At 43.0% G+C, this 71,056-nt stretch overlaps 1 protein-coding gene across 1 annotated transcript; it reads right to left on the bottom strand.

The window, feature by feature from the left end:
* Positions 1–15,148: 15,148 nt before the first annotated feature.
* Positions 15,149–51,362, bottom strand: BARX2 (BARX homeobox 2). The gene is made up of 4 exons (XM_035346251.1): positions 50,800–51,362; positions 20,826–21,123; positions 17,733–17,817; positions 15,149–16,488 (listed from the first exon to the last, which is right to left on the bottom strand). The coding sequence occupies exons 1-4, from the start codon at positions 50,984–50,986 to the stop codon at positions 16,237–16,239; spliced, it is 822 nt and encodes a 273-aa protein (XP_035202142.1). The 5' UTR covers positions 50,987–51,362; the 3' UTR covers positions 15,149–16,236.
* Between the last annotated feature and the right edge of the window lie 19,694 nt (positions 51,363–71,056).

The following is a 71,056-nucleotide window of genomic DNA, read 5'->3' as shown; positions in this document are numbered from 1 at the left end:
AAGAAAGAAAGAAAGAAAGAAAGAAAGAAAGAAAGAAAGAAACAGAAGGGACCCCCACCAGCTATTTATCTAAGTTCTTGAAGTTCTTTACACAGTATCACCTGTTGGTGCCTTTTTTTTTTTTTTTTTTTTTTTTTTCCATGCTTCTCCAGAAGAGAGGACACTTTGCACAGACAACACTGCATGCATTGAAAGAAAGAGGCTTACACTTGGATTCAGTGTTCATGTTTGTATAAATAAATCACAAAAAGCCCTCAGTATTTTAGTTACAAACTCCACGACTTTGAAGCTGGGAATGCTGAAAATGGGGTGTTGCAAGAAATTGTAAATAACCTCTGTTTTTTCAGGAACTATCGACTGCACGAGCAGGCTGGGGTGTTTTTCATGGGGCATTTGACACATTTGCTGCCAGAATAGCTGCTTGCAGACTGAAGAGTCCGGACATCACTTACTCAATTTGGTGCAAAGCAGGGCACAAGAGCACAGCTGTAACACCCAAAGTTCAGGATGTGCTTCATGGGTGGATTAAAGCTTCCCTAAACTTATCATCTGGAAAGCTAATCATCTTAAATTCATTTTATGATCAGTGGGAGATACTTGCGGAGAAGGTATGCTTGGCATCTCGGTGATGATTTTTTTACGGCCAAGGGGGGCTCTATAGAAGTAGACTGGGTGAGATACGGAAAGCTTATGCACTAACAGATGTCTTCTCCACATTTTCCATCCCTCCAGCCTGTCCTGCCTACAGAAGGGAGGAAGCCTGTCCCTCCCCTCTTTTCCTGCTGTCATTCAGCTGTTTCCCCAGAGCCCACCTTGAGATGTTTGCTGGCAGGGATGGGAGAGAGGAGAAACCCCGGTGCTGGGCAGGGCAGAGAAGCACCTGCAGCTCGATGTCATCCTCACCACTGCAAATTCTTGTATGATAACACCGTGTAATGGGCCTTAAATTCTCCTCTCTTTTAATTTTTGCATTCTGTTCCTCTATTTATAAAGCAGGGTACCCAGGCATGCCGGGTAAAGGCAGGCACACGATGCCAAGGCAGGATTAAGCCCAACTGCATTGCAGCAATTCCAGGCGCTGCCAACCCAGCTCCTCTGCACGCCGCGTGCTGGGGCCGAAAGAGCAACCCCAGCCCCATGAGGCTGCCCGTGCCCCACTCCACCACCTCACTGCCTGCAGCCCAAGGTTTGCACCAGCCACAAATCCAGCGGCGAGTGTTCAGCCTGTGTTTTATTCAGTCCTTGTCCGAAAGAGTTGCGGTGATCCCACCAGCACTGGAGTCAGAGGTAATGTAACACGGTGAGGGCGGCCAACATGATCCCCCATCTTCATTTCCCTTTTAACGCAGGCACAGAATTAATTTTATCTAGAGGAAGTTTCTTAAGACGAGAAATTCCGTCTGGATATCAGCATTTCCAGTAATGGAAAATCCACCGTAACCTAGGCACACTGCGCCATGGTCAATTAGCTGCACTGCTGAAAGGTTGCTCCTGCTGCCTCCATCATCCATTCTGTCCATTAGGGAAAATCCAGTAGATTTAAAAATGAGATGCGTGTCATTTCAACTTCTATATATATAATTTTTTTTATGTGTGCAAAATTATGTTAATTTTAACAAAACAAAACAAAACAAAACAAAAAGACATTATTTTCCAGAAGCTGCAATTACAGCTCTTTTGCTCCTGACTCTGGACCAAGAGCTAATGAACTCGTTGACAATGTAACTAGAATGCAAGGAAAGGGACTTGGCACAGCAAGAAACTGTGCCCTATGAATAGAAGGTTTCGTACAGCCTCAGCCACGTTAATTCTGTCTCCATTCAAAAACACTGTGCCTGAGCACGGGGGAACATTTCCACATTTGACAGATGGAATAATCGCAGCAGCGAGATATTAATACTCCATTAAGCAACCAGAGATATTTCTCTCCTCTTCCCCTAAGTTCAAAAACAAAGAACAGAAGGTAAGGTAGCTATTCACAGCCTGTTTAGCAAGCTCACCTATTTTTAATGTGCTGGCTGCTATTATGCCAAAGTACCCATATCTCCTGAAAAAAGCTGCTTAAAAATAGAACTCTATTAATTAGAGTTACCAGCAATTACAGAGGTAATGGCCTGCTTCTGCTCTCACCTACAGACACCACAGGAGCCCCATGGGCTGAGGGAGGCGAGGCAGGTCCATGTACCACCGATGTGCACCCATTCAGGATGGGCAAGAAGGGACTGGCACAGCAGCAAGAAGGAAGGGCGTACATGAGAGCTTAATGAGGCAGCAAGACCCACTGCCACCCGGGGCTCCTGAAACCCAAGAGCCAAAGTGTAATTTATGTGGATAATAATACCTAGGGTCATTATAGCCAGTAGTAAGAAGCATTTGGAAGGCGTATACAATGTCATGCAGCAGGGTGAAGCCAGCTGTTAGAGGTTAGGAAAAGGGCTGTCGTGGAAGAGAGATTGCTCTGCAACTGCCTGCTACTGTTCTTTGTATTTGAGGGAGCCATCTGGTACCAAACACTGACACGGGCTGGACAAATTAGAGCCTCCTGTGTGAACACCAATTTTCTAAATTTGTATTCTCCATTTCCACTCGATGATGCAGGTAGCATTTGGCCAAGTAGAACGAAGTAGCCAAACTGTGAGACATCTGCTTTGCTGAAGGTATCAGGGACATGAAAATCAGGTTTTATCTAGAGGGTGGCAATCTAAGCTAAGCAAACCAACTTAACTTCTATCTACAGTCAGAGGCATCTCCAGGAGCAGATAAATTGGCTTTCTCTGTGCCATCCATAGGTGGCAAGGGGTCAGGCAGCTCTGACTGAATAGCAATGATGGTTGAAGTGAGGTGAGAGGAATCCCACCCAAAGGGAGGACTGCTGCAAGCTGCTGCTGTGTGGCATTGCCTGATGGAGTCTCCACATGAGAATAAAAATGCCTACCCTAACCAATAATAATAATAATAATAAATTTAAAGTTTATTAACTCACCTCTTGCAGCTTAACTGTCAGTCCTGGGAGACCTCATTTTTTACATACAATAAAAGCAACAAAATTTGGTAAAGCGATCTAAACATCAACTGAAACTGGAGGATAGTGCTGGAGAAGGAGCCAGCAAAAAGTGTAAGTCACAGCCCCTTCCACTGAGCAGGTATGACAGCATTTCTGTTAAACCCAGCTGCAATCCACTGGTATGAGTTCATCCATCTTAAGAATATGAATGAATATAGCAATTTGGATATGGGAATCCTCCCTTTATTAAATTTGTTGGCATTTCGTTGTCAGAAGTGAAAGCACAAATAGGGATTGAGCTGCCTTGCTTTCAGTTCTCTCTTGTGGCATCCAAGAGTGAGCCACATAGGCTCAGACATGGCCCATGAGGCTTTAAGTCAGTGAATACAAAGGCTGCCAGTGACTCCAGTGGTCTTCAAACCACACTTTTACAAAAAGACAAACTACTATTGGAACCTGATAGATCTGAAGTGTCTTGGCTTCACCAGGGATAGGTGTGAAGACCCGATTTCAGATTTTAAGGGCTGGTGGTTTTGACCTGATGAAGAGCCCCCACAGGAGCATGTTTGTTGTTTTTGAGGCTGAGTTTCTTAACAGGCAGCTTTGGGTGACCACGAAGTCAGCCGTGACAGCGAGCTCCACCATGATTTTCATAATCCAGCCCCAGACCTGAAAATTACAGCTTGCTCCCATCCCTGCCTTTCACATCCTTCTGCACCTGCTGACTTTGGCTGGAGCTGCAGGTGATAAAACACTACCAGAAAGTCTGTTGTAATATTTCCCCATGCATCAAAAGCATAGGAATTCAGCAGAATTTACGAGAAACTCTGGCAAGATTTATACCCTGCTTCACAAGCCAAAGCCTTTCAAAGGAATTAAAATACATTTCTTATGAGCAGCTGAACTCGTGTTCATGCTCTTAGTGCTATCAGACAGGATTCCTGGGTTTTGCACTCTTGCCAGCTCTTTCAGCTCGTTCTATTATTTCAAGAAATGTGCTTCACCTCTTTGTGCCTTTAGTTTCCATATCTGTAAAATGGGCACTGCACCTAATTTAGAAGTTCTGCATCAAGTAATGCTGGAACGTTGGCCAAACACTTAAAACTGTGATTGTGGAGTTCTTGATTTCTTGATTTCAGCCTGTGAAGAGAGTAAAATTAAAGCTGATTGCTACAGAAAAGAAGCCTTTGTGTCTCATCTTCCTCCATCAGATTATGTTTCTAAAGGTATGTTAAGAAGTGAGACCCCATAGGGGTTAGCGGTGTCCATTTAAATCTCTCAAATACCTACACACAAATATACCAAGCGCATGAGGATTAACTCTAAATCTGAGTGGATTAGTCAAGAAGCTTTGCACAGCAACATGGAATTGCTGGAGAAAAATATATAAAATTGACATTTTTGTCAACTTTACAATACAACTTGATCCTCCGTGTATAATGAACAGTAAGCCTGGCAATATCCCAGGATCAGGTGAAGAGAAAACTTTCACTTGGGAAAAACCAGTGGAATTCACCGGGTCAGAGCATCAGAGACAGGAAACCTGAAGCCACCTAGCTCCCTCACCCCGCACCAGGCAGTCCCCACTGGCTGCCCTCCTGGAGCTCGTCCAGCCCTGCTTCGAAGATATATTCACCCACAAGGACAAAAATATATATTTACACGCAACCTGCTGGTTAAAGACAACTATGAGAGGTTAGGATGTGAAGGATGTGAAGGACCCGGTTAAACGCATAAAATAACACGAGCAAGCAGATGACCTTGATCCACGAAGGCTACATGTGTTACAATACAAGTAAGAGGGAGATGGTTCCCTTTCAACAAGTGAGGAGAACATTTAAATTAAGTAAGCATGCTTTCACACATAGATTCCCTTTTCCTATGGGATGCTTCAGCCAAAGGTGAGCAGAGAGAACTGCTTGTGATAACCTCAGTGGTCCCTGCGCTGAACAGTGCAAGCTCTGCCATGCTGCGTGGGTGGACAGAGGAAAGCAAAACCTCAGCAAGTGACCACGGGGAAGTGCAGTCCTGACACCTGGCCTGAAAAGCTGTGAGATTATGGGTAGAGAGAAGGGAGCCCCACTCTGCCCTGCTGCCAGCTACGGGGCAGAAGTATGGAAAGATTGCATGATTTTTATTCTTACTTTTGTTCTATTTATTTATTTGTTTGTTTTGAGGAATAACCGGGATTGCATTTGATCCACAAAACTCTCCACAGTTTTTTTTTTTTTTTTTCTTTCCTAAAAATTTCCCTGCCTGGAACTGGTTGTCAGTGGCTGCATGACTGGTCACAGATTATTCATAGCCGTAATTAGCAGGTGTGTGACTGCCTGTTTAGCCACATTTTTAGATCTCCGGGTTGGCTCTTGCAAGCTGTCAAAAAGAAAGGCATTATTTTAGGTAAAATACCACTGCAAAACAGAGTGACATTCAGTTTGACGTGTGAGGATAAATTAAGGATGAGGATACGTTAAAGAAAACTCAGAGCGCCTTCGTCACATTCCTGTATTCAAGGAGAAATGCAGCTGAGTTTCAGTTGATCTTGGCTTCTTCATTGACCTGTAGCAGTAAATTTTCCCCCCTTTTAGTGTTTAAATAGTTTGTCAGTGAATGATCCCATTCATAAAGCGCTGGTGATGACAGTTCTGCAAAGCTAAATGGCACTTAACTGTGCACCTAATAAATCTGCAACAAAAATAAACAGAGAGGAAGAGGGAAAAAAAAAAAGATTTAAAAAAATAGATTAACAATGCCAAAGAGCTAAAAAAAAAAAATAAAAAAAATCGACTGGCAGGTATGAAGGGATATTGTCATTAAAACTGTTTGAAATTGTATTGTGCAGGATTGCTCCCATTTCCTGCCCCTTTTTGGCTGACCTTTGAATTCCCAGAAGGAAACAGCCTGGGTCGGCATTGGGGAGCTCAGTCTTCAGATGTGAATTTGCTGTGGGCAGCGCAGATCCATTGCCCTGTGTCGCCCTGCAGGTACCCACTTCTACAGGGACCTCTTCAGCTAGGGAAAGGGCATCGCCACACTCATAGAAGGCAAAGTTTGCCTCTATAAAATGGAAACCTCAGTTCCGTGTAGCCAAGGGAAACCACATAGTCAAATTGCTGAAAGCAGGAATCAGATCTGGGTGGACATTAGGGCAGAAAAGCTGGTACTAAAGAATCCAGTAAGGAACAAATCTCAGCATGCTTGTGCTACAAACAAGGCGCTTATCACAGCACTACACACTCCAGGAGCAACAGCTTGAATAAATCAACCTAGGCAGAGGTGGCATAGGAGAAATGTCACACATATTCAAGAACTGTAAAGAAAATCTGAAATGAGCAAAAAGACTGAAAATTGACTTTAAAGCTTTTTTTTTTGGGGGGGGGGGGGGGCCCGCCGCGGATGTGGGAAGGGGAACAACCCTAAAAAGTACTTAAGGCTATACATGGAAATGGGACAGTGTGGAAAGAAGTTTGCAATGTTTAATCTCTCTTCAATAAGATAAGGCTTTCTAAACAAAGGAAAGGCAGTAGAGCAGTAATTTTTATAAGCTGCATAATTCTGGATAGGGAATTAATAACTTCACTGAAAAAAATGAGGTTTTGTATGAGAGGGTACGGAGGCAGCTAGAGGTCAAGGGAAAAAAATGTGTTTTCAGAGGGAAACAAGTGGGCACAAGGAAGTTTGTTAACAGAGCTGTTCAGGATTCAGACTGAGACTAATTTTATACAAGACTTTAATTAAAACTCTGGGCAGAAAAAGCAGGGCTGAGCCATCAAAGTGTGCTGATGACAAAAAGCTGAGTCAGATTGCAGTTACTGAAAAGGATTGTATAACCTGCAGGAAAAGCAGGAGAGTGAGGGCTGGAGCAAGGGAACCAGACATAGGAGGAGCAAAACACTGTGTGGTAATCAGGGAATGATTAACTGAGGTTTCTGGCTACTGAAGTTAGGTGGACCATAGGGAAGAAAAAAAAAACAACACACACTCGTAACTCCGAAATGAGCCTGATTCCTGCTGGAGACGGTCATGCTTGGCTGTAGTGATGTGTGCAGTTTTTATCACCTGTGTTCAAGAAAGATAAGCTCAGCCTGGAACAGTAGCAGCAAAAGGACAGCAGAGCGATCAGAGGAAGGAGTTTATCTCATGAGACAAGCCTGCGAGAGCCCAGGGGACGAAGGCTGCTCTGAGATATGATCCCTATCTATAAATACCCAGGGACAGAAGCAGCAGAGAGGGAAAATGGTTTGCACCAGTGGGCAATACTAGAGAAAGACAAGAATAAAAGACAGCTAAATGGGACATACATAAGCGTAGACAGGCAATATAATGAAGGACTGTCACAGGAGTTTGCCTCTGATACAGCTTTCCAATAGAAGCAGAAATGTACAATTCCCCTTGATTTTAATGGTGACTGAAATACTTATGAAAGGGAAAGTACAAACTAACGTGCAGTTGCAACTGTGAGGTCTTCATAGCCTGGAAGGACCCTTCAGACATGAACTTTAATCTCCTGCCATCAGAAAGGGTCCCACCTTGACAAAGCACCCCGGGCAGTATCAGCAGAGAGTCTTGTTGCATAGGGAAAGGGGAATATATTTGTATCACACTTCCCCAACATCCATTTCTCCGCCTGTTGTTATTGTAACTGCACTGAGTTTAATCAAACCGAGCTGTTAGGAAGAACAAGCAGGAAATGAAACTGATAAAAATAGGACCCTCCCTGAAGGCCTGCATGGCCCTCAGAAGCACTCGGGGACCAGATTTGGCAGCACTCACCTCTTTACCTGCTCCAGATTTATTCTACAAGACTGGAGCTCGGTTTCTTTGCTGGTAGCAGATCTTGAAAAAGAATTATTAGGAAAGAGCTGAAAAGTAGAAAACTTTCCTTTGCTGAAAGAAAAAATAAGTAAATCCTGTCTTGCACTCAGTTGCTGGGTTTGCAGTAACTTCTGACTTAGGAGAGCCACCGCTACAGGAGGCTGTTCGTGACACCCTCAAAGGAGCTTTATCTTCAGAGGCAGGATTATTTATTTCTTGAAGAATCAAGATCTCTCTCGGGTGTCTTAAATTCAGACTTTGAAGTCTTTCTTGGCCCCTGTTCCCCGGCCCACGTCCCACACAAACTGCACACAGTGCCGAGGGGATCGGGCCAAAACGCCGTGCTCGGCTACCTCAGGCTCTCTACGAATTCTTGCTCGAACAGATGGGCTTCATCCTGTGTCCAAAAGGTCAGCAAATCTGGCCTAATTCAGACCAGGCTGGGAGCCAGGGAGAGGAGCATTCCTCAGGGGGGTGGGGGGGTGGGGTGGGGGAGGATAACAGGGGCTGTGCCACCAGCTGTGAAGAGCTTTTATGGAAGGAGAGCAAAACACTGGGTTTTTCCTTGTGCCCAGGTGGCTGCATGGCACGAGGGGCCAGAGCTCAGGAAGGGAAATAATGAACCTCAGAGCCCATGTTCAGCAAGGACAATGCTTGGCTGACGCTTCACGAATGAATTATTCCATCTCTCCTGGCAGGAGCTGAGAGCAAACGTCAACCCGGCCTCTGCTCTTTGACATCTTCATATTACCGCTCCTGATGGGTGACTTCTCACTGCACAAATGGATCTAATTATTACCTCAGGGGTAAATATTCACTCAGGCACACAGAATAAGGCAGGTAACTCCCAGTCTGGGCTTCTAATCCCATTATCAGACACCTCCTCAGCATCATTATCCTCAATAACACAAAATGAAGCACAGGGGAAAAAATACCATTGTATTTCCAGTAATGAGAAGCACGGACAAGAGAGGAAATAATTTCTCTGAGTCATGCTCCCCACCCAAATAATAGAAATATCTCCGTGTGGAGAAGCAAATGACGTTATGGATTAGCTGCGTTTAATTTTCAGCACGAAGAGGTTCCTACGTGCAAATGCCAGCACGGAAAGCCAGCCCTCCCTCCTTGGGGGGCCGGGGCTCCTGCTCTTTGCCCCAAGGTTTTCAGAGAGCTGTGAGGGATCAGTCCCTGCAGGATGGGACATTCCTGTCCTGGAGCTGTGCTCCACCATCCCACATCAGTCCAGGGAGGGACACAGCTGGAGCAATGGCTGTGCAGGCAGAAAGCGGGTGTGATGGGCAGCTTTCAGCTTGGGGGCAGATTCAGGCTCTGGGCATCCTCAACGGTGCTGTCCCCCTGCTGCCGCAGCACCTGCAAGAGGCTGGGGAGAGGGGCAGGAACCAGGGCTAACCAGGGTTAATCCAAGGTATGGGTAACGGGGAAAATCCCCATCTCTCCCGGCAGAATCTTGGGTGCCCAGAGCACTGAGGCTTGTACGTGCACATATACACACACACTAGGGAAGGGATGGGTGATGGAGGAAAAGTTTACCTGTTTTCACTGATCTGGTGCCATAAACTCCCAGAAGAACAGCTGTGGGCAAGAAACCCCCAACCTGGGACCTGTTTGAATATTTATCCCTTTAATCCACCACTTTCAGCTTGTTTGTTTCTCATTTAGGTACAGGACATCCAGGAGAGTCAGTATCACCAGAGGCACCAGGAAACCTCCACAGAGAGCAGCTGAGCAACCTGGCTTCAAAAATCACCTTCCCTCCGAACGCGAGCTTGCTAAACAGCACTCGAGAGCCAGAGAAATCTGCAGGGTATGTCTACCCAGCAGTCTCAAGGAAAGAGCCCTGCTGTTTTCATGACAGTTTACACCACTCTTTTCTGACTTCCGCAAAAACTACTGCCACATCATCATAATTACCAGGTGGCTCAGCTGGAGAAGCCGCACAAGCCTCCTAGCTGTGACAGGAAAGGATGCTGCTGACAATTTATGGGCTTGCTTCTTGCATAAATACCAGGACATGACTGACTGAACTGCATATTAAAGGAGCTCTCAGCCCTGCTTTAACTTAACTCAGTTGCTGCAATAGCCTTTCCAACACCTTGCAGGTGTGGGATCTCTCGTGTGTAGTTTTACCCTAAGGAAACCTCCCCAGCTCACTGCAGGCTGTAAGAATCTGCACAGCATCAGAACCGGGTACCACAGCTCTGATACAACCAAAGGTTTTGCTCTGGCTACAGTAAGAGCTGGGCTCTGACAATAGTCCAGGAGCCTGTAACATTTCCCACCTGGCAGGGACGCTAGCTGCTGGTTGGGAAACATATTAAATGGCCCACAGAGGGGAACTGCAAAAGGCCCGAATCATTTTCCTTTTGTTTTATCTATAAGGGTTTGGTTGCTTTGGTTTTCAGCAAATACTGCAAGCATTTGCCCAAGGGCTACCGTTGCTTCCTCTACTTTTGACAGTGCTCTGGCATGCTCAGCAGGCTTCTTTCCCAGGAAATTTTGTCTTGTGAAATTTCTTTTTGAAAAATGTGTTTCCCACCAATTTCTGGGGAACCAAACCTCCCAGATGCATGAAGGAAAGTAGGCGGCCCAGGACTGGGATGACTGCAGGAGCCTTTCTCAGTGAGTAACTATGACATTCAGTTGCTTGACAAAACAAGTGCTTCAGTGTTTCCAGCAGGTAAGGGAGGTGTCAGAACAGCCTGGAGGGGTTAACTCTCTCCATTGGCAGCAGCCAGGCAGCACACATCTCCCTGTTGGCACCTATGGATCCCAGTAGAGATAAGAAGGTTCCTTCCTGTTACTGCCATGCTAAGGCATAGCTATTACAGTGCGTTGGAAAAAGTATGTTCAAGGAGATTAACAATATGGGAAGGGACTAGAATGGTGGGAAAGCCTAGACATCAGAGGGTATCTGGTTATGAGAAAAATAAAAATAATAAAAAAAATAATTTTCTGCAATGGAAAAAATATCTTTAGATTTTCATAAGGTTCACATCCCAGCACTGAAAATCGTATTCAAGAACTCCAGGATTTCAAAGTCTAAAGCTAGCATCTAGCTATGGATTCCCAGAGCAAAAGAAGCAACAGGGTTTTTTTTTGTTTGTTTTTGTCATTTTAACCAAAATTGCTAAATTAAGCAATTTGAGTTGCAACTATGTTCGCAATGTAAAGCAGGAAAAGTTACAGTGTTCCAAAGATTTATGCCCCCCAAACACCTATTACTAAGTTTATGGTAAAACCTGATAAATCCTAACTTGTGGTATGACACCATGAGAAGAAAGAAAAAATTTCTTACAGGATGTTCACACCCAACACCTCAGATTCCAGGAGATCTAGACTTCAAACCCATGCCTTTTTCAAGCCTTTTTCAAGATGTAGACTTGTACCGAAGTCTTGTGCTGAAGCTTAAAATCCAGTCCAATTGTCCTTTACTCAACCATATTTTGTTCTTTACACAACTATGTTTTAACCATATAGCATAAGAGAAAATTTGCAAAAAATAAATAAATAAATAAATAAATTATCATTCCTGCATATATAGTTAAACCCCAGAAAAAATCTGTCTTTAAAACCCCAGAGAAATCTGTCTTTTGACATAAAGCCAGGGCTTTATGTCAAAATTTTTTAAAGTCCACTTTTGAATAAAATTACTTTTCCTCCAACTATTTATTTTTCACATAGTTTGATGCAGTTAATATTTTCAGCTTTATTTTTTCTTTCACATCCTTGTCCTCTCTTTGTTCACTCCTTCCTTTCTTACATCCCTTTTCCATTTTGCTTTTGAAGAAAGTGATGGAAAGTGGAACTGAAAACCCACCCAAACACCAATTCCTTTGTATTGGCCTGGAGCTAAACTATTTTTTTAAAAAAACAGGATGACAGCCCATTCTTCCTTGCTGGGACCTTGGGGAACTTACCATTTTGTAGGATGAGCTCAGTGCTTTGCAAAATTATCTAAACAGTGGGTACAATAAAAGGTGGGTCCCAGCCAGAACTCCGGATATGAGCACTTTCCATCCCTGTAGGGGAGTTCAGATTTCAACATCGGGGCTTGTTTCTTGCTGTTAGAACTGGAAGCCAAACACCCCTGAATATTTGCAAGGCTCAACCCCAAGGGCACATGTCTCTGATCAGACTCCCCTGATAGGTGACAAGGCAGCCTAGGACAGGAGGTCTCAGTACCTGGGAGGCAAATACTCACTGGCCTTTTAAAAGATAAAACTGTCTTCAGGACCAGTGTGAAGACACTTGGAAAGCCCTTTGATGCCACTCTATTGGTAAAGGTGAAACCTTTTTGTGCAGACATTGAAAGGTTCCTCATCTCCAAGGTTTCTGTCTTTTTCCAGGACATAGTTGTATCTCCAAGCATCACATCTTGCACTAAAGGGACCATCTCATTGCCAAGGGGTCTGAGAACATTGCCACTCCAGGGCATGAGCTGAGCACTGCTGATAGAGACAGGAAAATTAGAAAGGCACCAGTGAATTAGCTGGAGACAAGTGCCCAACCTGCACTTCTGCTGAATCTCTGTCTCCTAGAAACTTGTTGCTAAAGCCTTCAGAGATGTGCCATGTCAGCAGTGGGGAGAACCAACAAAACTGTTTCTAACAGAAAGGGGACTGGGGATGGTGGTCCTGGGGGCGCTGGGTATTTGCAGAGATGCAGTCCTGTCTGGTCTTTGAGGAACAACATGCACTTTTAATTTTCACAATTTGAAAAGCCCATAGAGCACTAGACCAATGAAAAGTGGTTCAGGAATAACCACTGATTGGTACAAACCTCACAAACATGCCAAACTTTTAGCTCAGCAAAAATGTCTCAAGCTCCAGGAAGAGTTCCTCTCCTTGCTAGGCATGACAGAGCTCAGCACTTCCCCCGTACCAACCACAGATAGAAGAAATAAGAGAAATAAGGAGAAATAAGCCCAACGGAGGAGTCTCAAAACAAGAGGAAAAGGATCACTTGCCTACCTACAATGAGTAGGGTCAGTGTTCAACTCTGCTAGAATCTGTAGAAGTTTTTCTCCAGCTGCAGATGTAACACAGAAAAAACATGAACAAAGATTTATCCAAGAGATAATTCATTGATTTTACCACTTATTCCCTGCTGTTTTCCTTCCATCCAGACATATGTATTCAGAACGTGCTTTCCATGAACATTCAAGAGGCTACCAGGAAAGCCAGTGAAAGTAATTTAGTGTAAGCAAGTATGAGACAGCGTTTAGAGACAGCTAATTTTGCACTTAATCACATTGAAAAATAAGACGCTAAGATCGCTACTCATCTAAATGAGGAACAGAATCATCTTCAATGTCTTATGGACTCATTAAAAACTAGCCCAGACAGCTAGAGTACTGCATTTTTACCCAGATTGACTCATAAGTGATTAGAATGGGATTAGCAAATAAAAAAAGTCACTGGAATGGTTCCCACTGTAAAGTAGGGTTGAGTCAGAAACAATTATTTTCATCTGGGAAGTGGGAAATGACATTTCCCAAAACTTATTTTACTCTTTGCTGGAAAATGACCAGCTTTGTTTGTGATTTAGAAATTTATCTTCCTCAAAAAGTTTGAGCTTTTGTATTTTCATATTTCTCCTTTTCATTGAGTAGCACAGAAACACCGCAAGCCTTTTCCTGATTCAGGAGAAGAACATTATTTTTCTGGTTTCTGTATTTCTCCCTAACCCCCAAGTAAATATGTCAAAATTCCCCAAAACAGACAAACACACAGATAGAAAAAAAAAACAAAAATTCAATATGCATTTTCCATTTTATGGAACGTATTTTGGATGAAAGAAAGGGCATATACTGACATTTTAAAGTTTACAAAATGCTGTGCTTACACTGCAGCTCTGAGAAGATTTAGAAAAATGGACTGGAAGATGTCTCCACTTTGAACCCAGAGGAGTTAAAATATCTTTGATGCATTCCCTGAAGGTCAGGTTGGACTTTTGTTTGTTTGTTTTAAATGTTTACAGAATGATCTGCACAGGAAGTTTGATTTAATGACCTCTTTAAGCATCCAAATAAACCTGGTGGACTCTTGCAGACTTTATATTATTATTTTTTATTTTCTTATTTTACAAACTAATTGGTGAAACTCAATAGAAAAATTATTTCCAGTAAATTGCTCCCTTTACCCTCACTGAGTAATACCACACTTAAGGCTTGTAGAAACATTTTATTTTGAGATAAGTGCTGTTGCTACTATCCAAGAACAATACACGACAATTACAGATTTCATAGACCATCTAATCTAATTCCTGTATAAACAGGCTACAGGCCTTTTTTAAATTAAATGCCATTTCAAGTCCAATAGACATGGCTGAACTAAAGCAGTTTGAGGAGAGAGGGAGAGAAAAAAAGACTTCCACAGATAAGGAATCTGCAACAACATACTGTATCCTAACTCCAGCTAACCGGACTAGTGCCAAAATCTGTCCTGCCACCTCTCCCTGTGCCTCTCATGGGTATGTTACAGCACTGTGGAACAAACAATGGTTCAAAGAAACACATTTCCACACATTTTGGAACTTCGTAGCTCACAGCCTGCAGCTTTCAACACAACAGGCAAGAGGGAAATCTGTTTTCCCATTTCCATCTCCATGTAAAATAACTAAATGGCATAAAGTGCCTGAGATTTTCAGTTTCTTACAAAAGAGCATTGCTCAACTGGTGATTTTATTATTATTATTATTATTTTTAGATTTAGGTGCATCAAACCTGTAGGTGCACCTAAATCTGTAGATTACAATGTATTTAAGTACTTAGCACAGTGAGTGGAGCAATGCACTTCATTGAAGTCAGCTGGAGTTTTGCCATGTAAGTATTACCTGATGCAGATGCCTGTGCCATTGCAGAGCTAATGCTGAGGTGGACTTAAAGTCTTTCAAATATCATTGAGCAAGAAGCTGGGAAAAGAAAAGAAATCCTTTCTCCCCACTGAACACTCCTTGGATAAGTCACTTGAGAACTATGTGTGTGAATTGTTACGCACCCCCTCATTTATCAGCTGTCCAGATATAAGTGCAGGTGGGGAGGTGACAGAAAAAAAGCTAGAACGCCAGTGATCCCACCCTGACACATTCATCTACACCCAGGGACAAGGTGGCATCAACAGCACCCCTCACCTACCTTCGCAAGGTGCTACAAGGAGTTTGCACAGTGCTTCCTGCACTGTGGTGCTACGGAAAGTCTGATGACTCCCATTTTCTCCAGAGTCTGTTAGAATAAAAACCTAGCCCAGAAGTGTCTGGGCATTCTGAAAAAAAAAAAAAAAAAAAAGTAAAAATAAAAATCTAGCATTCTGAAAGAGAAACAACAGCAGTGTTTTTATTTATATATTTAATTTTTAATTAAAAAATAAAGGTTATCTTAATACATCTCTTGCAGCCTTTGGGCAAAATGCACCCTTAACAAGACTTTATGAAACATGATGCACATCTGTTCTTGGCACACATCTTAAACGCAAACTTTCTGCAACAACTTCTTAAATCCATCCTTCTTCCCAAACCCTGGAAACATTTACATGTTCTTTAAAAACCTTACAAAAATTAGAAGTGGGCCCAAAGCAAAAATCCTAGATCCAAGCATCCCAAAGCTTTTGGAGCAGACTCAAATCCAAATCCTCATCTCATTCGAAGTTTTATCCTGGATCACTGCAAATTCACAGACACGGCACCCAAATAACCAAGAGATATGAAATCTGAACGCTGACCCGGGTATCAATCTCTCTTCAGAAGCTTTGATCTTTATACAGGGCCAAAGCAAACCCATGGGTCTGAATTCTTTCCTAAAAATGTTGAAGTTGGGCCCATCCCTAACAGAAATAAGTGCTGGTTACATGATGAAATGGTGCTACCACAGCTCCCATTTCTTAGCTGTCCCTTGTCTGAGACCAGACCAAGTCCTCTGTCCATTTGCACTACTAAAAGGCAAGGATAAAGCCAAGCGAACACACTGAACCCTCCAACAGTCATATCACTACACATTTGCCTCCCGCAGCAGGAAAGGAGCCCTGGCGTTCTCCGCTATTTGCCAGGAGCTGTCTCACGTTTCTAGATGCAGTTTTCTCTGGAAATACGTCCAGTTTCTCTGGAACTCCGTCACTATCTGTGGGAAGGCATACACACGCCACCAGAGAGACAGGTCATCACCACTCACACAGGATGTCTTTGTTCCACTGTGGCCCATGATGGCTGATTCCCAAAGGCACAAAGTGACAAATCTTTCGACTTATACACAAGGTCTACATATATATATATTTATATATATATGTACACACACACAATTACATACATATTTAAATATATATATATATACACACATATATATATATTTGGTTTTGGTTTTTCTTTTCTCTTTTTATCCCCCCTTTCCCTTCGTTCTTTCCCTTTTAACTTAATGGCGTAGCCTCCTCTGAGGAGGGTGCTGGTATATGTTCTGGAGACTTCTCTGTCTCTGAAGAGCCTTCTGGCTTCTCCTCTGTCACTTTAGGTTCCTCAGGGGCTTGAGATCCCTCCAGCTCCTGACTCTGAGCCTGGCTGTTCATTTTCTCTTCCGCTTCAATTTCCTCGGAGGTGGGAATGGAGTTTTTCTTTGGACGGCCTTTGGGCTTCGTTGGAGCTTCCTGCCCGCCTTTCAACACCTGGAGCAAAGAGATTATCAGTCAGGATCAATCTGAACGTTACTGCTGTGAGACTTCCTTTAGAGGGTAGGATGATATTCAGCTTTGACTTCAGAGTGGATCCATGGTTTGATCACCATTGCAGCTTCATAGAAATTCCTTGCATTCACAGCGTGAGTTCACTCATTATCTCAACTAAAACTAAATGCAAACAATACCAGTAAGGACACCTAGAACTCTGGAGCTGTCTAAGTCAGTTCCTACAGCAGGCCTAAAAGCAATCTAAGCACAGAGTCCTCAAGATTACACACAGAAAAATATTATGCACGATTCACTTCCTTTTTTCGAGTATTTGCTTTAAGCAGAGCCCAAGTAAGAACTTGGGCTCTTACTTTAGCCAGGATTTCCTCTGGCTGCCTGTTCTCATGCCAGTTCCACTTTGGCTTCTGAAATAGTCTTTATTATTAATATTATTATTTTGGAACTCCTGCATTAAAAGACATGACACCCATCTAACTTGTGTAAAGGCAGGGAGTCATCAGAATAGGTCTGCTCTTGTATTTAATTCTATTTCCCTTCACACGCTGCAGCCTCGAGACACTTTCAGCCAAGGATCTGGATCCAAGCTATTCCCAAATTTGTTTCAAGTGGCAGTAACTTCTGCAGCTCTCACATACACTCAAAAATTCAGTTCTGGTGCAGCGCAGAACTGCATCTCCTCTACTGGGTGGGAATACATAAACATCTCCACTGGAGAATTCACAGCATCAGTTCCCAGCAGGATCTATGGATAGCTGTCCTTTCTAGGAGCATTTTAATTGGAAAAAGGCCATGAATCTGGAAGTACAAGAGGTGAAAGGAAGGTATGAAAAGAAAGAATTAGTTATATTAAGTGCTTAAAACTGCATTGGCTTCCACTGAGCAATATCATCTTTTTGGTCTACATGGATAACTGATCCCACAAGTGTTAAGATCACAAGAATGCCAAAAATGAAGAAGTAGATACTTTGGTTCTTTTCTCTGCTGTTTTATTTTCTTTCATCTCTTGGCTTCATATTCTTCTTACTGCCTGTTGTACATCTAGCCCACCACATATGCTGTAGTGTGAGTTTTTTTTTTTTAAAGTGTATTTCTAAAAAAATCAGCAAGAATAAAATAAAATTTGGTATAAATAGAGACAAATCACTGACACTATCCTCAGCTTCAGCACCCATTATTTTAAAAGCAGTTTAAGGAGTATGGATAAATGGTAATGATCCACTTACCATTTTCTTCCACTTCATCCTGCGGTTCTGGTACCACGTCTTCACCTGGAGCTGAGTCAGCCCCAATGACTGGGCTAAATCGAGCCTGGAAAACAAGACAGACTTTGAAATGAGTTGACAAAGGACAAGAAGAGCCCAGATGCCAGAGGCAGCTAATCCAACACTAAGTGCATATACCAGGAGGACTGCCAGAAAAGACTGCTATTTGTTCCTCCAAGTTGTTGTTTGAGGAAAAAGTCAGACAAAAGTGGTAAACCACTTCTGGGTGCAAAGATAGCTGGCTCTAACAGATGAAGCAAGAATATTCAGGTGTTTGCAGCACCAGTTTGGGAAATGAGTTCTTTTCTCCTTCTCATGGGGGAATGAGCAAGCCTACAAATATCCAAGGTTTTTGAAACACAGGACTGTGGTACTCCAACTGCTGACACCACATTTGTGCAGGAAGCTACTGGTGCACAGCATCCCTGAAAAACAGGTCTATGGTGTCTGAAGCAAACACATAAGAAGAAAGACACTCAGCATCAGGCTGCCTTTGAAAGCGTTGCTCCTTATATCGTATTTCATCTTCACTACCTACATAATGGGGATAATGATACTTTTTCATTTCTCATGGTGTAGTAGTACATCTAAATCTATTAATTCCTTATGCATTCTGCTATTATAGGCAATTTAGGCTTATAAATGAATTTATTATTTGCGTGTTTAGCTTAGGGGTATATGTGGCAGACAGCCCATAATCCTGATTCATCCTCTGCAAATCTCCAACCTGTGCAAGTTCATCTGAAACCATTCATTATTTCTATATTAAAACCCAGGATATGAAGCAAATGCAGCTCAGACTAACTCTTTATCCTTCCCCACAGGTGATAGTAGCATGCATCTGGCAGTGTTGTAATGGCGTTGCACAACGGATGGAGTTGGAAATCCTCAGCAACGCTGGGCAAGCGCCCCAGTGTCACGCAAGTCCTGCAGGTGGGACAGCTCAAACAGAGTCACATTCCAAGGTGTTCTGGATTATGTGAGATTTTTGGCAAATATTTCCCCACCTTTGCATGGGGAAACACACTGGTGGTTCAAGGCCAAGTTTTTCATAATACAACTTCTATTTCAGCTGGGTTCCTAGGGCAGCCAGACGCACTTTTGTATTTACAAACACCTCTGTACCCCACACCAGCTCTGTGCTCACACATACTCCTAGCTTCATTCTTCTCCCCACTTTAGATTCCCTTAGATTCAGGTTCATTCCCTATAGATTCAGGTTTGGTTTGCCTGCTGCCTATGTCACTACAGAATGTCTGCAAGATATCCCATTGGCTTAAAAATGCCACCACTGTTGTGTGAGTAGCAGAATCTAGCAGAGGCATTATTCCCTTATACCACACTCCTTTACTACTAATAAGCCAGGTGCTCCAGTTGCCATCCAAGCAGTACAATGTTACACCCAGGCCAAAAGCTGCAGGACTGAACACAGAGCACAACCCATTGCTTCACCATCACGTTTCCAGCCATGAGTTCACAGAGAAACACTGCTTGACTAACTCTTGCCACAGTGCACGTCTTATCACACTTTGATTACCTGCACCCAGTTACCACCTCTTGCCACACACATTATTGTAACCAGCATTGCCTAGAAACCCAAGGAAACAAACCAAGAGGGGGAAGCGGTACAGGGACAGGAATTGCTCATCAGCCTCAAGCACATACAAAGCCAAGGAACAGTCATACTATTAATTTAATTTACCAGCCCTGAGTGCTTCAGCAATGGTGTCAACAATCTGCTTAAGTGAAGCTGTGAGGAGTCAACACGGGAGCACTAGGAACTCTGAAACTGTACAAGACAGTTCAGTCTTGTCCATTAAATTTGGTCTAGCTGTGATCCTTGGCTTGGTGACAGGCAGTACAAGTAGAGAATGGCGACTTCAAAATCAATTTAAATACTGGAATTCTGCCATCTGTGGAGCTCAAGGTCTGGTCAACCTTTCAAACCCTCTCTAGATTTACAAACTTAATAGGAATTGGACAAAATCTTTTTCCTGTAATTTAAGTTTGCTGAGTAGCATCCAAGGTCTTTGAAAGAGATAGAACCTTTACTTACTTTAGTTCTTCCATTTGTTACCAAGCAGTCCCTAAGAACTCAGGACAGAAGCAAGGCAGCCTTCAGATGTATGCATCCTTGGCTCTGTTTCCCTGATGGCCGGGCCACGAGTTCCTCACTGAATTGCTAACCAGGTTTGCTAGTTACTGATTGCTAGTACTGATTTTGTTAGTTACTGGTTTGCTAGTACTGATTGCTAACCAGGAAAGCTAGTTCAGCAGCCAGCTGAAGCCACAGCCAATATCCCAGCCTCCATAGAGACACAGCCATACACCATTGGATCCCAGGAGGAAATCAGGCTGCATTTTTTCCCAAGGGTCCAGCAAGAACAGGAAAAGGAGAGCTTTTGCTCTGTTTCTTGTGCATCTCTGAGTGCCTGTTAGCAAGCACATTTATCAGCATGTGACATTTCCATTGATACAGCCTATCCATATCACCTTTGATCCCAGGAAAAGTTAGCCTTGAAATTGAATCTAGTCATCTGCCCATGTTCTTGGCCAACAGCAGAGGCATCTCTGTGGAGCTAGAAAGCAGCACACTGCAGCCAGGGAGCATCTGGTATGGGAATGAGAACAGCTGAGCAGGGCTGCAGTAGCCCTTTTGCTCTCCTTCCTTTTCCTAGTTTAGGAAACAGTATTTTCCTGCTCCTTTCTAAGCAGTATTTATAGCCTCTCACAGGCCTTCAGCTAGTTTCTACCCTGCCTGGTTGCCCCCATATCTAAAAGGGACAGAAGTGAGCTACAGATGAATGCAAGGTGTGATCTGGCTGTCTTTCAGATCAGTCACTGTCAGTGCTGTCCCTGAAAAGGAACCAACACTCAAAGGTGACACTGAGCATTCAGATGCGCTGCTGAGATAAAGCAGTGAGCCAGAATGTTTCCTTGATGAAGGCAAGAGCTTCCTGCACAGCAAAATGACTCTAGGAGGTGGTGCATAGTGGAGAGTCTGATCTGTGATGGGCAGCTTGCATTTCACTGCCCAGCCCAGCAAACTCCTACCTGTCAGGGGTAGACAGATACTTCTGCTTCTGGAATTTCTTTTCCAAGCCCATTAGCTGGAGCTCTGTGAAGATGGTCCTACTCCGGCGTGGCTTTTTTAACCGAGGTGTGGGCTGCTCTGCTTCCGACTCGCTGCTGGCATGGGTCTCGCTGGCTGGGGTCTCTGAACTTGCAGTCCCTGAGGAGGCCTGGGCTGGCAGTACACGGGAGCTGGTGGTGGCTGGAACCAGGTGAGGGACCACGGAGGGCTGCCTGGTGATAACGGAGATGAGAGGATATGCCCTCAGAGAAGGGGACCCTGGCAGGGAAAAAAGAAGAGGTGGATAAGGGCGAGTTGAGTGGCAATGTGGTTAAGAAATAAGAGCACTGGAGAGAACAGGGACTGGGAAACACCTTCCCTGGCTCTGCTATTCAGCTATTAAATGACCACAATCAAATCAATTCCTCTCTTTGACCTGTTTCCTCTCCCAAATTATGTTTAGCCTTCTCGGGCTGGCAGTCTCTTGCTGTGCGTTTCGTTTTCCTTAGCATAGAGTGTCTATTTTCATTGCCTTTTTTTTTTTTTTTTTTTCAGGAGCTATTAGAACACACATTGTTGAAGTCATCCATTTAATTACCCCAAGAGAATAACTCAGAGCAAACCAAACAAAATCTGTCCCCAGTCACGCAAATCTGCTTCTCTACAGACACTAGGACAGGGTTCATTTGAGATAGTTACCTAACCTCTCTTTATATGTGACAGACAATTTCAAGTCACAATTCACCTAGTCCTCTATCAGGTAACTCAAGGAGTCAGGTGGATCACACTTCTATCCCCCGTTGTCCATCCTGACCCCACTGACCATACAGGCAGATGAGGCTGAATAGATAAGAGGCAGATTTCCTCACTGACTCTTAACTTTACATCTTATACCAACCAGTGGATACCAGCCCTAGAAGTAAATCAGCAGCTCTGCTCCAATCCTTTCAGGCCAGAGCCAGTCTGTGATGACAAATTTAAGCATTCCCAGACACTACAGGAAGTTCTGATTCACTTCAGATTGCCTGAATTTACAGCTACAGAGAGATTTCTGCTCAGCCTTAGCCCCAGGAAATCAAATGTTCCTTTAAATCTCTGGGCAGTGAAATATAGCCACGTACGGGAAATGTGGGCTCATTGCAAGAAGGCTCTGTATACAACTTTGCAAACAACCTGCACAGTCTTGGGCAAGTCACTTTCCTGCTCGGTACCTCAGTTTACCCCATCTGCAAAATGGAAACGATCCTTCTTACCTACATTGCTGGTGGTAAAACACGGATTAAAGCTTAATGTACATAAAGTATTCTGAGATCCTTAAGATAAATGGTACTGTGGAAAGGAACGTATTACAGCAACACGCCCGATTGTGAAACTCTTAATATGAATCACCACTAATGAACATAATGATCTATAGGCCTCAATGAGTCTATTTTGGTGAGTAACTCATCACCAGCAGAGAAAAGGTGTTACCAGCCTGGCCTGCTGATGACCTATATTCCTTACCCTCATCCCCAGCATGAAGGGTTGTGGGGTCATAAATCAGGTATCAGGTAAACAGCCGTGCAGAGGGTATGTAAAGAATTATGCAGCTTGTTGGTTGGCACACTTCTCCCCACAACCACTTCAGTCACATGGAAAATTCAGCCGCTTACAAAGTGGGCTTGGAAAATTTTTGCCAATACAGTGTAAATCACAGAGTCTGCATACAAATTAAGCCTTGCTTTTCTCCTCCACATCTTTGCAACACCACAAATCAAAATATTTTAATTAAATTTAAGTTATTCCACCTAAACCACCCAGGAAGTATATGAGAGATGAGATCACAATTGCTTAGCCCACAACTGCTTGTGTAAAGCATATCTACATCTTTCTGTGGATTTTTTCCCCCAGCTGATGCCTGTGTGCAGATCTACTACCACCAAGTGAAATGGCAGAAATTCTGCCTTGATTTACCATCTCAGTGGCACTTCAAAGAGCATAAATCAGGAGAGAGCTGTCCTTTGCCTTACACTACTAATTTTGCCCTCGCTGATATTTCTGCACCCGCTGACACCAGCCAGCTATGCAGAAGGTACAGCAGATCCTGCTCCCACAGTTTATATCCTCCCAGCCGGTACCTGCTGGGACAGGCCACTGTGGGACAGGACAGGCAATGTGAATACACCACTGGTACAGACTCTGTTTCAGCCAAACCAGCCTGAAAGAGTCAACCTCAACTGGTGCTCAAGCTTACATGCCATGAAGGAGGGCATCTAGCCTTATGGCATGCTCTAGGGGGGCAGGGGTTCTCGGTTCAAACCTTCCCAAATAATGAATGCAGCTCCTGCTCCCCTACAGGTTCATTACCTGAGCCTTTTCTCACAGCCTGAAACACCATTCCTGCCCCTGCACATGGGTGGTTTTTGGCAAAAAATTGATACTTTTACCCTTGTACCCTAGTGTGTTTCCAGCAGGGCTCTCTGCAAACCACAAGATTGCTGAGGAGCAAGAAATAACCAGAACCCAGAAACTGCTGCAAAGCTCCAAGTGACAAAATCCTATAGAGAAAATCATTTTTTACAAGGGACTCTCTTCAAGCGAGGTCAGCAAAAGGTATTTGGTATCAGTGCAATCAGGGATATTTGCTTTCCTGTATGCATGGTAGCAGGGTGAGGGAGACTAGCTGTGATGGTCCCAGAGCTTGACATCCGCTTCAGATTAGTTTTTTAGTAATTAGGTAAGATCAGGACGATGATCATAAGATGATCACTTTCTCCTTCCAGGATCAAGAGTTTCACCGTGGCTATTTTTGCAGGGTAAAACAGTGGCTGGTTATTACAGAAGCAGATGACACTGGTGTTGTTCGAGTGTTGAGCACCTGAATGAGGGGATACATTTTCCAAACTGTTCAGCAGCCAGCAACTGAGACCTGGCAAAAGCTCAGAACACGCTTATTTTTGGTGCCCACGTCAGGACACTTATTTACTTACAGAACTTCTGAAACTGCTGCTCTACTTCTGGACAAGTAGTGGTTTGCAACTGCTGAGTTGCTTTGAGCTCCAGGTGGTGAACAGATTTGTGGGGCTGTTGACACCAAGTGTCTTATTTGTTTATCATTTGTGATCGTCAGAGAAGCCTTTGCTTATGGCATGACACCAACAGTTGGGACGGTGCTTTTAGAAGTGATTGTAAATAATAAAAGCATCAGCTGATGTTCAGCTCAGCCATATACATGTACAAGACTTCTCAGCTTTCTGCCCTTGGCCTGATGAGGGCACAGGATGGCTAGGACAGAGTAAGGACAGCATTTAGCAAAAAAACAGGGGTTCAGGGCTTTCAGTGGGGAAAGCTGCAGGTCAGAAAGAGGGCAATGTTTTAGCAGCCACCTGCAGTTAGGAGAAAAAAAAAAAAAAAAGGCAGAAATAGCTAACCTCTACATTGCTACTAGATCACAAAGAAAAAAGCGTAAGTTCAGCGTCCTGTTCTGGATATAGTTACCCCAAAGTTCAAAGACAGCTGAAGTTGAGTTAGTCCACTGTATCCAGGTACACTATGAATACAATTCCCCTTAAACCATCCATACAGTTCTTACCCTGATAAAGTCTTGGCTTCCAAACACTACAAAATCTGAGGCTAGATCTAAATTTCAGATCCCCCAGAGTTCAAAGGTATTTCTAGACTGACATGGTATTGTAAGAATGGAATAATTTCCTAATCTTCAACAAATTAAATGCTGGCAAGCAGCTCTTGTCTGCTCAGCACTGTTGTGACATGCTCTGTCTCCCAAGACGGGAAGGAATGGAGATGAAGCACTCTGCCTTTTCAGACCTGCCTTACAGAACTGTTTCAGCTGAATGCGTACTTTCCCATATCATTCTTGGAGTACCTTTTCCACTTTTGACCCACTGTCCTTTTGCCCTCAAAAACCAGAAAGAAGTCCAAATATGCCAGAAAATGAGGAATTAGTTTGCTACCCTAGCAGCACAGTGTTTTAACATTCCCCACTGATACAATCAAGAGGCAGCACTGATGAAGTGCTGTGAAAACACCACAGGTTTAAGATTTAGGAGTTCTTAACACTCTTCATAAGAGGATGGTGTCTTACTACGTGGTTCTGTACAGAAAAGTCCTAATTTTATGTATTTGAATATTCTTCATGACCCTGTTCTTAATTTTAGGATAGTTTCATGTTTGCTGTGCTGCTGAATAGTTCCCAAATACTTGGAAAGAATTAGTATAATCCATACTTCATACTATACATAACTGAGGGAACGGTGCTTATACAACAGTTTTGCTGTAATTATTTTAAGCATTTAACGAGTCTCAATTTTAAGCATCAAGAAAGCTCTTACTTCTGTCCATCCTTATAATGCTAACATCTGGCCACTTAGTTGCTTAAACTAATAAAGAGCTAAAAATAAAAAAGACATTGGATCTGCAGAGTGTTTTCCAAGGATCTGAAAACATTTTGTTTCGCTATTTAAATCAGGCCATGTTGGCAGCCTCCACACAGTGAAGAACAGACCTGACCCTCGCACAATGCACTGACCACGCAGCCTTGAAATGAATTGGCTTACTCAAGCCACTCAGGTCTAGAAGAACCCTAGACTCCTGTTTCCTAATTACATGCAAGATATTTGTCCTGGAAATGTATTATGATCTGACATATTCACAAGGATCTTTTTCTTGCATGTTTTGCTTTTCAGTACTAGCACCAAGAAGAAGGACAGAGAACGTGTCCCATTTTCCCCAGAAGGTCGCAGTCAAGAAAGTCAATTTTTACTAGCCAAACCAAGCCAATATCCCAGGCATCAACCTGCAGTGCATCAGCCTTTAACTTCCACTTACCACACGTATGAAAACAAGGAGTAAAGCAGCAAAGGCTCCAGACTCCCACCCTGCTCCAAGTCCAGATACATGAACTGAGAACAATTGCTTTTCATCAGCCCAGCCTGCAGCCAGCTCCACTCATCTGCTGGGATGTTTTGATTAAACTTATGACCATGAGATATGATGCAATAGGTACACCACCATTGAACTGTATCACATTGCAAAAGTTTTAATTAAAAATAAATGCTTCAAACAAATCTTTTTCTCTCCTTTTTTCCCCTCCCCCTTCTCGCTGGCTTATTTTCAACTGCAGCAGACAGAGAGTAGAGGAAAGGGAAAAGGGAAAGCACTAATTAATTGCACTGTTTGACTGCCGGCAATGGCAGAACAGTTTTCCTCCTAGGCAAACTCAGCTAATTCTGTTTTGGAAGGAAAGGAAGGAAAGATTTATGGATCAGCTCCTCTTGGCAGGTCAGTCCTGCTCAGAGGCAGAATGAAATCTCACTCCGAACGGGCTGCAGTGAAAGGTAAATAAAAAAAGAAAATGAACTTATGACTTCGGAAGGTCTATAAATCTGCTGTCTCCCGAGTGTCAAAACAAAAGGGTACCAAGAAGGAGTTGGGTTCATTTAGGAGAGTTTCATTTTGCCAAAGGAATGAACAGCCCATTGAAAGGAAAAAGCAAGCCCTGAGCACAGCAAAGAAGGCCAAAGAGGAAATGTTCAGAATAAGCAGAACCAAACACAATTTGTTTAGCAGAGAGGGCATTAAATCTACTTTCTCCACTAGAATCCCCAAAACAGATTTGCCAGCCATGCCACTGCCACACATCTTGGCTGGACTTTGCCACCAGCTTCCATGGGAATGGAGCCAAGCTAGAGCTGAGCACAGGCCAGGTACGATCCAACCACTCAACTTGGCCCAGGAGTCAAGTGGTCAAAGACAACAGCCAAACACCTACAGCATGCACTGGGACACAGGATGTCTTCTCAGGTCCCAGTGGGCTCCTTTGCCTTGTGGCTGCTAGAGCCTGTCAGAGGTTGCCTAGGGACATAACACGGCTCTTGCACAAGGGCCGTGCTTCTGCTTGCTTCTTCAGCCACCATGCACCACGCAGACCTGCAGCACCTTTTGCTCATCAGAACAGCAACAAGCTGTGCATATAATGGGCAAATTCATTCCCCTGTAGAAACAAGTAGTTAGAGGGCAGAAGGAAAATAACTGGGTCTGCCAACCTCTTCACAAACAACTCAATATACAGCCCTTTCCTAGGTGCCCTCCTCATAGGCGTGCCATCATTAACTAACGCTTAAACCCTCAGTTCAGAAACGACCTGGGTGATGTTCATGCTATGCAGCACGGTGCTGTGCACAGATCTCTCAGCTATCTTTAGAATGGGAAGCAGCACAGCCATGCCAGGGTATGATTGCACCTGAGCTAATTATGGCCTTAAAAGAGGTGGGCTAATTAGGCTGTGAATACTGTGTTGACAGCTTGACAGCTTCCAAGACATGAGTTGGTGTATTTGTATGGTGTGGCCCTTGCAACACGTTGACACAGATGGTCTTTCAGACATAACTACCCCTCTCATGTCCTCTGCTGATGGGCTGGGTGTTCAGGCATAGCCCCAGCATCTTCCTGAAGCTGCTGCCTGCTCAGGTCAACTGAATCTCAAACATGCATATGCTACTTCTGGACATGAATGTTTTTAGCATCCCTATCAAAGCAAGCTTGGCCAGAGAGATGCTGGTAGATAATCTGCCAGGAATCCTTTGCACCAAACACGGAAGACTGATTTTCTTCTCATTCTTTCCAGGCTTACTGTAAGACACCCCTACAGAGCCTGCCCCTCTTTGAATATTGAAATGGCTGGAAAACTTGGATGCAATCCTCTGACCTTTAAAAGGGACATAACTCAGCTCTATAACCATATATTTCTGTGGCTATTACATATTAAATAGGAATTCTGGAACTGGGAACACTTGATAATGCTCTTTATCATCATTCTTTTCCAGCATCTCAGCACCTAAGAGTCTGGTTGATTAACAGAGTTAGCACTGCTCTGGGAGGGCAGATTTTCATTTATTCTTGTTGGTTTTGTTTTTTAAATGATTGTTTTGTTGTTGTTTTGTTTTTCTACTAGCTCTTTTTCTTTGGTTGCATGGGGAACCAGTTGTAGCTAAACAGGAGCCAAAGTCTTTGCTATGAACAGAGGTGAAGGGCATTTCTGGGACATTTTGAAAGCTTCCATAAATAGTCCCAAAACTCAGCTCAAGCACACAGAGCCAAAATTACCATGGGAATCATGACTGTCACAGAGGCTATGGGGAAAAAGAGCAGTCAACCCTGAAATCTAAGTGCAGAGCTCAAGTACAGAGACACTGGTGGTGCTCCAAAAGAGCATTCAGTGGGGTTCCTCAAAACGATGTCTAACTGCTCCTCATCAGAGGCTGCAGGTACAGCTCACACCATATTCTCTTCCAATTCAATAAAACCTATTAGCCTGACAAGGGCCATGAGTCTTGCCAAAATTAAATGCAACTCAGCTACACAGCAAAAAGTTGGCTTGGTAGCTAATGGTTTCTCTCCCATAGGGAGAAATCCAGAGACAACTGATGTCCATGGCAAAATGCCCATCAGCTTCAGTGGAGCCAGAATTTCACCTGCGTGTGTCCACAGAAGGAAAACAGAAAAAAAAAAAAAAAATAGTGCAGCTAATTTTAGTGAAGCAAAAAAGATCCTTCATAGGGCACTCTGATTAAAGGACAATTCTCTTGGAACCTCTACCTTCTGTAATGAGCCAAGCCAAAATTAAGGCTTATCCTCCCGGAGTCTTATTGTGCCTTCCCTAGGCACATTAGATAAAGTCACTTCCCTCTTCAATTAGATTTTTTTTTTTTTTTTTGGAGGGAGGGAGAGGGAGAAGGGTTGTGTTTTCATTTAAGTCAGTTGCAAACAAAATCCCTCATGCCTGTAAATATTACCTTTTATAATACTGAATATAATGTATCGTCACTAGAAATTGCTCTTCCACCACGCATCTCTCACTGTGCAACTACCCATCCAGCTACCCAGGGGAGGGCAGAGCTGGACTCAAACTTCAGCTGCCCTTACCTAAGCTGTGGGGCACTTGGTTCTGTAGTTGAGCTTAGCCCAGTTTCAAAGCCACAAGAAAAATTTACTGAGCACTTGGAGTTGCAAGATACAGGTTTTCTGTTTCAAGCCTGTCACCTTTAGCAATTTATCAACGTAATGTTTCAGTATAACTTTCACATAATAACAGTAATTAATAAGTTTGAATGCATCTGAAGCATGCATGCCGGAGGCCTTCGCACACACACCAAAAAAAACTAACCAGAAAGATAATTAATCCTTACTTAATAATGACATTTGATAGTTATATTGTGCTTTTTGACTTCTTTAAGGCACTGTACACAAAGTAAGTAATTGGTCTGGAGGAAATGATGAGCCTGAGAACCTCCCTGAAGGAGAACTTGCCTCTCTCCTGCTGCCATGGGCAGATGTGTAATAGCCTGCCTTGGACAGGGCTGGATGTGGGGCAATAATCTATCTTAAATACAATCCAAAAATTCACCTGCAGCACCAATGCCTCCAGCAATGCCAGATCCTTGAAGGGTGGCACCAGAGTTCTTCTGGCTGGGATGGCAGTAACCTTAATAACAAGCCAGCTTTGTTTGAGAGCCATACTGGTGAGGGAGGAGATAGGAATGCACATTGAACCAGAGTCAAAAGACCTGGTTGTGCTGCTGTCCTGGGGCTAGTCACTCCATCGTGGTTTCCTGCTATCCTGGGATATCAAGGCTTAGCTTCTGAGTTTCTTCTTAAGTGCAAAAAAAAGATAGGACAAGCACCACCTGGGTGCCACAGGTTATTCTCCCTGCACCCAGTGGCCTTTCTTCCAGGTTGTCTGTGAAATGGGAGTGTGCCAGGACCTTGTCATATACTTACTGAAGAAATTTATATGGAAAAAGATTTATTTATTTAAGAAGCATTTAAAGAATCTCTTCGGCCAGTTCTCAAGAAGTCCTTTGTAGCAAGTGTAATAGCACTCTGCCTTAATTAGTGGAGAGTGAATCAGAAAAATATGCACTGCTTTTCTATTCTGAATAATCCCACCTCACACAAAGGTCAACCTGGAACAAAGTCCCCCTCGATTCACATTCATCCTCTTAAGGCAAACTGGGCATGGCTCAGAGGTTCTGCTCTTTGTCTGAGGCTACAAGAAGTGATTCTGTTTGGGATTCCTCATCTTTACCAGATGATCCGCTTAAATCCTACCCAGTAGGAAAGGAGGTGCTCCGAACCCAACAGGTCAGTCCTCAGATCTCCTTTAGGATGTACGGGCTCGAGGCCATCACAACTGGAAACAGCTCCAAGTGGCGGGTGGGTTTGGATGTGAACCTCAATTCCAGACCCTTACTCCGAGGGAGTTTTAAGACCAGGCCACATTAGTCCCAGGGAAATAAACACAAGCATGTCTCTATAAACCACAGCCTTCAGATGGTGCAGGAAAGTTACTGGGATACAAGCCACCAGCTCATTTACCATATCTGTATCGAGGGACACTTTGGCTCCATTAAGCCAACATCAATTTGAATCCCTTTCTTTTGAACTAAGTCATGTTAAATACTTCAGCCAAGATTTTCCTCCATTATGCAGCGTAAGACTCAGCTCTAGAGCTCATCACTTGCAGGACCCAGATTTAATAAGCAAAGTAGCCAAAAGATGACAGAATCAAATACCAGAAGGAATGAATTTATAGGCAGTCTCTGGTCTCAGGGGTGGAAGAGAAACACAGCACCAAGGCAACCCAACTCTCAGGGTGGCTAAGCTGAAGCTGCAACAAGTTTCTGTCTTTGCTGATGACAGCCAGATGACTAGACACCTCGGGACACCGGGGAGAGACGTAGGAGGCCAAATCCAGAACTCCGTACAGATGGTCTCACAGGGTAAGGAGCAACACTTGGGTTTAGGTCTAGAAACAGATTGTTGGAGCTGAGAGGGTACAGTTTAATGGACGGATAAGTCATGCTATGCTCTTCATACTGCTCCCTAAGTATCTCTTACTGGACACTGTCCAACATACTAGTCAATATGGACTTTGGTCTGACACATTAGGACCATTCTTACGTTCTTACACATTTGATAAATAAATCTGCCTTCTCTCAGGATTTCAGAGTTTCTGTCCAAGTTCAAATGCATAATGCCATGCATGCATAAATCAATCAGTCCTTTACTTCCTGCTCTGTTAATTATTATCACAACGTCCATAAGCAAACACTGGCCTTGGTCAGCTGACTAGCCATGCACACAAAAGCACTCTTCAGGTTTCTCAAGCCCACCCTTGTGTGAGCTCCAGCAAAAAGCTTGCCATAAATATCACCACCTCTTCCTGCTTTGAGTCTCTAAAACACTCTGGTGAGTGACACATGGGAAGAAAGAAAGTTCAATTGTTTCTAAACACCAGACTGCTTAAATTTTGGCTGATTGATCTTTTAGAAAATGCTTTTTTCTTCTCAGGAGAACAGTAGATCTGTGTTTAAAAACCACACACAGACCCCTCCTCTTTTCCTCCACGTTGAAATGAAAGGGGGACTTAAGCAAGTACCAGCGTTAACCTGAAAAAGACCTGACACTTCTTAGCAAAGCCTTTGCCTCTCTTAATCATGGCTTATCTCAAGGATCACCCTATTAATAATCTTGCCCCCATCAGGACACATTCAGCAGAGAGGTTGGTGTTACTGAGCTGCATAGATGTTTCTTTGATCTTGCATCTGCCTTAGCAGAGAGAAAACTCATCTCTGTGCTTCTATGCACAAAAATAAACTCTGTGGACAATTTGGCTGAACAGCTGCACAAACAATGCAATTTAGATGGATGCAAATGATACACAAGCAAGCTGTGTTCAACTTGTCCATCCTTTGTGTTTGACAGTTAGATCAGCAATCTTATACCCAGCTCTTGTGGCGAGTGGAAAGGAGAAATATCGATGGAATAAAGCTACATATAATGCTCATCCCAACGTTACTCCAAGAGCCCTGAAACCTCACTGTTAGAATCTAGAGCACCTTCAAATAAGGATTTCATTCAAACATGATTTTTTGGGTTGAAGAAGCTGACAAAGACTATGTCAAAGCTTCCAGTAGCACAGGGCATTGTTATTTTTATTCCCTCACTTCAAACAGCTCAGTCAGGTCACTCTGTGGATTGAATCCTATCCCAAACAAAGTCAATCGAGGACAGCTAAGCTTTCACTTTATGGATGGAGGAGGAAACACAGATGAATTTCCAGTTCCCAAAGCAGCAACTTCTATAGGAGTATCTACAATATATGAAGCTAGCCATGAGCTGAAGTCATTTCAAGAACCTTCAGTTGTATGATTTCATCACTGCGTCTACCTGCAGCCGTGACTGTCCAAAATGGACACGGGGAGGCAGGATGCTCTCGGCGGTTACTCCCCCAGACTCCAGGCAGACTGATACTGTACTCGCTTCAACATCTGTACTTAATTAGCCAGCCCTGCAGTCCAGGAGTGAGTGAGGACAAGGAAAATTGCATTCACTACTACAGACATCATGGAAAGAGCATGTCAGATGACAGCATTACGCATGTATTTTCACCACAAAGTATAGCTGGTGGATGAAAGCATAAGGAGAGCCAACGAGGCAGTTATGGGCTTGGTCTGTAGGGGGAACGTGGAGACTAAGCAACAAGCAAAATAGCCAATTGCTTGGTGTAAAATGCTGTGCCTGCAGACGATGCAAAAGTCACAGCTGCTGGTAGCACCACAGAGGTGTCATGTTGGAGGAGCCTTGCCAGGATTCCAAACTTCAGCTCAGTCCACCCCACGCTTTGACCCTTTCCACCCCATGCTGAGGTGTACTGTCTGTGCTAGATCTACAGCCTCTGCAAATGGGAATAGCCCCCCAAATCAAAAATCAGTCTGACATACAGACCTGGCTCATTCATTTCAGGGTGTTTGATTTTTCTTCCCTTTACAGGTGAAACAGAAACAGGTTTATCTCCTATTGCAGTTCTCAAAAAGCAAGCCAAAAAGTGTCTGAAGGATGGACAGTCTCACAATGGATGCACCCAGAGCAATAGTTCCATGAGAAAAATGTCAACCTTAGAGAGTTGCAAAGCACTTTGGCTGTGTGTAACCATTTACATGTCAGAAAAGCAATGACAAGGTCTCTCAGGTACCAGGCTGCCTATACCCCGGTGCTGTTAGAAGGACGAGCCAGAAATTCCAGTTGGTGAGCTCTGGAAAGTTCCGGTCTCCGGAGAATATGATCCTTCACTCATGCCAGACATCACAGTGCTTTTTTTTTTCTGTTCTGATAGGAAGTCAGCCAAGGAGACACTGTTTTCACATCTCCAGACAGATGCAGATTAGACTTAGGGTGGAGACTGGGCCTAATTAATCATAAGGGTTTGAATTAGGTTTCTACAGGTGCTCCAATTCTGCTAGCTTTAATTGTGAATTAATGACATTATGGACACAAACCTTAGAAGGACACCTCCAACCTAGAAATACAAACACTCCCTATAAATGCTCTAGATGGGAGATCCTCCCTCACCCTGAGGTTTGGGGGGGTTTGAGTCAAAGCTCTGGTTATCACCCATCTCTGGTTTTCATCAGCACATCTGTTTACCTCTGATTTTCCTACGGCACTTGTCACTGTGGAATGCAGCATCACCACGTTCCACAGGTACGTCTGTGACTCTATAATCTCATTTAAACACCTATCAGAAAAGTCAATATGCAAAGGACAATACAGTCCTTTCTTCCCTCCACATGTGTACGTGGGCGTACAATCCCCACCAGTACTAGCATCAACTCCAGGATAATGGGAATATCGTGTCATTCCCACTGACTTTACTAACTCCCACTTGACTCATAAAGGGCAAGAAGAATCAAATTTTGATCAATTAGGTGTAGATTTTGGGGAAGGGGGACACTGACATAGCATTTCCAGCCCTGCCAGAGCCTCAGTGTACAATCTCAACCAAATCCCCAGATCTCACTGGAATTATGTTTTCCCCACATGCAAAACAAGGATGATATCATCTACCACACAAGGCTGTTATATGGTCTGGAAAGTACTCAAACGGAAGCCACAAAGAGGAGGCAGAGGTGTTATTATCTCACACCTTGCTAAACACATTTCCCATTAATAGACTGCATAGATTGCATGAGCACTGCACTGAGAACTTTGTCATATGATTATGAAATTCCTTAATGTACCATTAATATATATGTTAATAATGAAGCAATGCATGTATCCTATTGTTGTGCAACCAGCAATGTTTCCACAGGAACTCCTCCAATAACAGGTATACATGCAGTTCATGTTTTTTTTTAAAAAAAACATAATAAATTTCATTATTTTTTTTTTTAAATAAAGTTTTGAACCTTATCTGATCTTTGCCTGAACCTGATCTTTGCCAGAACAGAATTCTGGCAAAGATCAGATGTGGCTGCCAATTTTTATATAGTAATAATCTAAGGAAAAAAAGAAGTTTGCAGGAAATGTATTTCTGATGTTTCTCAAATACAATCACTGTCAGACTCTTTTATGTGGCTGGGGTGAAACTCATCTGACATTTAGTATTCCCGTGCTATTCCTGCATATGGGGTAAGAGTCTTTACATTGCTAGTGTTGTCACTAAGCTATGAAGTGGTGGCCATATCCCACCTGTAGCTTTATTAGATATTCCACCCGGTGAACTTATACAATTCTTGAGGTGCACTGCTTTATCATAAAAGATAACCAGCTCTACTGATCCATCACATTACGCTGTTTTGCTTTGCCCAGCCATGCCATAATAGTTGCAGTGGGTCTTAATTTCTGACTGCTAAATGAGCCTTTAATATTTGTTTGGTGAATGGCATATGAAAGCTCTTCAATTAAAAAGTAATTAAAATCATGCTGGTCTTTTTTTCCTCCTCAAAGTATCAATGCCATGCCTGCACCTAGTCTGTTTCCATCCTGGAGGATCTGCTAGGAAGCCAGAGCTAAGGTGTCTCAGTTTATGTAGAGCTTTAGAAAGACTTGCTTGGTCATTGACACCAATTTTACTGTCTCCGAACTCTCCAATAAATTCAGGAGTGCTATTTTAAGTCTTCTTCCTCCTTTCTTTATTAAATCATTTTGTAGAAACTAAACCTTTAAGTTAAATGGATGCAATGTGGAATGCATGCAGCTGGCTTACTAAAATGATTTCCCGTGCCTAGCCTGTGTATTCAGACCACCACAAGTACTCCACCACCACTTCCTTTAAACACACAAAATATCAAAGTAGTTAAAAATAAACAAAAAACCCACGTGCAACTAATACTAAGGCAAAATCAGAAACTTTTTAATCTGATATAAGAATTAGCTCAAATTAACTAAAGATCTCGAATTATTTTGGTTTTAGTGCTTTACTAAAATGAGTTAAAAAAAGACTGAATTTAAGACAGTTAAATAACATGTCCCTTCTAAATTTATAAAACTTCAGACTGACACCACATTCCTACTCCTTTCCAGCTTGGAGGAAACGAAACGAGAATCTCTAATGAAAATGAAAAGTACTGCATTAGAACAAATCCATCTACAATTCACCTAGTGTATTTTTGCACATATTACGGAGCGGAAAGAAAAAAAAAAAAAAAAAGGCATTATTTCAATTATTTTTCCTCCTTGTGGGTCACTTTTTTTTCATTAAATTGTTGAGAAGAAAACATACTCCCACCAAGACGTCAATGTCTCATTTCCAGTACTGCTTTGGTAAAGAGACCAAATAAAAAAATAATGGCTTCTACAATAAGACATATCATCCATCGTCAGCATGTAAAATGCAGTCATTAATCACCGAAGTAACCTACTTATTATAAGTATTCAAGCACTGGCAATACAAATGCTTATAAAACAGGGGCTCCTTTCATAATTCCCTGCCCTTGTCTCTCAATAGTTTAGAGGATTAACCCTTTTACAACGAGGGATGGGCAAACTGGTTTTGCCTAATTCCAAACCAACTTGACGTCACGGGTTCGAAAGTTCGAACTGAACTCAAACATTATCAGAAGCAGTTTGTGCTGAGTGGAGAGAGTGAGAAAGAGCTCAAGGAGAGAAAAAGTTAAGAATACAGTGAAAAAACATGTAAGAAAAAACTACCAGACATGCACAGAATAAAAAAAAAAAAAAAAGGTCAAAGGATGGATAAAAATTACTAATAAATTATTTAAAATCCTTGCAAAGTAATAAATGCAACTTTGTCTTAACATCTAAATGTGATTTGCATGGAAGCCTCTTCCCTCCTACAGATGTCTCTCTGGGGGAAAAAAATACATTTTTTTTGTGCTTAGTTAATCCTCACAAAGAACAGTTATATGTATGCATGTCAACGTTGTAATCCCTACTGTCCGTATTACTTTGGGCTTCTCTTGCATTTCTTAGCAAAAGATTTTATAATATTTTGCACAAGTGTGTAGTGAGCCACCATTTTCCTGTAAGCAGTAGGAAAGAAAAGCATTTAACTGGCTTCGCATTGTGAATCAGGTACAAAGCTGAGTAAAGTTGGCCAAGCCATTGAGCAAAAGTTCTCTGATATTCCCTGAACTTTGAAAAAATTAAACTACATTTGGTTATTCCTGCTCACAACAGCATGTCTCAAGCTGCCAGCTAAATGAATGCTCAGCAGAAGATGGTCATATATTTGCAATCTGATGCAATTCCTTTTCTTTTCCTACACACCCAAAACTTCTACTGACTTCAAGGAGTAAATAACATGGGGATGGGGAAAATCAAGAGGTACTGAGAAAAGCAACATTTGAACATCAGAGCTTAAAAGACGTAAGCCTCGCTATACACTGATCAATGTAAAAAGTGAGACATCTGAAAGAAGAAAATTCTTGTGGAGAGAAACTAGATGAGGGATGAATTTGAATTTGCTCAGTGTGCAAAGTGACCCCAGTTCAACCAGAGCAATAACTTTTCACACACTTAAAGAAATTTTGTCATAAACTGAGCAATTTTGTCCAATGTTGGTATCAATTACTAGCGGCAAATGACCTGTGATTGGCTTTGGGGAAAACAATCATCTTGGAACAACAAATTTTAAAAATCCCCTGTATTTTAAGCCATGCTAAAGCTATGTGCTAGGTACTGGGCATGAACATGTAGTTTCTTCTGGCTAGATTTTCTAATTAATTAACAAAGCAGCAACAGGTGATAGCAGCTACTTCACTCTAACTTCATCTGTAGAAATTGCTCAGTGAATACCTTGTAGGCATGACTGGTTTCAAAGTAATTGAGATATGTCCTGGTAAATCATCAGCAAGAAGTGCCAACCATTGCAAAGGTACTCAGAAAATCTGCACCAGTGCAGCTTCCTAAGAAATACCAGTTTTCTCAAGATATTTCCCCCTAAAGGAAATGTCTTTCTTCAACCAAAGTTGCCATCGAGACACTGCAATGAATGGCAGTGTTTTCAGTACCCTGTAATTTACTACAGTAAAGTAACATTTTTATTTTGCAGGCATATACTTGGAGGTAGAGAAATACAATCATCAGGTAAAACATTTTAAACATTAAAAAAAAAGCTATAAAGATATCAAAGTTAAGATGACTGGTGAGTTAATATGAGTCAAACGAATCACGCCTAAGCTGCACTAAGCAGTCAATATCTGTGAATACATAATAGTAATGCTCAGAATTTAAATAGCTGTCAACTGATTTTAATGCATTTTTACAGGTTGTGACATGTCTAATTGTGCTCATATTAAGAAGGGAGAAAATAAGGCATGGATCACAAATCAGTGACAAAGTCAAAAGGAGAATCAGGCTTTTTTGCAAGTATGTTAAAGCCACAACGATTCAACTACAGCTATCTAGTTTTCTACGCTGCTTTCATGGTAGCATCTTTATTTACTCGTGGGGAAGAAAACAGGCTGTATTTTTCTTTAAGCGAAGTATGTGCCATAAGAGTCCTACATTAAAGTTTACAGTGGTTTTACCTCCTCACCCCCATTAACACTACTGGTTGTGTATCGCCTTCTACTCTTATTTGAAGGGAAATACCTATTTTGTAGTTGTAAACTCTTTGGAAAATGTTAATGGAAGCTATTAGATGATCCTGGTATTAAAAGAAATGCATGTAAAACAGAAGAGGATATTAAAAGGTGAAACAACCATGAAAGATACAACAGCATAAAAGAAAATGAAATAATTTGCCAAACTAAGTTTACCAGACTAAAAACCAAGCTCATTTAGCCAACTAAACAGCTCTGAAGAGGCCCCTACACTAGCTGTGCATGCAATCACATGGATCTCTTTCATTTCCACCACTAATTGCAGTGGAAGAGCTTTGTTACCAAAAACAAACCAAATATTATCAGAAGTCTCAGGTGATTCAGAACAAACCCAGATCCATTCCTTTAGCATTATCCACTTGTATGATGTATTCTGTACGTAATCTAAATGTAATAGTGGAAAAGGAAAGGCTGGAAGAAGGTATGGGGGAGAGGTAGAAGGAAATACAGGAGCTTCACTCCCGAACAGCCTTGCCTGAAATGCACTTGCTAATGCACAGCCTCTCCCATCCCACACCAGAAAAAGCCACAGCAACTGTGCTAGCACTTAGGTGATCCCCCCAATGATCCTATGCAGGTACCCCAAGGTCTTCCAGCGGCTTTTCCAGGAATAGGAACCGTTGCAGTGCCTCTGCAGAGCAGGTAATCATCTGCTTCACATGTCCCCGAGGCTGCTTGTTACTGTGCAGGGGAATCACCAGCCACAGCATAATATTTACCCATGGGATGGTAGAAACATCCCACACCTACGTCCCATTTTCTGTCCTTTAGCTGCTCTGCAAACATACAGCATTTCCACCCACCACAAAGACTTTCACAGAGCCAGAGAAATGTTGTGTCCTTAGTTAAAACAAGGATCAGGCCCTATCGTTCGTTTGAAACACAGCTGTTTAATGAAGACAGAAAACGAAACAGACCAACTTCAAACCCTGCAGAAGTCCTTTCAACACTTGGCATTAACTGGGAGATCGTTTAACTGCAGGACGAATTTAGTTCCCTCTAGTTAATGACCCCATTTAACAGCTATCCCCTGTTGTATAGACAGTTCGCAATGTCCAAAGCTTCTGACAGATCTTAAGTGATAGCACTTGGGATGTGGTGCTAAAACCTCCAGAGATAGCCTGCTCAGCTGGGTCAGACAGCTGCAAGCCAGGAAACCCTATACCTGCCAGCTCTGAGCTGCTCCTAGCAGGAGGGAGACACCATCGCCCTGCTGGAAAAGAGCTGATGGTGAGAAATTCCAAGGACAGAATGAGAAGGATCAACCCCAAATTCATAAAACACAAAAACGTTCTCTAAAAGAGTCACAACTTAAAAGATGATCTCCCCGAGTTTCTGAAAACAACACCATATGTTGTTAAACTTGAACGTATTTATAAATCCATCTTTTTATTATGTTCTCTTTTTAAATAATATTTTGGATGCTGTACTTTGTTCTGCTGAGACAGAGATGAATCTCCACAGCCACTCCAGTTTTGAGATTAGATCAAGCAGACATTTCAGCAGCTTATGAGCTAATCCTTGCACAAGTAAGCTCTCTAAATCCAGACAATTAGAAATAAAAACCTCCTCAATTTCTAAAAATCTCTTCTCAATCATCTTTGCTGTCTCTTCTCATGTAATTGCTAGCTAACTAGTCTCTGATGGACAGAAATGTATCTACAGTATCAACCATGGTGACATCTCTTCACAACAGCGGTGCTGGAGTGGTCGGTCAGGCACCATCGGGCACCATTGCAGAGGTCTCTGCCTCAGCCACAAGAAAAAGGGTTTCATTAGAGCCACACAAATAAAAAGCTACCCGTCTAGGATCACATTAAAACACAAATTGTTCACGAAATTTAAGCTTTAAACTACTTTAATATAATGTGCTTTTAAATGTTTACAGTTAAGGCATAATTGAATTTGACTCATGTGGGCCCTGATCCAACTACGATTTAATTGACTTCAGTGGGAGTTGGATTGGGCTCTAAGTCATTTTAACTAAAATAATACATCAATTGTTCCTCACCCACTTCATCAAACGCCTTCCCATCATTTATGATTGCTCTGTAATTTATTGCAACAAGGTAAAACCAACCCTTCTAGCTTTTGGCATGGTTTCCTGTCCCTCAGTGGAGAATCTCACTACCATCGAGCAACCCAAAACAACTTCGCTTATGGAAAGTGAAAGAGCACAACAAAGAGCAGACCGCAGAGATCTGAACTGCCTAGTATTGCCCTCTGCTGTTACAGAAACCTTCAAATATCAGCTCCTCCACTATTTAGTCACAAGAGGAACAAAATGAACTACTAGCATAGCTGTCAAGAGAAGGTTTTGAAGAGAACAGACAGAAGGGCAAAACCAAATGTGTTCACAAACACATGCAAACATTTTGTGGCCAAAAAAACACCACACAAAAACATTTGGTTCAGACATTTCACCATCGTATTGTATCAATTATTACATTTCTTGTTTTCTGCTTCAGGAGGATTTGTCTGTATTTTTCTTCTTTGGGCCGCATGAGTAAAATGGATCCCAAGCACTAGGCCCTCCTAAATACGTACAGTGCAATGCAATTACGTGCCCGTGACACGTGCTGCAGGCAAGTACTTACCGTAAGAAGTACCACCGCTGCTAATTTTGCTTCAAAGATGACAGATTAACCTGTCACAAAATACCCGGTTTAAGTAACCACAAACACATCACACGCGTTTCTCTGTCTTGTAAAAGAGGAGATGCTTTTATTAAGGCTTCAACCCTTGTGTGCTTACACAACAGTGCTTTGGTTCTCAACGTACGCATGTAGGCAGCTGGATACTAGATGTGGCAGCAGGCACCTGCACACGCGAAGCTACGGGGACCTGTTCTTGCTTCAACGCTTGTTCTGAAGATGCCTATTAAAGTTTACTTCAGGTGAAATTCAATTTCCATGGGTTAAATCCTAGTTTAAAAAAAAAGTATCAGGTAGAAAACTAGCCATTAACTATTCTGCAACTTGTGAGATAATCAATAGCAGAAATATCCAGAGCCAAACAGTGAGCAAATGTTTAAAGATGACTTACATTGAAAACTCTCCCATGTTTTGAAAGAAAAATCCATAGAATGAGTAGAAAGATTATCTGAGTTATAGAGCAAATACAAATATTTCTAGTTCAAATCCTTCCTTGCATGAGTAGTCCTGTTGAAATTAGCCAACTAACTACATGAATAAAAACCACTGGCATGTTTAAGAATTTACAAGATAAGACCTGAATGCGCACATCCAAACACATTTTAAGGTCATCGTAAGGTTGTTGCTCTGAGTATCACAGAAAAAAAAATAGCATAGGTATTTACAAATTTTCTATAATCACATTATTAATAGGAATTTTATTTAAGAATTTCTGGAAAACTGATCTCTTTTTTCCTGTTTTAAAACACACACAAAAAAAGATTATCTAGCAGTTGTTGATTAAGGGTGTCGTTCTTTCAGTTTGTGTGTTTTAGAAAGCTCAAATAATTTCCAGAAGTAAATACTGATGAAGACATAAGTTCAATCAGAAGTCTTACACTTGGGAAAAGACAGACTTGACCTACTGAGCTTTCATCATGTATGCCAGGATATTCTTATAGAAAGTGTCTTGTTCTTACTGATAGTCATTTTTTTTTCTTACTGAACTATAAATATTTATGTTCTACAAGAATTGGCAACTCCGGATAGGTATGCACAGACTGGTCAAAAAGGAAATAAAAGATTATGATGATGATGATGATTATTTTTTAAAGGAAGAGACGCTGAACTGCCATTCCATGTATCACACTTCAGAGAAATTTTACACAGATAACTGATTGGTGCTGACCCCAAGAATGCTACCACCTTCAACCACCTTCAGTAATTCTCATCAGGCAGCTGAGAGCAGAGTCAAGCCCCTAGCACCCTCATGGCACACGTCCTACCAGCATCACCCAGAGCGCAGGACTTAGTGCCACAGATGTGCTGGCTGCAGTCGAAGGAGATTTTAACACCAATGTGGGAGTCCACATTAGGGAGGTTGGAAGGAGTATTTGGGAAGGGGCTATTCTTCACCCTCTCTTTTAGTTACTGTAATGGGTCTCGGTGCTGAGTATCCAAACACCTGCCTGAAATATCTGCAATCGGTAACTTGGTGTTCTTCCGAGCTGTCTTCTGGCCAAGAGAAATGAGAGAAAAGAAGCCAAGAATCAGTCAAAATGTAAAGTTACATGAGAGGAAGATGGAAAATATTAAGTATTTACTGTGTTAGCCAGGTCCTAACACCAAATCTATGTGTATTTTTAAAGATGTCATTAAAATGTAGCTTGGGGAATTTCACATCACTCAACAACGGCTAGAAGCTTCTCAGCATCTCAGATTCTCCCAGAGCACTAGAATACAAGAATTAATAGATAACTGGGGGGAAGAGAAATCCATCTCTGATATTCCCCTGGATGATAATATTTATATGACCTCACAATTTATTGCTGCTAAGCTACTCTGAAACTCTCACATATGTCTCATCCCTGCTATCAGCGGTGAGAGCGATCAGACATGACATTGCACAGAAACTCCTCCTAACAGAGAAAGAAAAACCAATGCAAACAGAGGACATTTTCCTCTATAAATCCATGTGAGCAGACGCTGTTGTGCCCACCTGCAGGAGACCTAACTCGGTCTGCCTTACCCGAGCAGTGCAACGCTGTGTTCTTCTCCCTGCCAAGTCAAAGCATCCATCGGCCACCCACTGCTCAGCTCCCACAAGCTTGTTCTTGTGACCCAGCTCATTCATGGACTTTGTCTTGACTTACTTACACAAATACACCTGAGATCACAAAACAGGTTCCTAAGCTTTCCAACGAACTATTCTTCCACAGCAAACGAAGCTTGTGTTAATGTGTTCTGGCTTCTGCAGTCCAGCTGGAGCAATTCTTAAATAGAACTGACTGAAAATGTTCAGTCATAACTTCTTCCCGTCAAAAATATATTAAAGAAAAAAAGAAAGAAAAATCTTGCAATACAGAAAGTAACTTCATTGCTTTGCCAAACATCTCCTTTAAAAAGTGTTAGGAAATTTCACTTTAGGCTTTAGAAGGTATGTTTTCAATACTTTATTCCAGATGAATTATTTGATCTCTCTCTCTCCCCCCCCCCACTTTTTAGGCTTTAAACTTGCCAAAATAAACTCTTAAGCATTTTGTTTCATTCTGAATGGAAAAGGTCAAGTGATTATTATTTTTTCTATCTACCAACAAAACAAAATATCCATTTTTCTCACTAATCCTTGTATTTCCACTACAAAGTGTAGAAATTTTGTACATGGCCTGCAAAGCCTGAGAGCTGCAGTCACTGCTCACTGGATAAGGTATCAAGGGAATGAGCATAAGAAACAGAGCATCAGAATCAAGAAAAGAAGATCATCAGAGCAACAGTAAGCAAGAGCAGACAAAGGTTACTCCCTAACGTAGTAAATGCCAGCACTGGGCTAAGAAACAACTCTAGCCAGCATATCGAGCAAGTTGTCTACGGGGACCGGTTCCTGCCATATAGTTCCAGATGATCGGCTCTGCTGTGTACAGTTCCAGGCAAACCTTTACTTGCAGGTCTGTGCTGAGGGCATGGAAGCAACTTAAAGCCAGAAAGGCAGAGATTTCTTCTGGTCAGCCAGACCTGCTTGGTATGCTCTTACCAGCATTTAAACACTAAACCCTTTCTGAAGGGGTATCTACGTCCCGACCACCATGCCACCAAGGTTATAATGACATGATCTCCCCCTTCACCATACACTTCACTGGAAGATAAATGTAATTAACAACCCAAGTAAACAGAAGGGGAAAAGGGCTCCTTAACTACATAGTGAGTAGACAGGGAGCTTCACACAATTTGCTGCCTCAGTATAATTCCACATATTATTTTTCCCAATCTCCCCAAGAAAGATTCTGCCCTTGATCATACCAATCTGTTACTGAAGGCAGCAATGCAGGTGGGATGTTTATTCTAAAAGGCTTCCTTTTCCTGCACTTAACACCAGCAAGCTGAATAAGTTATAAAAATAATAAAACACAACAACTTGAGAGCCGTGGCACTAGATTTGCATCTCATGGTCGCTGTGAGCAGGATCCGAACTGAGGTCAGCAGGCTCTTTATTAATCTACAGCATTTAAACCTAAATCAACGTGCAGATGGATTTAAACTGCACTCAGCGTAAGCCGTGAGGCTTTAGAAAATAAGGTGTAGGTGTCAATTTTCCCAGTGGAATCCCACATTCATTAATACCTTCCATTATAGCATTCCTCCGCAATGCTTATTCATACTTAACCACAACCACAATGCTGATTACTTTCCACAGTAGGCTTTATTGCAATCGCTGGGGTGTGATTTTCTGTTTTGTTCCTTGCAATTTTGCCTTTCATTAATTTATTTTATTCAGGGTTAACACCACCAAGATACAGACAGTGAAATTCTGTCTTGATTGCAGATTTTCAAATAACTCAGCATTTAAACTACATTAGAGCCAGATTCCTGTGTTCAATCTAAGTGAGACCTGTTTTCAAATTCAGACTCTGATCTGGTTTTGCTTCACTACTGAAATACCACCTCTAATATTGGATATAATCTGACTGAGAGGATTGACAGACTCATCTCCAAATATATGGTTATTATTAGTCAGCTCATATGCCACTTTTTGGCATTTCTGAACTATATTTTCTGCTAAAGACATCAAAACATGTAAAAACCAAGGCTGATGTCCCGAAAAATGCCCAGCTCTTTAAAATTAAATTTTGTGTTTAAGCTTCAGCCATTACAGATGAGTCCACTTGCCAAGTCGACAGCATTTGGTCAGTTTACCTCGGCTCTGAGGCTGGTATGACATTGGCATTCAGTGCGATCGCTGCACAAGGACTTTGTTTTTTTTTTTTGTAGGGCTGAAACCGACGGGAAGTTTTCTGGCTGAGAATTTTAACAAAACTCAGACTTACCTCCTAGCGGAACAGGGATACAGTCCTGCAGAGAATGAGACAACAAATTCTGACTTTTCTAGGTTTTCCAAAGAGTGCTCTGAAGCACCAGCATAAACACAACTGAGTTTTCTAGGATCTGTATTCAGTAATGTTGTCTCTGAATTATCTTACATTCATTAATAATACTCAATAGTTTACCTAATACTGGATCAGAGGCACCTATGGAAACACCACTTCATACTTCTCAGTATTTATTTTTATTTTGCCTTTACTTTTTGCTATTAAACTACATAATTATACTGATCTCTGTAAACTAAACCCAATAGCTATTTTTTATTTTTATTTTTCCATAAATTCACACAAACGAATCAGAAAAAAAATCCAAACAAACAGTACTGCAGCAGTGTAGATTCCCACATGGATACTTGCAGCTTTGCAATTTAAGTCAGCACCTATTGCTCTTTGCTGGCAGATTAAAAAAGATATTCATTGTGGCCTGCTTCCCTTGACAAGCACATTTTGGGACACAGGACTTGAAGGGACCTCCCGGGTCATCAAATCCCAGTTTCTGCCACCATATGCATCCATTTCAGGCAGCTAGGTCAGAAAGCTCTTTGGTGCAGCCACACCACATACAAAAAGATAAAGACTCTTCCAGCTCCTTGCAATAACGAATGTAGGTCTGCCGGCAGAAACGCCGCGCTGCGCTGGGGATGGCCCCAGTGGAGACGCAGCGGTGCCGGGAGGCTTGGCACACTCAGGTGCGAGATTGCCTGGTAGAAGATACACCCACAACTCTGTATTTGTTTAACTGCATTAATCCAGCTGTTAGGTTTCATATAATATGCTTCAGAGCGGGTGGCATCTCGTTTTCCCCTGCACTCAGATATACATTACATTGATTCCCTTTTCCTTTCCCAGCTCTCTCCCAGGAGCCTCGTAACAAAATCTCTTCAATTTAAAGAAAAAAGGTGCAGCAAAGTATTTCAGCAAGAGAAATGCCTTCCATCACAATTTTAAGTAATGTCCCAGAGCAAATTCAAACCTTACCCATTGCAAGGTCTTTTCAAACAGAATCAGAAGGGCTCTCTCTGCTTTGAGGTCACTCATATTAAACCCGAGTTATTTTTAAGATGCAGTAAAGCTACTTTCTCACCATGATTTCCTAAACAGGTTGACAAGACTGATCAAAGATCAGGAATACCTATGCTCGCGCTTTACTGCAAGAGCACTGATTTCCCACAGGTCCCAATGTTCAGCGGTATCACTTAATTTAGTCCAGAGAGCAAAAAATAAAAAATAAAAAAAATCAAATATATCACGATAATGACAGCTCTTTGGGATAAGCAGTTCCCAATTTCATCCTAAGATAAAACAACAGAAGACAAACAAAGGAATTGGAAAACAACAATCCGAGTTTTGAATAATTCTATACTACATATCTGCATCCATTAAAACCCTGATTGTACAAATACAAAACAAGGTCTTATTCTCCACCACCCCTAAATAAATAAACACCAAAATAATCACTTCAAGGAAGCAAGACACAGTTACTACTTTGTTTTTTAAGGGCAAACCATTTCATGGACTAGCAAGCAGAGTAGTAAATTTTCAAAAAGATGTGGACAAGCCAGGAAAATTAGGGCTATGTCTACTCAGTGAAGGTGTGGCACTTTTAAATATATGTGGAGCAGTACAATACCCTTCAATGCAACTCTTACACAAGTGTAAGTACAAGTATCAAAGTAGCTAATTCTCTGAAAAGTAAAACCACGCTAATATGAATGCTTCGTTTGTAAAACCATGTTCATACAAGGTATTGTTCTAGCATGGCTACTGTAGCAGACAAAAAGAGGTGCAGTCCTACCTTAGATACGCACCAGTAAGAAGCCTTGGTGTAGAGTGGATCTAAATTATCCTGATGCTCACTGGGGTTTAACTTGTAAATCACCAAGATACTTTCAAATCTGAGATTTATTTATTTTTTTATGAGCTCTGGAACTTGTCCTCCAGAACGGGTCCTCACAGAAAGCATAGACAACAACTAATTTACGCTACCAACTTTGCTAAAATAAACTGAAATTTCATAACAAGCTCTCTTGAAAAGGGCAATGTGATTATTTTTAATCCAGAGTCTTAATTCATTTGGATAGTTTAGAAAGGCCATTCAAAACCAATATTGTTCATTATTAATACACAATGTCACCAATTCCAGTATCACCAGGAACACCATGTAACTTTCCCTCTGCCAGGCTATAAGCACTCTGTCTTTTATTTTTCAATAGATTTTAGTTACTTTGACAAATTTGAAACTTTTCCAGTTTGACCTCATAACATCACGCACTGACAGTGCCCTTTGTTTCTTTATTGTGCCCACAACTGCAAATATGACAATTGGATTTTGAACGTCACACTAAGCCAAGATTAAAAAAAGTAAAATATAATAATAAAAATAAAAAGCCAGGAAACAAAACAGATTCAGTATAGGCTCTCCTATAAATATTTGTAAAGTGCTTAAAGTTAAGAAATGATAAAAAGATTCTTTGAGAAGTGATTCCTACGGGACTCAACTCAGTCAGAAAGCAAGCCCGAGGTTTCTAAAGCCTTAAGAAGTCACTACACTGAAACAGGCACAGTATATATTAATGCTGTAACCATTACTTAGACAAGTTAAATAGGACATATGAAAAGCCAATAAATAATTAAATATCATGAAACAGAATACATAATGTTTTCACTGTCAAAGTCAAAAATCAAAGAGATATTTGCCACCACCTGAAAATACTTCCACTTAAATACTTAATTAGCTGTTTATTGATCATAATGTCTGTGAACCTGGACAAGCATTTTGTAACAGATTCGGTATGAATCCAGCCTTGTTTATTTGGCTCAGTAAATGCCACGATACTTATTCATACACCAAATTTAAGCTAATGATGGATCCCTTTTACAGGGAATTGCATTTTTCCTTCCAGAGAACTTTGTCTGGGGCTTGTTCCAAGCTCTTCATAATGTAAATCTTCCCCATGAGATTGCTGAGCTTTGCACTAGACCTGAACGCTCCTCGTAACTAAAATGTCAATCTTCAACCTGACAATGCATGGGAAGAGTCCCGAACACGTCTTCCACCCCCCATCCCACTCTACTCAACAGCTTTGCTTTGTGCCAATTCAGCTACACACGCTTAAATATTTAATCTTTGATCACCGCCAAAAGAGAAAATATTTTCCATTTTGTTACCAATGTTTTTCAAATCTCTTCACTTAACAAGGGATGTTGTTAAACACATGTGCTGTACAACATCTTATATCCTTCAGCTTCAAAAAAAATACAGAGCATGTCAGACTTTTCTACTTCATCCTAGATGAAAGAACTATCAACTCTTTAGCCTAGGAAAAACCCTAAAAATTTGACTCCTGAACCAAAAAAAGCCATGCTGCTGAAGAGCAGTTCAGCTGAAGAGAACTAATTACTCATTACTGCTTCAAACATGTCCCAGGTCCCTGCTAGGTCCACACTGGCAAAGTAAATTTCTGTGATTTAGATTCAGGTTCATTTATTTTAGCCTGCAAAGAGAATAAGAGCTCACTGCTTTCCCGATTAATTCAGGAGACGAAGGAAACACAAGCAGTAAGTTAAATGCTATAGCATGGTACTTCTTTAGTCTTTACTTCTAAGTAGTTTTTTTTTCTTTTTTCTTTTTTTTTTTTTTTACTTAAAAACTTTAAAAAAACAAAAAACAGATTTGTGTCGGGTATTTTTCAAATTCTTTTATATTTAGATATTTTTTGTGCTCTTCTCCATTTCTTAGACAATGACAGAATTTCCTCTATTAAATAATAATAAAATCCCATTACCTAATACATATAGGAATTTAATAGTACCTATCAGCCTTAGAAGGCTCACAGTTTTGAAGCATGGACTTTTGTAGCCATTTCTTTTATAGTTTTAATCCCACAAACAAATCTCTTCTGTACTCCACTTCTCAATCACTGCAACTCCACGAAGCTTATGTCATTAGAAGCAGATATTCACATTCCACCCTGACACATGGACAGGCCAGAGCTTGGGCTAGAAACACAATCTTGAGGGCAAATTCATTAAAGATCCCAGGCACAAAGAGAAGTAAGGCTTTAATTCAGCAGTTACCACAAGAGCCATGCTAGCATCACTCAGGATCCACTGTTAAGTTATCTGAGGATCGTTAATGACTATTTAATGAATATATATTAGTCTTGCAAATCCAATGTTTGCTATACCTGACACAGAACCACGTATTCAAAGAATTTCTCCTTGTCGTGTCGACCCCCCCCCCCCCCCTTCCAGGGCGATGAGAGTTGAAACAGCTGCTGGGAAGCACCTCACTCCTTAATAAACCTAAAGGTGACATTCAAACCATTGTTTGATACTAAGTTCATCATACATGCTTCTGGATGTTGGTAAATGTTCGGGTTATGTTCCTTCTGCGTGCTACAAGAGGCTTTCTGTTCTAACGCTCCCTCTTGCTGTACAGCAGGCTGTTCTAAGCAGGAGGAGGTGAAAGTCTCCCCTTTCCTGGCCGTGGAGGTCTGTGGCAGGCATGCCGCTGACTCCGATACAAGCAGAATTGAGCCCTCCACACGTAACTGCAAGTTGGAGCACAGTGAACCCGTCTGAGACTTTCATGACTATTTTGGCCAAACCCGGAATTTCACTGTCTATGCAGTAGCGAGGGATCAGCGCTGAAAAATTCCCTTGTCAGCAATATCTTGATTAACAACCAGGTCTTCTTACGTAAAAATACGGCAGCGGTTAGTTAGAGAAAGCAATGAACGTTGCGCACAAATCAATAGGAAAAAATAAATTTTGAACGAGGCTTGCACTATTCATGTAACTTCTTTGGAAAAGCTGGCCATCCCAGGACTTAATTGTCATTTGGCTTTCTAATCAATTTTGGTTCTTTCATTAGTTACATCTGCAAAATAAATATTGAGGTTGGAGAAAGACCAAGGGATTACTCTACTGATCAAACTCTTAGTAACCTATCAGCAGGTTTTATATTAGTGCAGCTTCACTAAGACCTGGAAAGTTCCTTCTTATTTATACTTGCCTAAGTACAGGAGAAGAAAAAAAAAAAGCCAAAGTGCAAAGTGGGGTAGGGCTTGAAATTTTAAGCACAACATCACACAAATGCAAAATGAACTTCCAGTAATAGGAAAAATAAAAATTAGTGACCTTGAAACATATTACTCAACAAAGAATTAAGACTTTCCAGAATATTTTTGCACAGTTAAGATTCCTTGGATAACATATTTGTGAATTTCGTCACCCAAGTCACTGAAGACATTAGGCGTCACCCCTGCAAGTGTGGCATTCTGGGAAGAATGTAAATCTGGAAAGCTACCTGCTTCACCAACAAATTGGTTCTTTGTTTAAAATCTGGAATGCATTATAGAAATGACATTTTTACTTTGAACACGGATTTTAAAAGCTCACATTAGACCAATCCGTTTGTGCAATTTAGTAACGCCCGTGGCCAAGCCCCCATTGCCCCTGTGGATGCATTGTATCAGCGGGATGCGTACAGGGCAGAGATGCGGTTGCGTGCACCTATTTGTAGCGCCAGGTCCAGAACCCAACAGAAGCGCTTCCACACCTAGAAACAGCCCGACTTCTTTCAAAGGAAGCGAGAACCTCGGGCTGCAAAAGCCAAGGGAGTTGCTTTTCCCCTGCTGCCAGCTCCCTGCCCTCCCTTTGTAGGTGCAGCGCTGGCGGCGAAGAGCCCCGGGCGAACACCGCAGCGCTCAGGGCTCAGCCGGGGGGTTTCTGCCGCTGCCTTCCCGCTGCGCCCATCCCCGGGGCATCGCGGCTGAGCCCCGCACGGACAGCGGGGGGGCCCTGGCTGCCCAACGCCGGGACCCCCCGCCCCGGGAGCAGCAGCAGCAAACCCTCCTGGGGGGCAGGATGGCGTGGGGTTCCCCAAGGGCTGGATGGGGTGGGGGGTCCCGAGGAGCAGGGGACTGGATGGGGTGGGGGTCCCCCTCCAGCCGCCTCCTGATCCCCCGGGACGAGCGGGTCGGGCTCCCCACGGTCCCCATTTCCTCCCCCCCCCCCCTCGCAGAGCCGCCTTACCCGCGCAGGAGTGCAGCGGCTTGGGCCGGACCAAGAGGGACGGACAGACGGAATAGAGGGAAAGTTTCTCGAAGTAGTCGCACGTCTCCTTGGAGAGGATCTCGTCGATCATGAAGGTCTTGTAGCGCCTCCTGCCTGCCTTGGCGCGGCCGGGAGCGGCGAGCCGGGGCTGCGGCTGGCAGTGCATGGCCCCGGGGCTGCGGGGGGCTGCCAGAGCCGGGGCTGCCAGAGCCGAGGGCGGCCGCTCATGGGCTCCCGGGACTGCTGCGGGGGGCTGCGGGGGGCTGCGGGGGGCTGCCGGGCGCTGCCCCCGCTGCCTGCTCCGCTGCGCGCTGCTCCGCTCCGCTGCGCTCCGCCGGCCCCGCGCCGCGCCCGGCCGCCCGCTATATAGCCCCGGCGCCGATAAGCATCTCGCCGCGGCCTTTTTGGGACGCTCCGGCTGTCAATCAGGGCGCCCGCTGCTCCCCGCCGAGCACCATTGTTACCCTGCGCCGGGCGGGGAGGATCCCGCCGCTCCTCTCCCCTCCCTGCGCTCTATTTTAAGATACCGGGGTGTGTGTGTGTGTGTTTCTTCCTTTTTTTTTTTTTTTTTTTTTGGTTTTTTGGGGCGCCTGGAAAGCGGCCAGGTTAGGCTTTTCTTCCGCCCCCCCCCCCCCTTTCTCCCTCCCCTGCGATTATTTAACGAAAGGAAAAGTGCGGGCACCAGGGTGGGGGGAGCTCAGCCCCCGGGATGCGCGGACCCTAAAGCTCAGGGCCGGCGGCCGAGGCCCCTTCCGAGCCCGGAGCCTTCCCCGGCGGCACCGAAACTGCAAGGAAAAAAAAAAAAAAAGAAGGAAAAAAAAGGCAAAAACCTAAAACCCTACGATCCGTAGGTGCCTCGCTGCAGCAAACGCTGCCTGCTCCGGAGAGGCGTTTTCAGTCCCGGGGCCGCTCTGGCAGCCCGGGGGTGATTTACCGGCAGATCGCCGCTGATCTCAGCGGGATTTCTGCAAAAACGAGCTCCGGCACCTCTCCTGCTGGGGACAGACCCCGGGGCACAGCGCTCTGAGTTTTCCCCGCTCCACCAAGGCCGCCTTTCCCTTGCCGGCTGAGCCCCGTCTATTTTATTTTATTTTATTTATTTAATTTAATTTATTTTATTTATTTTATTTTATTTATTTTATTTATTTTATTTTATTTTATTTTATTTTATTTTATTTTATTTTATTTTATTTTATTTTATTTTTTCTTTATCCCTATGGGCTGCCTGCTGCAGGTCCCCGGGGGGCCGGGAGGATTCGCCCAGGCGGGGGTCGCAGCCCCGGGCCCCCCCCCAGCCCTCCGGGTTTAGCCCCGGCCCGCCGGGCACCTTGCTCGAGGAAGGGCGGATCGGGAGAACCTAGCCGCAATTACTCGTGGCCGCAAATGCTAAGCAGGTAAAGAGGCTCCTTATGGAGACGTGCCACCCCCAAAACATTGCTCGTAGGCTTCACGCAGGGATTTAAATATAAGCCACGAAACGTTAGCAGCCTCAAGTTAGTTTCTGTGTGTCGGTGAGCAGCAAACTCACATCGAGATGTTAGAAAACGGAATCTGCTCTCATGGAAGAAAATCATTTTGCACTGTCATGTATAATTTGAGCAACTTTTCTTTTTTTGCTTATCTATATTTTTTTAAAAATCTATAAGCTGCCTCTATTTTTTTTATTTTTTTTCATAACCAGCGTTTTCTTTTCATTACAAGATTTTCACTACATTTCTTTTCATTACAAGTATCATTTGGCTTTAAACTTCACAGATATTTGCGGATTTGGAGAGCCCCAAAACCAAAAATAGACACTCGCATTGTCTGAGCGCTGTCAACAGCGGAAGGCAGACACAAGGAAATACAATACTTCTGATATATCCTTTGAACTTTTTTCTTAAAAACTCATTACGTGGTTTTAAAAAAACACAGCACACCAAATTATATCAAAACAAGGATAAAACATTTTGCTTAGTAAACCATTAGAAGAGCACTCTCATTTAAAATAAATTGTTTGGAAACTTTTATTTTATTTTATTTTTGAGAATCTAAGGCAATCTTACTAACAGGAATTTAACTGGAATGATAGCAACAACCAAGGAGTTCAAGTTCAAGTCTCTCCCCCGATGATATAACTATTTTAAAATTACTTAAACTGTTGCTTTAATTCCTAAACAAACTACAAATATTTAAAGAGATTTGCTGACTACATTATGAATGTAGTTTTATGAACCCTCGCTTAATTCAAACAGAAAACAGATTTTAGGAGCACACTTTTCCACTTTTTCAGACAGTTATTTTTTTCAAGGAAACAAAATAATTACCAATAACATTAACTTAAGCAACTACTGCTTGCTAATAATTATTGCAAATAATATTTCTGAAAAAATATCCAAACCAAGCAAGTGATTTAAATCCCAAACCATCCCAATACAGCAGCGAACAGCATTTTGCTCCACCGTGCTTCCTTGGTGTCTGCGGGCAGTAGCTGCAGCCCCTTTCCCCCCCTCCAAATTCACTGCTCATTTACTGGTTTCACAAAGCCCGACAAAACCCAGCAGAGAAATGTTTCCTAAACTGAGAGCAGAATACAAGTGCTGCGAATCGAGGAGTTTTCCAGGAGCCCAGCTCGATCCACCCTAGAAATGAAATGGGGAAGAAACCATCGGCTCGCCTAGGTCACTTACGCACAACTGACTGCAAGACAAGAGTCTCTGCTTGTCTTTTAAAGCTCATTTCTTCCTCCCGTCTGAAAGGCTGGGCACCCAGGGACGTGGGGCTGGCACCTCTGCCTGGGCTCTAGAAATGCCGCTGCCCTTGCCGGAGCCCAGGGAGAGGGACTGGCAGGTGGGATTAGCGCACCCTGATACGTCCCCAGTATCTTTCTTACTTTTATTAATGAGTTTGGTTTTTTAATATATATTTTATATATTTTTTAAAAGTGGCCGGAGTAATACCATGGGTTATATCATATGAAACACACACTGGCTGTCAATCAAAAAGGGGGTGCTTTGGTCAGGAATAATCAGGGGTTTTGTTTCCAACATTAATGAAGTGGCTGGAATAGCAAACATCTGCCAAGGGGACTCAAACCTCGAGCAGCTGTTGGAGCCCCCAGTACTCTTCCCATGTAGGACAGCCTTGCTGATAAGTACTTCTCCCTAAGGTTTCTCTAGCAGTTGAGAAACGGGGCCGTATGGGAGGGTAGAAAGCAAAAGGCATGTTAGGAAAGGTTTGGAGGGCAGACGACTTGACGTAGTTTGTGTGCATGAGCCCAGCACCTGCACTCCACAAATGGCAGCGTGAGAGCGTGTTTTGGGGATTGCTGCACATGCCCTTTTCCGAGAGGGAAGGGGGAGTTAATCCAAGGGAAGCGATCCTGCAAGTCACTGAGTGAAGCAGTTCTTTGTGTGTATCCAGTACCAGAACCGAGGAGGAAAACAGCGCTGCCCCGAGCTTGTCAGCCAGCAGCGGGTCGGGCATGACGCCGGGCAGGGTGTTCGGCCCTGCGGCAGAGAACTGAAAGTAGAACCTCCAGGAGGCCCATCACCTTTTCTGATATGGCAGGAGACCTTCCGAGCCAGGGTTTCTGGAGACATTTGTTTTAATCCCAGCCCTGGTGCTGCCAGGCACTCACCGTGCAGCACTAAAACCCCATTGGTGCCATGCACCTTGGGAAAATGATGAGGATCTGTAGGGTGGGCTTGTTTTGTCCCAGCACAAGCATCATCAGAGGACGTGATTAAGGGTACAGGAACTAAGCCACTGCAGTACTGCTACGTTTGTTATTTAGGTAGTACTCAAGCCCCTGGCTCTGCTCAGGGTGGAGTTAGCCAGTTGTGATTTCTGTTTGTACGTTGCCTGGCACACCGGAGTCGTTTGTGTAAGGAGAGGAATTCTCTCTGATGGATTTTCAGTTCACCAGTTTTCCAATTTAAAGAAGAATTTAAAATGAAAAAATGAAACAAAACAAAACAACTTTTTCTTTTCCTGTCCTTTCTGTCAATAAAGTGTCAAAGCCTTAAAGTATGTTGTTTCTTGTTCCAAATTTATTTTCTCTGTCTAAAGGGCAAAGATTATTTTCTCAAGCCCCTGACCTTGCCAAGTTTAATTGTTAGAAAATTATTTTTTACAGTGAAAATTATTTTTTACAGTGAAATCCTTTGAACCACCTTTGAAAACCCAGATACATACAGACATATCCAATCCTGTTAAATACCAGCACTCTAATCTTAAGTGTATGCCTTTGTCCTGCATGGTGTTGGGCTTGATGCCTGATCCAGAATGGCAAAATTTGATGTGCAGGAAGAGGGAGGAACACTTGGGACAGTTTCACTGTGTGCCCAGAGGCTTTGTCCTCTCAGCACGAAGTGCCTCAGTGCATGGAAGATCTCAGCATCCACCCGAACACAAGTAAAGAGGGTGTCTAATATCTGCCCGATGCCAGAGAATATGGAATCACCAAGAAAGCTTTTTAAAACCAGGAGGGTGTAAAACCTCCCCATCTGCACCCAATTACGTAAACCCACACAGGTTTACAGAGCAGGGTCTCTCCCCCACTCCTGGAAGGCCTCTGTAAAAGCAGGAGCATACTGGAGGGTGGAGGAAAAACCAAAGTGTTTGTTGACTCTGAACTTTACCTTGGCCCCTCTGCAGATGGCAGGATGATACAGCTGGGCACCGAAGTGTGCGATGTAATAGAAATTGCAAAGCGGAGAGGTAATTGCATATGCTCACGCGCTCCATTGGCTTCGGGGAGGCTGTTGCTTCCAGCTTATCTTTACAAGCAAATTTCACTCCTGGCCTCAGTGACTGCAGACTAGGATTGCTCCAAGACCAGCGGTTTCATTGAATTATTGTTTTTTTTCCAGCTACGGAGCCGGTCCCAAATCCTCACAATTACTTTGCCTGTCACCTCTAAATCTGTCTGCACCCTCTTTGAGTGTCTCTTTGAGTGTCAACAGACCACACTCAGAGCCAGGCTGACTCTCCTCCTAGTCCCCCTGCCTTGCTATGATGCCGCAGTGTTTGTGTGGTCCAAACCAGCCCTGGCTTCACTAGCAGGTTTTGTTCCTTACGTGACAGACCTGGGCTTACAGCAACAACACCGCAACGTAGCCCTTGACTTGGTCAGAATAAACTGAGGTTTGAGTTACTTTCTTCAGTAAAATTACACTGATAGCTGAACCATCAGCTGGGTCTCCTCCATTTCATATCTCGCTCTGCCTAATCTCCCTTGCTCAGAGTCAACTTTTAATCATCTAGAAATGAAGTATACTGGTACTTTTATCATGTGAATGAAAGCAGTGACAAAGATGCTCTGCTTTAAAGCACTAATACAGTTAATTGCTGCTGGTAGCAGGCACAGAATGCACAAGATGGAAAGAGCTCATCGCAGATTGTGCAGCTCCTTAGAAAGGAGATATGGATGTGGTCTCAGATCTACATGCAGAGAAATTGAGGCAGAGGATCCCTCTTTTAACCCCCAGGACAGAAGCCAGACCTTCTCATTCTACACCATATGTTCTCCAGGTCAAGAACAGTTTAAATCCTAATATTTTCCTCCTGTGACATCACTTTTTTCCCCAAAAACAACACTGAAGGATGTGAGAATGCATTACTGTTTCCCCAGTTACCTCTTTGCAGGGACACCCACCACCTGAAAGCTTCTCTTTTCCTAGGTCCTATCGTTACCGAAAATCAAACCAGGTTCTGGTGGTTGGAGTGGTTTCCATGAGCTCACCACGGGCATTGCCTTGCCATTATTCAGGGCACCAAAGAGCATGCCAAACTGGATAGAATAAATCATTATGAACCCTGAAACAGACTCACTGACAGAACTGAAGGCATTTAGAGAGATGTTTACGGGGTGGCTCTGTTTTCTGGGTGTTGTGTAGGTACCACGTACACCTGTGCTGATGCCAAGAAACACATGCCATCTTTCAGCAAGCAGGGATTTGTTTTTTCATGCTATAGCTAAGAGGCTAGAATCTGGACTTGTAAACTAGAGCTGAGGAGTTTGGGAGCGGCAATCAGGAATGTAAAGGAGCCCTCTGTGCCACCCTGAGCAGTAAAACACTGATGGGACTGGCTGTGGAGCAGAGGTAGCAGATCATACTGGACGTGGACCGGCCCCCACTGCTGAGGAAGGAAAAAATCCTGGAGAACATCACACAGGGCAACCATTCCTGCTACTGTCCTAAGCAATATTTAAGCATGTGGTTTGGGCAAGACACGTGTGCCTGGTACCCCGTAGTAGTCATCAGATATTAGTGGGACAATAGTGGTTTCCCCATGCATACATTTCTCTGGGGAACTCTATTCTGCATATCCATCTCTTCATCACCCTACCTACATTGCTGTCCATTCCAGGACGCCCGTGAAAACCAAAACATCTATTTTAATGTGGCCAAGGTAACAAAAATTTCATTTAAACCACTTTTCTGCACGGATCAGAGCCAACAGTAAGGGGAAGCATCTGATCTCATGAGAGTGTCAGTGTTTGGGACTGGAACATCTTTAAAACGCTCCCCTAGTTTTTGGCATGGTAAGCTTCCCAAATTTAACACTGTTTCACTCTTTAATCCATACTCCAGCCTAATTTGGGTGAGGATCCACATCTGAATGCTCACTGCTTCATCCAGCTTTGCCTAAGGCCAATTATTTTTGCACAAGCCTTGCTAAATCTCTGCCAAGCTGGATGGTAGTATATTCAAAAGTCAAAATATTTCCAACTCCTTCTATAAAAGGGACCAGGATGTTTTAGCATTCTGTGGCTGATGCTTTATTCATTATTCACAAGGATTATATCTGTTTGTTTTCTGTCTTTTTCCTACAAGACAATTTACCTGAAAGCAGAGAAGAAAAAGAGATCTCAAACCAATAGACCAGAAGTATGTCTCCAGTCTCCATAGAGACACCAGAAAAACACTACGATCATGTGGGTTGTACACAAGAAGCCTATTCATACTGGAATGGGTGGTGTTCCAGGACGTTAAGTAATTTTGACAATCTGCCACTATCTCAGCCTGCAAGAAGCCCAGAGGGAGTTATTGATGCCATCGAGTGCTGATCTTTATAAATGGTTTCTAGACAGCCTTCTTCATTCTGGGCTCTGGGGGATCCCAAACCCAAACTGCAGATGGATCCCAGCACAGCCATTGAAAAGCAACCAGGGCCACCACCCCCAGAGAGCACCCAGGTGCTGTGTGTCCTACCCGGACAGCTCAGGCTTCCCCTCCCAAGCAGGCTGCAGAGCCAGGAGCTGTCTGCAAGGAGCCCGGCTGTACAAAAGCCCAGGTCTGCCCTCTTCACTTACCTAGGCAGCATGCTGTTGCAATCCACTGACATAGAGACTTTCACTCGGTTAATACGAGGGCAAACAAGAAGGCACAAGGGCTCTGGGACTCAAGAAATAGCAGTGGATACCTTTATTTACTGTTGGGTCCTCAAGGTTCACAGGTAAGGCTGGGACTTTCATTGTCTATCACTAAGAGAAGGGAGGATCCTCAAGGAGCAAGAACTGACTTATAGATTTATTCCTTCTAAACAAGGAAAGAGCAAAACCTCAGCTACAGTAGAAACCCTTTTCAGAGGTCCTGGCCAAATTTACCCTCCTGAAGTAGCCTTCTCGCAGGGAAATGGCTTGCTGTATGCATGGAAGGCCAGCAAAGACAGGGGCTGGTACTTGGAACAGAGGCAATTCCCTCAATTTTCCCCCCAGTTATAAGTGCCTAATTTGGCTACTTATGATTCTCAGTGTCCTTTCTGGACTTACCACAAAGTCTGCTTAAGGTTCCTACCTGGGGAACAGGTCAGGGATCAGGTCCATAGACATAGTTTAAGGAAAATGCCATCCCCAGAAGGATTCGTTGCCTGGCTTGTCGCAGCTGGCTATTTTAACATCATCTAGGAACCAGCACACACCTCCAAGGGTTCAGGAGCATTGCATTTAGGGGATTCAGCACAGAGAACTGGGTGGCCTGCAGCATGCTCAGATTAATCAGCCCCAGCTCATTCAAGCTTACTTAACTCTGAATGCTTCAGAGACTGTTCCTAAGAGATTTGGCCCTGAAGAATAACCTGCCTGCACCAGTGCAGTTCTGGAAGCAAGTTTGTCACACTCAGGATTGCTCAACAGCAGCTGAGGCACTTGCAGGAATGTGCAATCCATCAGGTGGTGCCACCACTCTCCTCCGCAGTCCCGGGCTCTGCCTCACTCCCCTTCTGTTTGCCACAGCATGTTTTCAAATGGAGCTTTTTGGATGTGCCTCAGGGGGACAAGCCCTGCCCACAGCCTGGGGTTCAGACAAAGCAGCTAGTACCCGTGAGGAGCAGTGAGAAATCAGCTCTAATTCAATTGCCATTCAGTATAATTAGGACATTAAAATACACATAGTTGTTAAGACCCTGGTGCCATTGGTTAAGCCACGGAGCTTTTACTGTTATCAGCATAACTGGGGGGGTAATACATCAAACAGCTAGGTCATATTTCCAATCCCATTGCATTTAAGAGGGAATCTCAGTTTAGATTTCCTGTTTTTCTCCCCAGCCATAACCTCAGCTTTATGAACAGCACTGAGCTGTCATTCCTCTCGCCTCTACACACTCCCATGTCCAGGTCTCTCAAAAGTGCTCTTGACAGTCTTCCCAGTGGCATTTCGGTACGCCTCAGTATCTTCACGTGGTGGCTACTGCTGAGGGACTTGTCTCCTTTTGGGAGGCTCAAGCCTGCTAGAAGCTGCTAACTCACCATCACGCAGTGTCTTTCTTTCAGGGTTTTGCTCAGATTGCACAGATCTTGTCTGCAAGCCAGGACTGTTCTCATTCCCCTTCCACCTATTAGAAAAATATCCTAAGCTAGGTAAAATTTCACTCTCCAGCTTGCTGTAGACAGCAACAACAGCAACTGAAGAAATTCTTTAATACAGAAAGCTCTCTAGACTCTGCCTTGGGACTTATTCCTTCTTATCTGTGTTCTCATTGTCCACCACTTTGCTACCAACCAGCTGTTAACATTTCTTCCTATCCCATAGACATTTCTGCTTGTTACAATAATGCTTTACATTGAAAATTCTTCATAGCCTGGCTCCATCTTGTTTTCTAATTTCATACTGGCTTTTTGTTGTTATCTTGCCAGAGTTGGGGCAGTATCATTCTTCCTTAGGAAAAAACTTCCGGCATACCATCTATTAGCAGCTCTTTCTTTTCTATCGCTTATCTGTTAGCTTAAAAAAATCCCCCCCTTAAAGAAAAAGAAGATATAAAAAAAGAAGATAACCTCATCTTCCCACTTTTATAAGAAAGGCAGTGTGCCCACTCACCTACATTCCCACGTGCAAGTACAAATCAGGGGTCACCGTGCTAAGTGCCTTCTGCCCTATACTAAGGGCAGAGGTTATTGGTTATGTTGTAGCAACAGCTCAATATTGGTTTTAGAATTTAAAAGCAAAGTGTTTTGGTTACTAAAATAAGAAAGGTCAATATGAAAAGAATATATATAGACTATTTTTGCATAATACTAGACTAAAAGAACACTATAAAGAAAAAAGGTCTGAGATCTTACGGTAAGGACACCCTGTTTTACATCATGCTTTCTTATACAAAGTCTTCCTTTTTTAATTCTAGACTTTAAATAAATGTTGTATCTTCTAGCATTGGAAAAAGTATTTTAAGACTTGGTTTCTGCAGTGTTACTACTTCATAAGAAGTCTTGCTTTCATCAGCTATGGATCCTTGTTGTCAATAAGAAAGCTCTTGACAAGATACAACTTGGTGCCAGGAAGTACTCTGATAGTCCCTAGGTTTTTTTTCTCTACATTCTATTTTTTGATTTTTTTCTGTTGAAGGAAATAGTTATTCCCCCAAGTCATGGCTCTCAACTTTAGGGAAGAATAATAGATTTCTGTTATCCTATGAACTTACAAAAACAGAAATGTTAAACTGGGTATGTGTAATGACACAAAAGCAGAGTCAAATTTTATAGAATGTTTTCTACTCAGCAGAAAGAAATGATTCAGCTGAAACTTGAGAATAAAGGTATCAGAACTTCTAACGGTGACATTTTCAGCTTATTTTTACCATTTCATAGCCTGTTAGTGAAACCAGGAAACAGCCTACTTCAGCCTCTTTTACAGCGAGACAAGTCTGTTCCGAGAATGATGGAATGATGGAATGTACTTTCTTCTATACAACAGAATAAGAAATAGCATATAAAGGAAACATACCGTATTTCTGCCTCGATTCTTTTTTTTAAAGAAAAAAAAAGGAGGGGGGGGGGGCAGATTCAGTGAACAGTTGGCGTGCAAAGGAGCTGACAATAGAGGGCAATAGCCAGCCTGCAGGCACTTCTGCCTGAGCAGTTTCACATTTAATGCAGATTAGTTAATGTGAATTACTTTTAATGTGAAACTAATTCCAAACTTTGCTCTGCTCTAGATGACTATAAGCAGAGCTGACCTGAGAAGAAAAAAGTAGATGATCAACTTTGTGTGCATCACCTCGCTTACAGCTGCTCTCAGTTCATCCCAGCGTGACAGTCTTACACTTGGTCTTAGCTACTATCTTTCTGCAGACAAGAGCAGGAAAACTCCCGTGGTCTTCCAGAAGACTAGGATTGTGAACAGGATCCAGTTCAAAGTTTAACATTGATTAATCCTGTTCCCTTGCCTGCAATGGAACTAAACTGCCTGATACTAGATAAAAATCTGTCTTGTAATCCAGATGAGGTAAAGCTTGAGATTAATTACAGCTAATTAGATCTCCATTGTCTCTTGGCTGAATTGAGGTAATTTCTTAGCAAGACCTGCTCTGAGCTTAGAGCAGAATCCTTGTGAAAAGTTCCCCTTTAAACTCCAAGTGTTTTTCTTTTGTATACGCAGTTACAGCATGCCAATGACAGCCTCAGTCAGGTGAAAGGATGGGGACTTAAGATGTAGTGGTAAGCCACAAATTATTGTTGGGGGAGTTGAAGATCAGTATAAATGGTTTTCTGTTCCTTTCTAAGCAGAACTGGTATGGCTACGTTGCTACACAATGCTCACGTGTCTGAGTACAAACATCCCTCCCACGTTCCAAAGGGCTCTCTTCAAGAGAGACAGAGGCACTACTTCAAGCTGAGGGTAGGTTTGTTCATCTAGTGCCCCACTGTCACTTTCTACACAAGTAATAGCAGACATGGAGTCCGGATCGTGGGCTGGTATAAATTGGGCTGGTTAAGTTTGCTTCCACAGGGCTTAGGCAACTTATATAAGGAGATATAGGTCTCTCAGGCAAAGGTACTTGTTGTCAGCTGTTGCTTTCTGTCTCCTCTGCATTGGTTTTTGAGGACTTGGTGACTAGCTCTCAAGCAATCTGCAGAGTGGATGAAGATGGAGTGCTCCTGGGTGGGTGGTATTTGTGAATTTTGCCCATTCCAATTTACAAACAAACGATCTCAGCCCTAAAATGAGAACTTGTAACTATTCTAAATACAAGCAGATAGAAGAGGATGATAATGTTATCAGAGGACAGGCTGTTTAGAAGTTCTGGACTCTTTCTGACCTTTTCACACTATACTGCAAAGATAAAGACCAGCTTGCAGGTCAGAATCATAGCAATCTGTCTTCTGTGGCAGACTGCAATGGGATCTTCAGAATCTTGCTTCCCATCGAAAATGGAGTCACTCTATTAGGAGAGGCAGGTCAACATAACTTCCCTAACTTTTCAATGAAGGTATTAATATCCATCAATTGAAAATCCCTGTTCTGCATATCCTGCTGCTAACGCTGCTCGTATTGTTGTGGTGGGTGCTGGCAGTCGGTCTGAGGCACTAACGAACCAGTCATTAAAATGCTAAGTTTGAGACGATTTTGTCAAACACTGGGTGGTGTGTGTGGTTAGAATAGATAGCATCATAGAAACCCAGATGCTGCCTAAAGAGCTGAAAAAACAAATCTAACCCGGGTCTGCTTCAGCCTCGGGTGCCATCCAACCCACGTTCAAACATTCAGACTGGACTGCTGTGTTCCCATAACCGATTGACCCTCCCTTTTGGAAGTGCTGGGTCGCAGACACGCGGGTTATTCATGTTAAAAGACAGGCAACATGACTCTTCCATAAAAGTCCGACAGACAGACACATTAACCCCTGTAATCCCTTCCTGTGGTGTACATGACGCCACCTAGATTTATTAATTAAACCCTGTTATCCGGTGGCCACTGTCAATTAAGCGTTTCCTTGTAACATATAATGAGGGCTTATTCATTAGCAAATGTTTCCATTACATTTAAGGCTGTGAGTCTCTCTGAAGACTTTTCTTCTCCAGCAACGCAGAGAATTTGTTGCAGTTCGAGATCCTTGGTGAATGGAGGGTGTGGAGAAGTTGAAAGCAGGAAAGACAGATAATGAGTCTGTCGCTAAACTGAACAATTAATAAACGATCACTGCTGTGCCCTAGGAAGGCACAGTGCTGTCTGTAAACTCTTTCAGGAAATGGGTGCAATTCTTGCCTCTGCCACTTGCCAGCCCTGTGACCCTCAGAAAGCTGCAGCACACCCTTACCTTTCTTGTTGCTGTTCTCTTAGATGGCTCTCGGGAGCACTAAGTGCACAGCTGAAAAAAGCACCCTTGCACGTGGAGTGTTCAGAGGCCTCAGGGCCTCAAATTCTCAGTGAAGGTCTCACTTTGCACTGCAAGCAATTCTTCCTTTTGCCTGAAGAGTCCATGCCAATTTATTTTTACCATATTTCTAACCCTTCAAGCTTAAGCTACAAGGTTCTGCCTGGCTTTGCCTGGCTTGCATATTTTCTTGACCTTAATTCTATGCTCACTTGCCCTGACTCCAGACCTCTCCTGTCCTGTGGTCAGGAAAATCTTCTTCGTTCCTGTGGGCTGTTATGTCTACCCCTTCCTTCGAAATTAATACACTATATATTGATTTGATACAGGACTTATCAAGTGAATCCTAGGAATTAGAAGCAGTGTGACTTCTGACTCTGCAAGTGTGTTTTCAGAACAGGATTACCTGAGAAAACCATCTACAGAACCTCACCCAGTAGCTTCTTCTGACCTCAGCACCGTTGGCTCAATACACAGTGGCTCAGTAATTCATTGCAAGACTTGTAGCGCTGACTCTGTTCTTAAAGCACCAGCTTCCCGAGTTGTTACTAGAAATACAAACACATCTGTCAGATGAACTCTGACCTGGCTGCTGAGAAATCAAACCACCAAAAGACTGACCAAAAAAATACAAGATGTTTCTGTCAAACACTATCTGGAATAACACAGCGTTTATGATTTTAAACGAGTACTTGAAGCCTTTTCAGACTTGATGTGACTTTTAGATCATTGGGTTTTGGCAAAAAAAAATGACCGAATAGAATAATTAATCCACTCTGAATGTTACCAAGGGTTCTTCCCAGCAGCTGTCTCGAGAGAGAGGCGAAGGACTAACTGAACCCCAAGCTTTTAGGAAATAGTCTGCCAGTTGTGCTTCAGCAGCTGTTGGCACGTGGAGCTACAGCTCTCTCTGCTGGCAAAATTTGCATCTGCAAGTCCTTTTTGAAAACAGTCTGATTTATTCAGTTAATCCATGGCTGGGTTAGGGCTCCATGTGAAGAAAGCTCAAAGCCAAGCATATCAGACAAATCAGAAACTGCACGCTAGGGAAAAAAAAAAAAAAAAAAAAAAAAAAAAGCCCATCCACAGATAACCAACAAATAGCTGAAGGAATTAAACTCAGCTAGTAACTTGTTGGCCAGCTTAACCCTGGTAATTATTTTATTAGTCCTGCAGTGGTGTTAGGTCTTTGTCCCATGATCTCAAAGCTTCAGAATTGCTGCACCAAGCCTCTTGTAGAGGTTCTTTAGTTGCCAGAGGCCAGTTGCAGAGCCTGGAAATAGATGGGAGTGGGAATTTGGACATCAGGCACAAAGTTACAGGGGGGTGTCTGCACATTGTTCCCTGCTTGCTGGAGTTACCATTGCTGGAATGTTACCATTGCTTGCTGGAATGTTACCATTGAGCACATGGAAAAGACGACCTTATCGAATCAAAATCACTGGGAAAAAAAGACAATACCATCTGGCCACTTCTGAGAGAGCTAGAGACCATGCTGGCACTATCTAAGGCGGACTGTACACTCATCCTTCCCCACGCATTCCTGGGACATTTCTAATCATAACTGTGAATGGCATCCCGCAGTGCCTTTCTGGGATCAGGTTCTCCTCTATAAATGCCCAATCCTGTGTTTGGAGGCAGCAGAGCTCCAGTTGAAGTCAGCTGAAACACAGCCTGATTCAATACTTTCAGAGCTGGTATTTCACGCAGGGTCCATTAATAACAAAATTTTCAATAGGATGCAATTTAGACTTTCAGAGCATTGTTGTACCTATTCAAAGTTGTCTTTTTTAAGGAAGTCAGAAAAAAGACAAGCAAGGATAAAATGATATATTCCTTGTCCTTTTTTTTTTTTCTGAATTGTTCTACAGTGACATATGTATATAATCAATTACAGAGAGCAAAAAATAGGATTATTTTTAAGAAGCCCACTTTACTTTTTTCCCTTTTTATTGTCGGCATGTTCACACAACTCAGCATGGATTGAAGTGATAACGAGTAACTCAGCACATGGCCCTGTCTGCTCGGTTTATTATCATGCATTCCTATCTGACTATCTAATCTAAGATGCTTTTAAAGGACCCATCATCAAAATATCTAAGTGCTGCCACAGGATCTAATTACTAATCTTCAGGAAGAAACACTGGCTTTGCTGCAAAGTTGGAATAACCCCCTTTAAATCTTTATGAAGCAAAGGGGCAGAAGGCTGCGAAGCATACGTGTACAAAACATAAAACTGTCTGTCTTGTGCCTAAGTCTGCGAGCACTCGATGCATGATGCAATATAAAACTATTGTTCTATCAGAAACTATGGTGTTATTTTACACTGCACGAGACCATGAGTCATTAAAACTGTGTTGTACCACTTCCAAGAAATTGTTTATGTTGGCCTGTGTTATTCATCACTTTCTTTATTGGTTGGCTTTTCTTTGAGCGTATTACCACAGAATTTGGGTGCCCTACAAGTACTTGTGCATTCACTCTCACAGCATCCACAGCTCACACAACTCTCTTTACGTGTGGGGAGTTAGAGGCGAAGATGAGGAATGAGGTTTGTCCAGGGAAATAAAAATGATTTTCAGGGAAACAGTCCAAATGCAACCAGATGTCTTGTGTCATAGTTCTTCCCTGCAGGGTCTCCATGAAGCTAAATAGGGCTTTTTCCCTTGTCTCCTGACAAGTCAAGGACAGGTTCACCAGCTGGACCAAATAAAATTATAGCCAATGTCTGTGTCCTTCTGCTCAAAGAAGTTATTAAAACTCAGAAGGTGCAATAGGCTCATGGTAGTGCCATGTTAGATACAGGCTTTGATGCCTGCCATGTACAACAGGGGAACAGAAGGCTAGAAAATGAGCCTAGTACAAATGTTCCATGCTTGTTATGGAAAATATCTTGCCTAATTTTAGTTCTCTCTTTTCTTCTGTCCTTGTCGAAGTCACTACCAGCCTTCTACTCAGCTCCTGCATATCAGGAATATCCTTCATATCCATATTCCCGGACAGAGGAATAGGCAGACATGAGCTCATGAATCACACCCACGTGTCCCAGAAAGAGAACCTAGAAGTCTTCATTCTAACTCAGTCCATGCACAGTTTTCAGCTTTAAGTCAAAGTACAATTTTCCCCAAGCCATTGTAAAATTGTGGCTGGGCGCAGTCTGATTTACGCTTTGTGTGGACCAAGTCAGTTTGTCACAGCACAAAAACTAAACCATCACAGCTACCTTTATCATAACAGCTACTGCATTGTCAAGTTGCACCAGTATAACTATGTTTCCAAACAAATGTACATAGACAGGGCTATGCAGTCTCATCTTAAAAAATTGCTGTCCACTTTCTTCCATGGACAAAGGCGTAACCCAAGTATTCTGAAGCCCAGCCCAACCTCCTCTCGTTGTTCAGGTCACCCTCCCTACCAAGCAATAGCAATACATTTGTGGAGTTAAAGCACATACCATAAAGTCATCCAGGTGGTTCATTCCAGCTGTCCTTGAACTGCTCTGGTTATTCGTGTGGCAGTGAAACAGCATCTTCAGAAAAGCATCCGCAGAGTCTTCATTGGACAGCATCATGAAACAGTGTGCCACTACAAAATAAAAGTCTAATGTTTAGCCTGGATGCATTCAGCTTCTAAGTGCTGATTAAGACTGCTTGGCATTTGATTTCTAATGCTACCATTTTTATTAATTACTATTAATATATTTATCATTAAAATGTATAATTATTATTTATTTTATTTATCGTTTAAATCTATTATTTCGCTTTTTAGGTAGTGTTCTGTGCGTTTATGAGAGTGTTTATTTAAAAAGTTTTAATATTGCAAACTCTTACAGAGAGCAGGATTACTCATGTCTCAAGAAGGGCACCCACCTCTGGGTGTACTCAGATGCCTCTGTCCCTGGGGGTGCGCACACCAGCGGAGGGACCACGGCGGAGCCAAACGGCACTTCGGATAAAGAAATTAAAACTTTGGCTGGGAAATGCCAGCTCCACACCCACCCTCGCCTTTCCAAGGGACGGCCAGCAGATGGCAATGCTCCAGAGCAGAGTCTCAGAGCCGGCACACGAGCACAACCCTCCGTGCTGCAGGATGAGTCAAGAGCATCACCTCGAGCCAAGGAAAACCGAGAAAATAAACGAGCAAAACGTCCTTGAGTTTCGCTGAAGAATTCAAGCTGAAAATCTGTACCATAATGGGCAAAGCCATCACTGTGTGGCCTCTTCCACCCCTCATTTTCCTGTCTTTTCCACCTGGTTATTATTATTGTAGCTATTTTCATTTTGGAATGCAATAGCTACTTCTCATAGGATGGCACCCAGCTGGGATGAGCACCCCTTGTGTTGGCTGCTGAATCACCGTGCAATAAAAACTGTCAGTTTCACTACAATTTAACAATCTAGCATGATTTTGCTTCTCTGGGGACACCCCCACCCCCACATCACACCTTTTCTACCCGAGCAGCTCCTATGCAGAAGTCAGAAGGTGTGCACATACCTTGGCAAAACTGCCTGCGTGTTTCATGCAAGATTGTTTGGACAGTAGGGTGATGGGACTTGTAAAAACATAAGCAACTTTTCTCCTGCTAGTCTTCTTCATTCTCCTTTCCTCCCATAATTACATCATTAATTTGTTTAAAAACTCTAAAGTGTAAACCAGTCTCAGCCTAGAAGTGTTTATACCAGGAAGGACAACAAAAGACCTTTAACAACTTTGGGACTTACTGCATGAGGTATCACTGAAAAAAATAATAATAAAAAAAAAGGCAAAGATTAGCAAATCAATCTCTTAAAACCCAGCCCTGGGAGGCAGATTGACAGGTGCTGTTATTCTAAAGATAGGGAAATTGAGAGAAGAGCCTAGAGTCAGTACCAGAAAGGCTTTCTCACTCCCGAGTTTGGCATTCCCAGAGCTGAACCCTCTGCCTGTTGAGTGCTAACACAGGACAACAACCCGACATCTCCATTTGAAGTCACCTTCCTGTTCTCCAGTATGGGTGGAGTCCTACTGCTGTAGCTCACTGCCCCACTTCTGCTGTGTTGCCACCTGCACCACGCAAGGGGCTGAGCTCAGCTATAAAACATTCAGCAGGAGTGGAGCAGAGCTGGAGGCTGAGTGCCAAACAGGCAAGGAACAGCAGAGGGAGGTATCAGGCCAGGCATGAGAATAACCACGAGAAATTCCCTGCCCTGTGCTGTTACACACGGTATCACAACGTCCCTTTGGGTCTGCACGTCTCCCGCTCCCCTCTTTCAGCAGCCCCTGGAAGTAATTGTGCATAAGGAAGAAAAGGGTTTGAAAGGCAATATACAGAGACAATCTGTTGTGCCCTGGTCAACCACACATCAGCGAGCATCTGAGAGCTCTAGAAAGGACACAGTTACTGGAGGGAAATGTACAAGGCTTTGCCCTTTGAGTGCACTTTTGCATACTTCTGACTCCATGCCCACCACACGAGCTTAAAGCAGATAGACAGCGATGGCACACGCATCGCTGGAAGAGGATGTTGCCCTACCCTCCCACTACATGGCTGCTCTCAGCACTCAGAGGTTCTGAAGAACACATCTGGAATTACTTACAGCAGCATCTGGAAACTGTCATGAGCTGCAACGAGACACAGTTGCTTAATTATTCTGGGTCTGCATCTTTTGCCACTGTGAAGCTGTCAGTGGCCATTCAGCCTCCTCGGCACAGATCCCAGCACACCACCCCTGCATGCTACTCATCACGTGTAACACTTGTCAAGGTATAGGGAGCATCAGCTTTATCTTCAGCCCTGTCCTGATCATGTCCAGCACACACAAATGACTGCAGAAAGTTCCCTGTTACAGCAGGAGGTATTAAACAAAAAGCAAAAGGCCTTAATTACTCAAAGAGCACAGGATGATGGCCCTAGAATATTCCCAGCTTATCTCCCCACCAGACACGACTGAAGATTTCATTCACAGCATCAATCAATTCTTTCATGAGAAGTCCATCAAGAAATATGTTTGCAGCAGCTTTATGGTTAAGATGGCAAAAGGAGTATGACAGTCCAGAGCATCCAGGACAGATTTCTGCTTTACCATTTTACTCCTGGGACATCATGCCCCTTCCAAGTATAGAGTAGATAGACTTCCATGGAAGACGATCATTTTTATTTCCCTATCTCTTTACCAGCATTGTTGCTTGCTCCTGGAAGTGAAGGAGTTAAGCAGCCTGTGCTATGCTTTTCACTCATAGCACAAAGGGAGACAGGCTAAGGATTCTTGCTCATTATCCCAGTGCTGAACTTCAAGGCTGAACTTCCTCTGGAATCGTTTGCATCTTCCCTTTCCGCCTCCAGCAATGCCTCTGAGGTCAGTGTCTTGACCCAGGATGGATGGGATTATAGCACGGGGGAGGCTGATGCCTGTGCTCAGTCAACTGTTTCAGAGCAGGACGGTGCTCCCTGTGCTAGCAGGAAGCAGAGAAATGTGAGAAAAAAAAATGGAATAAAAGGAGCAGAAACCAAACAGGAATGTTGAGAAGCTCTGGGGAGAGAAGGAAACGTGAAAGTACATGGGATACAAGGAGACAGAGTTCGCTGATGCAACAGCAGCTCAAGGGAAGCAAATGGGACATACAGAAAATGCAAAGGAATGATAGAGAAATCATAAAACCAGGACCAAATTCCAAAGGATACATCTAAGAGTTCAGCCCATGCTGCAATAAGCAGCCAGATGGCTGCGTCTCCCAGAGAGACGTTGCTGGGAAAGGAAATGGAGAGGGAAAGAGGGGGAGAGCAGGGTCACTTACATATGACTCTTCCATTCCCAGTGAAAGGAAAAGGAAATGTAGATTAAGGGAGGTCTTCATGGCCTCAGCACTGACTGAGCCAGCACAGGCACAGGAGGCAGAAGAAGCCAAAGAATGTCTTTGAACCTCCTGTGCTCACATATTTTCCTCGCCCTCTTCCCTTCTCTTTCTCTCCCACCATTTCAGCCCCCTCTTTTCTCACTCACACCACCTCTCTCTCCAGTTCTGACAGTCTTTCTTCCCTTTTTCAGAGGCCCAGAACAAGGACTGGTTTATAGCACTCTAAGCCACATGTCACAGCACCACGTCCTCTCTTCTCTCTCCTTTAGGTGCCCCAGACCAATGTCCCTCACAGGTCACAGTCAAACAAACAGGGAGAAGCAAGACAAGCCTTTACTCTTAAAGAAATGCTCTCCAGCAACCAAAGGTCCACAGGATCTTCCACAGATTCATCTTCCCCATGGAAAGGGAATAAATCATACACTCTACCTACAGTCATACAGGCTGGACTTGCCACACCAGGAGACACAGCTAAGGGAAATATGGTGACTTTAGGTTTGCATCAGTTGGCCCCAAATCAGGACATCTTGTTGTTCTTGACATGTGCAGCCATCGTTACATAGTCGTGAATAAGTCATCGGCCATCTGCCTTTCCTGTGTCTCAGTTTCCTCAGATGTGAAACAGGGAAGAATGCTGATGTGGCAATGTATAAACCCCCAAGAGTTTGTGTTGAAAACATGAAAGCAGTTTAAAGAAACACTACTGGGTGAATAAGCTTTTATTAGTGTCTTCTCTAACTGAGATGTTAGAAGCTCCGGTCCTTCAGGCAGTTGTGAAAGTCAGAGTAACGCTGAATTCCAAAGCAGGAGGAGAGGTTTTGGT

This window comes from Oxyura jamaicensis, chromosome 24, assembly GCF_011077185.1.
Source record: "Oxyura jamaicensis isolate SHBP4307 breed ruddy duck chromosome 24, BPBGC_Ojam_1.0, whole genome shotgun sequence".
Taxonomy (NCBI): domain Eukaryota; kingdom Metazoa; phylum Chordata; class Aves; order Anseriformes; family Anatidae; genus Oxyura; species Oxyura jamaicensis.
This window is presented reverse-complemented; position numbering and strand designations above follow the sequence as displayed.

What these genes read in the sequence shown, in the direction of transcription:
- BARX2 (XM_035346251.1), bottom strand. Translation starts at nt 50,986, where the DNA reads ATGCACTGCCAGCCGCAGCCCCGGCTCGCCGCTCCCGGCCGCGCCAAG. An exon ending in GCCGCTGCACTCCTGCGCGG is followed by an intron (nt 21,124 to 50,799) that starts GTAAGGCGGCTC and finishes TTTCCCTGCCAG; the next exon opens with GGTCCCCTTCTCTGAGGGCA. An exon ending in TATCTGTCTACCCCTGACAG is followed by an intron (nt 17,818 to 20,825) that starts GTAGGAGTTTGC and finishes CTTGTTTTCCAG; the next exon opens with GCTCGATTTAGCCCAGTCAT.